The sequence below is a fragment of the Suncus etruscus genome, chromosome 11, assembly GCF_024139225.1.
Source record: "Suncus etruscus isolate mSunEtr1 chromosome 11, mSunEtr1.pri.cur, whole genome shotgun sequence".
NCBI lineage: Eukaryota > Metazoa > Chordata > Mammalia > Eulipotyphla > Soricidae > Suncus > Suncus etruscus.
Genome location: NC_064858.1, coordinates 36,491,535 through 36,563,623, shown reverse-complemented (window position 1 = coordinate 36,563,623; position 72,089 = coordinate 36,491,535). Strand labels below are relative to the sequence as shown.

At 36.4% G+C, this 72,089-nt stretch overlaps 3 protein-coding genes across 3 annotated transcripts; 1 reads left to right on the top strand and 2 right to left on the bottom strand.

Moving 5' to 3' along the window:
• Positions 1-30,296: 30,296 nt before the first annotated feature.
• LOC126022045 (taste receptor type 2 member 42-like) lies at positions 30,297-31,247 on the bottom strand. The gene has a single exon (XM_049782912.1). It carries the CDS (start codon positions 31,245-31,247, stop codon positions 30,297-30,299), a length of 951 nt encoding a protein of 316 aa, XP_049638869.1.
• Positions 31,248-45,754: 14,507 nt separating this feature from the next.
• On the bottom strand, positions 45,755-46,696 carry LOC126022044 (taste receptor type 2 member 46-like). Its single transcript, XM_049782910.1, has one exon. It carries the CDS (start codon positions 46,694-46,696, stop codon positions 45,755-45,757), a length of 942 nt encoding a protein of 313 aa, XP_049638867.1.
• Positions 46,697-55,292: 8,596 nt separating this feature from the next.
• SMIM10L1 (small integral membrane protein 10 like 1) lies at positions 55,293-55,734 on the top strand. The gene has a single exon (XM_049783339.1). The coding sequence runs from the start codon at positions 55,381-55,383 to the stop codon at positions 55,633-55,635; it is 255 nt and encodes an 84-aa protein (XP_049639296.1). The 5' UTR covers positions 55,293-55,380; the 3' UTR covers positions 55,636-55,734.
• Positions 55,735-72,089: the final 16,355 nt, after the last annotated feature.

Below are 72,089 nucleotides of genomic sequence, written 5' to 3'. Positions count from 1 at the left end.
ATATTTAATTATATCAGTAAATATTCAAGTGTGTCATATGTAGTCCAGGAACTTTCTTTTTTTAATAAATGATTTTTTATTAAAGCACCATAGTTATAAACATGTTCATAGTTCAAGAACTTTCAATAAAACATGTAGTTTTCGGGGGACCGGAGCGGTGGCGCAAACCTTAATGCATCTGCCTAGGATGGACAAAAGTTCAATCTCCCTGCATCCCATATGGTCCCCCAAATTAGGAACGATTTCTGAGCGCATACCCAGGAGTAACCCAAGCGTCACCGGGTGTGGCCCAAAAAAAAACAAACAAAAAATGCAGTTTCCACACTAAATTCTAAATGTTTAATTTAATTTAATTCTAATTTAATTTAATTTAATTCGTTTAATTAATAATTTAATTTAATTCTGAATGTTTCTAAATATCTCTAAAAATTCTGACTAGCGACCTGAGCGATAGCACAGCGGTATGGCATTTGCCTTGCAAGCCGCTGACCCAGGACGGACGGACCTGCGTTTGATCTCCAGACTCCCATTTGGTCCAAGCCAGGAGCGATTTCTTTTTTTTTTTTTTTTTTTTTTTTGGTTTTTGGGCCACACCCTGTGACGCTCAGGGGTTACTCCTGGCTATGCGCTCAGAAGTTGCTCCTGGCTTCTTGGGGGACCATATGGGACGCCGGGGGATCGAACCGCGGTCCGTCCTAGGCTAGCGCAGGCAAGGCAGGCACCTTACCTCCAGCGCCACTGCCCGGCCCCGCCAGGAGCGATTTCTGAGCTCATAGCCAGGAGCAACTCCTGAGCATCACCAGGTGTGGCCAAGAAAAATAAGTAAATATATAAAAATTTATTTCATTTGCTTTATTGATTTTTAATTCTTAGTATTTTATGTATTAGTAATGATAAAAGTCATCTCTATTTTGGCAAATATATGGCAAAATAAATCTTAAAATGTTATGAATTAATAATGACAAAATAAATATAATATACAAAACCTTATATTTATCATTTTAATTTTATTTATAATTATAGTAAGTATATACAAATCAAGTGATTCAATTTCTCCTTTTTCTATTTTTCATACCTAATAACATAAAAATATTACCTTATTATCACATTATTCAAATATCACTAATTTTATAGCATTGTTAACATTTTAGAAAATCAGAAAGAGGTAAACATCATCCTAAAAGCTGTGTGTGTGTGTGTGTGTGTGTGTGTGTGTGTGTGTGTGTGTGTGTGTGTGTGTGTGTGTGTGTGTGTGTGTTTTAGGTCATACCAGACTGCTCAGGGCTTACTCTGTTTTCTGGCAATGGTAATCACTAATGACGGGGCTCAGGGACTTTACGGTGTGTCAGATTCAAACCTTGGTTGACCACATGCCAGGCAAGAGCCCTACATGCTGTACTATCTGGTCCCATCACACAAAAATCTTAAGTTCATTTCTAATGAAGGGTTTTTTCCTTGTACATAGGACAACAGTATCATGTTTGACATAGATATTACTTGCTTGACATAGATATTACTTTAGTTCAATCCATTGTCAATTTAGCTGAGTATGGTGCCAGATTTTTCTGAGTAGAAGTATTGCAGTTAATATATATTGCATTTTAGTTACTGTAGTTACAATAGTGACTTTTCTAGTTTAACTAAGATTACTATACCTACACTACTTCAAGGGTGTCCAAGACCCTCTGCCTCTCTTTATATCATTTCTAGTCCCTCACCCATCCACCCTATTAAAATAACTAAAATTTCAATTTTGATAATATAGTCAAGGATCTGTCACTATTTAATATAGTCTAGTACTTTGATTTATTTCTCTATATTATAGCACAGATTATTATCATCCAATATTTGTCCTTTTCCCTTTGACATTTCATTTAGCACAATTCATTTGAAATTTCATTTGATAGTATAAAACTTGGGTATAGTTCTATTCAAGCTGCAGCAAATTTCAAGATTTCAGAATATCCGACTACTTACATACCACAATTTTTATAGTTATTCAGCAGTGGACATTTGCATTGTTTCCATATGTTGGATATAGTGCTTAGTGAAGTCATTACATTAGTATATAAACATCTTTAAAGTTATTTAGTTCTTGTGGTAGATTTTAAAAACTAAAATTTCTGGGTCATATGAAAGTTCTTTTCTTACTTTTTTGAGATACCTCCATACAGTTTTCCATAGAGACTGAATAGGAGGACATTCCCACCAACTGTGAAAGAGGAGTTCTTTTTCAACATACCCACCATAAAACACTGATTAATTTCAATATTTCTAATATATTACATTCTCACAAGTGTGAAATGATATAATTGTTATAATTTGAATCTCCTTGATAATAATCTTGGTAGTGAACACTCTTCCATGTCTACTATATATATATATATATATATATATATATATATATATATATATTGGTTTTTGGGTCACACCCGGCAGTGCTCAGGGGCTACTCCTGGCTCCATGCTCAGAAATTGCTCCTGGCAGGCACAGGGGACCATATGGGACGCCGGGATTCGAACCGATGACCTTCTGCATGAAAGGCAAACACCTTACCTCCATGCTATCTCTCCGGCCCCTACTATATATTTTTATACCTTCTCAGAGAAGTGTGTGTGTTCATGTACTCTCCCCATTAAGACAAAAAAGGAAAATTGAGAGGTGCCATCTAAAGTAATGATTAGGAATCCAGGAGTTTCTCCTGTCAATCCCTAGTTAGCCAATTGTGGTTCAAGACAAAAACCCAAGAATGTGCTCTTGTTAGGTCATTGTGGTATCAGGGATAACCCAAACCACTGCAGAGGTATTCAGGTGTCTACAGCATCATTCTTAGTGATTTTTCAGGAACCCCTAGGACTGAACTCTGATGCTGGGAGAACATGCTTTGTCAGAGATCAAACCATAGTCTGCCACATGCTAGGCAAGTGCCTTAATCCAGGCAAGTGCCTTAACCTGTCTGTACTTATCTGCCCCCCCCTCAGTTTTTGATGGGGTTTTTTCCTTTTTTGCTATTGAACTTTGCGAGTGCTTTAAATTTATTGGATATTAATCCTTTATTTGATATTCTGGTGTATGATATGCAAACATTTTCTCATAATTAATAAGATGTATTTGTACTTTAACCCAACCTTCTTTTGTCATACAAAAACTTTTAAATTTGATGTGTTCTCATTTGTTCATTTTTATATTATTTTCTTTATTTTTTTTCCTTGAATTGAATCACTAGGAACACCTCTGGATCCAAATCCTAGATAATTGGGCTTATGCTTATTCCAATGTATGCTATAAGTTCTAGTCTTATTCAGTTATCTTTAATCCACTCTGCATTACCTTTTGTATATGAATCCAGTTTCTTTCTTTAAATATAGTTATCCCATCTTGTTAAAGTTTACCCTTTCCTCACTTGGTGCACCCACTTTCTTTGAGATAGATGAATTATTCATAGATTTGAGGGTTTATCTCTGGGGTTTCAATTATACTCCTTGATTTGAAAGACTGCCGTTAGTCAGTAGATGGTAGCTACATTTACGTGGTCATTTGACCTGGACACAAGTTAGTCAGACACCAGATTGAACATTTAGTGTGTATACCTGTGGTGGTATCTGTAGACTGCATATATAAGATTACTTTCCCCATTGTGGTTATACTTCCTTCAATTCATTGAAGATTCAAAAATAAAAGATTTAGCAACAGATCATTCACTCTCCTTCTAACAAGCCCTCTTCTACCTATACATTGGTTTCCTCTAAACTAAGACACAGGCTATGATGTAACTTATGTTATAGATTCTCCTGATTCTCAGGTTTGTGAACTCAGACTAGAAATTTACTATTGTCTCTCATGGGTCTTCAAGTTCAAATCTCAAATTTCTCAATCTCATAAGCATATTATCTTTTTCTTATAATACGTATTTTTTAATATTCAGTGTTTCCTAAAGAGTGACACCCTGAGTACTAGAAAAATCTAAGAAATTATACACATTTCCTTTATAATTGGGGTTGCTTTCTGTATACTTGCTTTAAAAAGGTATATTTTGAGAGTGATGTTTAATAATTGTTGTTCTGAAAGGGGATCAAATACATTTAGAAGAATAAGTCTTGGAATACCTGACCTATCTTTATATCTATATAGCATCCAGTTTATTATTTCAGCCTTTTCTGTTAAATAGGCTTTTAAAATCTTAAGAACTACACCTGTATGTCATGTTACATATACTTTGAAACCTAAATTATTATGTCCAAGATTGCAGTTAGCTTACACCTATGTTAAGTAATATCTTTGATCCCCACCATACAATGCAGTATTTGATATTTCCTCCAAAGAAATTAGAGATTCAATATAATATTAGAAACCAGAAACCTGTTTGGTAATGGATGGTTTAAAAACAACTGAGAACATTCCCTCTTAACTTTCCCTAAAGAATACAAAGATAGAAATTGTAAATAAAAATCTTTATTTGAAGTTACATCAAAGGACTGTCTTAGGGAATCTTAAGGCCCCTGATAATTTATTGATCACCTTGATATCCACCAGTCTGTAACCCACTCTTCCTAAAAGGGTCATCTCTGTTCTCTGTTTTTTATAAGACCCCTTCTGTTGCCATGCAGACAAGATGAATTTGGAAGTGCATGAGTCTACTATATTTTCAGGTTGTCAGCTACTGAATAAATCTACTTTTCTCACATTAAGTCTTGTCTTTTGATTTTGACCTTCAAACAAAAATCATAATTTAGACATAGTGGCATTACCCAAAATGCAAAAAATTAATTGCCAAAAATGCTTTTATTTTCCTCACATGCTTCAAATGCAAGTTTTTCTATATTAAATCTAATTAAATATTTAATCAAAACTGTAAACAACTGAAATCTGTGCTTAAATGGAAAGAAGCTACAGGATTTACTGTTTGATGTATGTATCAATGCAGCTCAGATAAATTATAAAATTATATAAATTTAAATTTAATATATAAATTTATATAAATTCAGGAATGCTTATCTTTGTACATATATATTTAAAACCTAAATTCAGTCACAGTGTATAATTGCAATTTGAAAAATAGATTCTACAAATTTTGGACTTGCAAATACAAAATAAAAATTGACCATCTTCTCTGATGGGTTTTCAGGTTATATTTCTTATGAATTTATTAAACTTTATGAACAAATGAGCCTACTCCTTATATTAAATCTTTTATATATTTTTTCAAATATATATCACTACCAATATCCTATTAGTACTCATTCAATATGACAAATGCAAGTGCATACCTTAAAATTGACAAATATACTTTAGGAACAGACTAAACAAAAACATGATCAGAAATAATGTATTTGAAGGTTAAAACAAAAGCTTGAATACAGATTTCCTCTGTGTGGTATTAACTGCAATGAAAAATAAGAATATTTCCTAAGGTTAGTGTTAATGATTAAACATGAAATAAGTTTAGATTAAATTTATTTAATTAGAAATTAAAACACAGAATACATGGAACATATATTATTTCATAGGTCTGAGAAAATCATATTATGGAAATTCTAATTTTTAGGAAAGTCTGGGGGAAAATGCTCAACACTAAGTTAACCTTAATTTCTCTAATAATGTTAATTGACAAACTTATTTTTTGCATAACATTTTCATAAAGGACTTTTCTGCCACAATTTTGGAAATTACTAAGATTTTTGTGTGTTTGTTGAAATGCTACTTTTCTAAGAGATAAATTAGAAAATGGAGTAAGAATACAAAATTCTACAGACTGTGTGGCTATATTTTGCTGGGAATTACAAGGTGCTCCACTTAATTTGATTCTCTCAGAGGCCACAAAAATGACAGAAAGAATCTTTTCATCTTCTTATTTACCCAAATCAAGATAAATGAGTGGGCTGAAGGATACAAGATTCCCAGATCCAAGCAGAACATGAAGATCAGTTTACTCTTTGTGTTCTGAGAACTCCAAAGGGAAAAGATAAGAGAAAGGATGTAACTAGCAAATAGCAAGAGAAAGGAAATCACCGTTTGCATGGCTCTGATATGGATCTTGGTGCTGGGATCTTGGGATCCTTTGCCACTGAGTTGCATCTTCTTGAGGTGGTTCCACAGGGAAAAGATTAACAGCATGAAAGATGCCAAGGACATAAAAAAGGGTATGAGGTTTGTTAATATGACAACAATCATATATGAAACCTGTCCAGTGTTCATAAATTTGGCATTCCAAGTCACATTGTTCTTATTTTTATTTATCATCAGAGTTTCATCCATGTTTGCTACTATAAACTGAGAAATCAAAGAAGGCAAACTCCCCAATAATAATATGAGAAGTACACTTTTAACTCTCAACTTCAGGTAACGAAACAGAAGGCTAGAGAAATTGGCTATCTTTAACAAATAAAATATGCTAAGGCATGTAGTAAGCCAGACACTGAAATGTGTGCTCAATATCCAAGAAATATGAGTAATGATTCTTACTTCTGAAATATGCATAGCTGAACTAAACACAGTTTCATGCCAATAAAATAATAGTACCCAGAGCAAAGCAATTCTGGAGATCACCAGAGCCATCAGCATTTGGTCTACTAGGGAGATCTTTTGTCTCTTGATCAAGTCAATGCAGTTCACCAGCACTATGAAACCATTGGAAAAATTCCCTAGCACAAATTCCATTATTAATAAGATGGAAAGAAAACTCTGTAGTGAAATGATCATATTTATAAAAAAATGTTGCATCTAAAAATAGTAGTTAATTTTCTAACCGTAAGTTTCATGTGCAGTAGATCTCTGTATGTGTACATTTCTTGTGTCTTTCCATTCTGAAACCAATGTCACACAAGAAAGCAACAGATTTTACCAATGAACATTATAATTGACTTTTTTTCTTAGGATATTTTCACAGAGCTCAAATGGCCTCCAGTTCATACATTTGTGTATCCTTGACATAGGCTGGGATATTTCAATGCTGATATTAGAGTGAACACTGAGTTCTCATTTGCCAGCATGCAAATAAATATAGTGTTTTGTGATTGTTTTCTTAATGTCTCTGTAATTTATGCTCCCCAGCACAAATTTTAAGTTGAATCTTGATCTTCATGACAAGTAAATCTTCATAACTCCAGAGGTCTCTTAGAAAGCTGAGGTATCAGGCTGGAGCAAGGGATTTCTCACTGCAGGAAAAGAAAAGTCAGTCCTGACTTCCACCAGATTTCCAGATCAGACTTCTGCCCTTGCACAAAAGAATTTCGAGAGGAAACAAATAATAGAGTAACACAGTAATATGTAGAGAGCATAAAAAGGAGAGAGAGAGAGAGAGAGAGAGAGAGAGAGAGAGAGAGAATGAGAGAAAACCTTTCAAGAGACAATGTGGCTTCTCTGAAAAAGAATAAGCCAAGAGTATCACGTAAAGTAAAGAAATTAATTATACACCCCAAGCTTAAGTGCAGGTAACCTTCTGAATAAGAAAGTACATTACCTGCCTATACAAAGTTGGTTTTATTTGTTTTTCCAAAACTGCCCCCATAGGGCTTTTTCTGTAGATAAAAGTAGTTATTGGGCTCCTATGAAATAAATTCAATTTTTTCCTGCTTTTATAACTGATTATTCTTCAGTAATTGTTTTAAAGCATTTGTTCTGGGCCCGGAGAGATAGCACAGTGGTGTTTGCCTTGCAAGCAGCCGATCCAGGACCAAAGGTGGTTGGTTTGAATCCCGGTGTACCATATGATCCCCCGTGCCTGCCAGGAGCTATTTCTGAGCAGCCAGCCAGGAGTCACCCCTGAGCACCGCCGGGTGTGGCCCAAAAACAAAAAACAAACAAACAAAAAAATAAAATAAAATAAAATAAAATAAAGCATTTGTTCTGAATTTCACTGAGCATCCTCCTTGCTGGTAACTTTGTCATTGCAACTGAAATCTGGTAAATGTCACATTAGACTCTCAGCATTATTTATAAATCCTTCCTAAGCTCTCCTTGTTCACTCTTACCTATTCTTTCTTATTCTTCAGATTGTCTGAAACAATTCCAAGTAATTGAGTAATTCCAATTACAATTGAGTAATTGTTGATGATGATATATATTTTATCAGTCTGGTTCCCTGGATACCTACTGGAAGAAGATTTGTCATCCATATAGGTATCTAAAAAGACTATAATTTAATTTATATTATGTTTAAGTCAGAAGCCTATTGTAATATTTTGTCTAATGCGATAATAGAATCTTGACATGTGGCAGTGGGAAGGAAACTGAATTGTATACAGTCAACCAAAGATTTTGGAATAGGAGTTATTTTCACTACTTTTCCACATTAAATACAACTCATTTGGTCAAAATTATAAATTTGGATTAAGTATTCAATGGATTGACTATGATATTCAGATAATCAGCAGTAAAAGCACAGATAGAAACATGCATTATGGTGTTAATAGCATACCAGAAGAGATATATGATCAAAAGTTTTTAAAAAAATGGAATATAAAAATTATTTGTCTTGAGATTTATATTTCATAGTATTAAGAAAGATAGCATATTATTGTATAAGATTGTATGATTTGATATTATACATTTCTATTATTATATGCCAACTATTACTTTCATCAATTTTCACATCTGATCATCAAAGTAGGTCCCTTTTGGTTAGTATGTAAACATCATTAATGGCATCTTAAAATATGCAGAACAGCTACCGAATTATCTTCATTATTTGTTATCATTTTTAGAATTCTTTTTTGAAGTGATTATTTTGTTTTGAAGTGTTTTCTTTTGTTTTTGAAGTCATGCTTTTTTGTTATTAAATATTTTAATAAAATCACATGACTTACAACATACATTTTATAGAGTCATGATTATAAATCAGCATCTCTATATACTAACAAAAAAGAGTAAGTAGGTTTTTTTACTCATGGAACATGAGTAGCAGAAGAAATATTTTACCTATTTTTATTAAATAATACAGTCTACCAGACTTTCACATTATTGTTTTATATTTGCAATACTGTTTTACAACCCTCACCAGCAATATCAATGATTCTTCAACCATTGTTCCTTCTCCATATGAACTTTTACTGAAGATACAAAGAAAAATTAAAGGTTAAAAGAATAGCACAGCAGGTATTTGCCTTGCAAATGGCCTACCATATGATCCCATATGGTATGCATCCCATATGCATATGCATATGCATCCCATATGATCTCCTGAGCCTGCCAGGAAAGATTTCTGAGCACAGGGTCAGAGTAACACCTGAGAGTCACTGGGAATGATTAAATTCATATATATATGAAAGAAAATTATATAATAAAGGTGAAGGTCACGATTGGTACTTCAGTGGTCCAGAGGCAATTTGGTTGAAAAACTAAATAATTTGCCATTCTTTATAAATTCCAGAAGATATGTTTTATATAAAAATCTGGAAAAAATTACTTTCTTAACCCATAGGAACACACAGTAATATTGAAACAGGTTATTGTCACTTTTCTCTCTGTTTTACCTTGTTTAAGAGATTCAACATTTTCTAAAAACAAACAAACAAACAAACAAAAAACCACAAACGTTTTATTATTGCAAAGTCTTTTTGTTGTTGTTTTGTTTTGTTTTTGGGTCACACTCGGCAGTACCCAGGGGTTATTCCTGGCTCTACACTCAGAAATCGCTCCTGGCAGGCTCAGGGGACTAATGGGATGCTGGGATTCGAATCACGGTCCTTCTGCATGCAGGCAAACACCCTACCTCCATGCTATCTCTCTGGCCCTACTTGCAAAATCTTTATGCAACGTTCTTTAATAGTTCATTTTAAATGTTTTTCTAAATATTTTAGTCCTGAATTTCAATATGCATAAGTTTTTAATAATAGAATCTATGTGTTCCCTATCAATTATTAAGAACAATTAATAATTAAATATCTGCCTCAAACATATAAAACTTTATTACTAATTTGGAATTTCACTACCATCAAAGATCAAATCATTAATGAGTAAAAGTTAAACACACTATATTATATATTGTGGCACAAATTAAAACAGAAAATAATGAGTTTTGTTCATAAGATGTTGCTTCTTAAATATGCATGAGTATTGGGGCCAGCATGGTGGCACTAGAGGTAAGGTGTCTGCCTTGCCAGCGCCAGCCTAGGATGGACCGTGGTTCAATCCCCCAGTGTCCCATATGGTCCCCCAAGCCAGAAGCAACTTCTGAGCGCATACCCAGGAGTAACCCCTGAGCGTCACCAGGTGTGGCCCCCCCCAAAAAAAAAAATATATATATATATGCATGTGTATTAGTATATTATTTAACTGAAATATAGAATGAGTAAAATATGACTTTTTCATAATTATTACAAGTTTCATGCTAAATTTTGTACATTAGATTGTTAACCTGAATATGCTAATTTTATTTTCTTGTATTCACAATAAACAAAGACATTATTCACAATAATCTTGGGTAAAACACTTTATAATTTAGACTTTAAAAAGGACTCAGTTGATAAACATAGTTGAATTTCACATATTTAAAAAGCAGTAAGTGTATAAGATACTAGACTTACAGGTTTGTTTAAGTGAAGACTTATGTTCCTCTCCCATTTAATTCCTTTCTCTTCTCTCAAACTTCAGCTGACAGAAAAATGACTCAAATGCTTGTTTGAGTTTCTTGTTTCCCCAAATCAAAATAAACGAGTGGCTTGAAGGATACAGTGTTAAAATAATTTCACAAACCTGGAGGACTGCTTTGTTCTGTTCCTTGCCTATGCTCCAAATACAGATGATTACAGCCACGAAGTAACAAGCATATAACAAGAGAAAGGAGATCACTGTTTGCATAACTCTGATGTGGACCATGGTATTGAGATCCTGGGACCCTGTGCCATTCATTTGCATCTTCTTGATATGTTTGTACAGGGAAAAGAGTAACAGCACAAAAGACATCAGAGACATAGTAAATGGTATGAGGTTTCCTGTTGTAAAGGCAGTCAGATTAGAAAGGGCTACAACCTCCTTCCATTTTGTGTCCCAAGTTGAGTTTTCTTTATATCCATTTGTCCAGACATGATCTCTGTTTGCTGCTGCAAGTTGAAAAGCCAAAAATGTCAAAGACCCCAATGTTATTATAAGAAGGACTCTTTTAATGCTTCTCTTTAAATAACAAAATAAAGAACTAGAGAAACTGACGATTTTGAGCAAAAAGAATATGCTAAGGCTTGTAGTAAGCCAGATGCTAAAATGGTTGCTTATTACCCATGCAATATCAAAAATATAGTATACTTCTACACTATATGAATCTTCATAGAACATAGCTCCAATCCAATTTAACACTATTATCCAAAGCAAGCCTATTCTAGAGAGTGCCAGAGCCAGGAGTATTTGATCCATTAAGGAGATATTATGCCTCTTGATCCAGTCAATGCAGTTCACCAACACTATAAAACAATTGAAAAATTTTCCTAAAACAAATTCTGCTATTAATAAGATGGAAAGAACAATTGTCAATAAAGTTGTCATACCTAAGGGGAAAGCTTAATATTATTAAAAGTACTGGCTGATTTTAGCTTAATAGTAGATATTAACATTTAACATTTTAATATACTAGTCTTACTCTATGTGCATCAATTCTGATTGTGCATGAAAATTTAAAATTCCATAACTAGAATCAAGATGGAAACCAGCATTAGGCATGCTAATAAAATTCAATGCTATCTTTCAATAGAAAAATGCTATTATACCAACATCTCAAATTGACTCTTTATAAGCTTTGTATCTTACTGTAAGTTTTGAAGTTTCATAATTGTTGATGGTATAAATGCTAAATTTTCATTTGCTAGAATGCAAATAAAGACATATTTTATTTCATTAGTTTGCATTTTTACATAACCTTTTTATCATTGGTGCTCATCACACTATATGCTATTTAGTAAAATTTTAAATTCAAATATATCTGTTGTAAAGTGAATGACTTATTAAATAGAGACTATTCATCATCACAATAAAATTTTAATATCAGTTTTAGTAAAAAAAAAACAACCTAAAATTTTCTTGTCAAATCATCAAGTAATTTTTGTGAATCAATGGGATTTTCAGGCTAGGTATTTATAACTAACTTTTTAGAAAATTTTTACTTAGGAACTGATTTAAATTACTGTTAATAATAATGTTCTGGCATGTAATGTTGCTATATCACAAACACCATTAAAGTATCAATGTCTCTCTTCACTGTATCTAGGTCTGCTTTTGTCTCACTAATCCACTCTACCATCCCACATTCTGTAGTCTTAGACAACTCAGTTCTAGAATCATATTCTCAGTGACTGTTATCATTAGTCCTTTTTATTAGCTTACTGTGCTTTTTTATATTAGAGATATAAGAAATATTATTCAGTATTTGTGTTCCTTTGACTTTGTTCAGCATATGTTAACATCCAATTTCATTTCTGTACATTGAAGTATAATTATACTCTTGAAGGTCCAGAAAGATGGCATAATAGGTCCTTGTTTTATTCTCAACCAATCTAGTTTGATACCTGCCACCATATATGGTCCTCGAGACTGCCAGTATCCTTGAGCATTGATACAGTAGTAAGCCATGAGGACAACCAAAACAAATAAATAAAGAGGTAAATCAAGCTCTGAAAAAGTATAGGTTCACCGGCCATACAACTGAAGGTGGGCAATCTTGGAAGGATAAGTGAGCCAAGTCACGACTCTGCTGAAGCCAGGCCAGTTGCACCCACCATCCACAATTATCACTTCACCAATAGCTGTTTCACCACTTAGTCACTCAGTCACTCGGTGTGGACCTCTGCAAAGGATCCAAACTGACTGAAACTCCAGGTATGCCAGAATTTAAGCTGACATCACCACAACTTATTTGAAGTGAGTACAGACACGCTCTCTCTGACTTCTCATATTTCTGGAAGGTCTGGCAGTTGAAAACATACCCCATAAAATCCTTCAGCTTCTCCCATATTTTGATGTGCCAATGCAAACAACTGCCACACACACACCACACACACACACACACACACACACACACACACACACACACACACACACACACACACCTTTCTTTTTTTTTGGTTTTTGGGCCACACCCTGTGATGCTCAGGGGTTACTCCTGGCTATGCGCTCAGAAGTTGCTCCTGGCTTCTTGGGGGACCATATGGGACACCGGGGGATCGAACCGTGGTCCGTCCTAGGCTAGCGCAGGCACCTTACCTCCAGCGCCACCGCCCGGCCCCCACCTTTCTTTTTTTAGTGCACCTACTATCTTAAAAAAATAGAGCGTACTAAAGCTTCTGCTATTGTATCAGCAACTTTATTGGTGATACAATAATTGTCATGAATATAACTGCCAATGAATTCGCCTTTTCTTTTTCCAATTCTCTTTATTATTTTTTAGATCTCCTATTTTCTTTATATTTTTGATAACTTCACTTTCTGTCATCCTGAAACAAATGTATTATGATCAGTTATGTCAACTATGATACATTTTGTTTAAATAAATTCATTTTATTAGAAAGAATCAAATAGACACATATTTTGAGTTGATAAACATGTTTTCTATTTTTTTAATGTGGACCTAATTTACAAAATTATTTACAATAGGTGTATGTTTCAGGCATACACTACTTCAACTTTGAATCCCAACCTCCATGACCTCATTCCTCCACCAAAAAATACAGGGTCTTTTTCACCACCACCCCCAACATGACTCCTTGATAGACACATTTTTAATTTGATTGTAGTAGTCTAGGGTCCATGATTTCAATAGTATTGGGTCTAGTGTTTTAGATATCTACAGGTTCCTTGCCTTTACATACAGATGAGTCTGACTTTTGTCCTTTAACTCCCCTATGTAACTTTCAGGCATTCTTGGCTTCCTCCTTAATTTCTCTCCTTCCTCAGCATTTTCATTTCTAGAGCTAACGTTTTACCTATCTTTAATAATTTCATTTCCTAGTCTTTGCTCATCTGATATATTGTTCTTATAATTGCTACCAACACCATATCAACTTAATTTCTATATCACCATTTACCACAGAATTAGAACAAAGCATATCTTAAAGACATTCCTAAAATATTATATAAATATGATGGATGCCATTTTAATACATGCAGATAATCATATAATAATATGATATATATATCATATATATTATATATATATAATCATATAATAATATACTTTAAGTTTTAATATTGATGAATGAACATTTTGTTTATTTCATTTGTGAAGGTCGCACCATTTGCACTCCAGGCTTACTCCTGGCTTTGCACTTAAGTGTCACTTCTGATGAGCTTCAGGGAATCATATGTGGTGTTCAGGATGTATCCTTGGTCAGCCAAATGCAAAGCATGCACTCAACTCACTATACTATCACACCATCCCCAATGAAGACTGGTTTTTAATGATAGGAATAATTGAAGTCTGATAAATGTGTATTGTAAGGAAATCCATATTACAATTAGAGATGAAATAATTGAGAAAGAGGAGTAAGATTGTCACAAAAAGAATGGTTCCTTTATAGTCCTCTGGAGTTCCTGCACCCATTGAAGTTAGATGATTAAATTTTCCCATCTTGACCCACACATAGCCTTTGACCTGTCCAGTGAATCATTCCCAACTTTTTCAGATGAGCTTTCCTGTTGCCACTACCAGAAGGAAGATTTTTAATTAAAATTTTAACCTCTCTCAGTGTTTTTAATGCTCAAATAAGACTCTGCCTTCATAGTGTAAACTTAATAGAATTTTATTAGATAAAGTAAGACATTTAAAACTAAAGAACTTTTCAACATTCTAAGCTGATTCACCTTGCCTTACTTTTATTTACTAGGTAAGTTACTTACACAGAGTTTTAAGAAAGAAAAAACATTATTAACAGTTTTGAAAAATCACGGAATCCCAGGAAGTTCTCAAAAAAGAAATTATTTACAAATTGCCCAAATTACTTATAATTAAAATATAAATGATCAGATAAGATACCAGAGGTGAAGATGAGATGATGATGACAATTTTCATGATGATGATTACAACTAAAATAAGAGAACTCTACTGATATGTGTAACATTATGCAGTTTTCTTAATGACAGAGTGCACTGCCATAGGACACTATCTACTTTCTCCAAGATCTTTTGATACTTAATATCTTCTTGGTCTCTCAGCTAGTTTGAAAACCACTTTTGTCTTTTCTTCATCAAGAATAGTAACATCAGCCTACTTCTGATAACTTCCTTGCTAATTTTTTCCTTGCTTCTTTCTAAAACATACGCCAAAATCAACACCTCCTTAATTTAATCAACTTGTCATATGAACATGTACATGCAATCCATATAATAATGATAATAATTTCATGATTTCAACAGCTCATTTACAAACAAAATACTTCAGCCTATTCATTTTCATTTTCATCTATGGTAAACTATTTTATAGGGGAGTCAATATAGTATGACATGTACACAAACATACAAATGTACAAAAATTCAAATCTATGATCTCATTTGTACTTAATTTTATTACTCAATGTAAATATTCCATTGTGTTTAGAGACTACATTTTTATCACCAATAGATATTTCAGTGGCATCTCAATTTTAGTTATAAAGAACAATGGTTATATAATATCTATGTTCTAATACACATGAATAGAAGATATTTAATTGTGTTGAAAAATGGGAGGACAATTAGGATATTGGATAAATATCTTCATGTTAACCAAATAATACCATGCTGTTGCAAAAAGTTATTTTACCAATATATAATCTGGTACATTATGTGAAAACTCCCACTACTTAGCATCCTTTCTAAAATTAGAAGTATCAGATTGTATTTATAATTTTTTGTTTGCTTGTTTTGGGGTCACACCCAGTGACATTCAGGGGTTACTCCTGGCTATGAACTCAGAAATCACTCCTGGCATGGGGGACCATATGAGATGCTGGGAGATTGAACCACAATCCATCCTAGGTCAGCCATGTGTAAGGCAAACACCCTACCGCTGCACAACAGCTCCGGCCCCCTGTATTTCTAATCTTTACTTACATAAATTATTAGAAAACTCAACTTATACTTACCATTTGTTAAAATTTTTATTTTTTAATATTTATATTATTACTAGCTCAAAATGATTACTATATTATGTGTCTTGTTCTTTCTTACTATACCATTGTAGAGCTTTTAAACACTTCTTTACTATGTCTTCATACTTTTACTTATCAGGAATTAATAATAACAGATATTTCTATCACACAAGCATGTAAACTAATTCAGAGAAAATATAATTAGTTAAAAGCATGTTGTAAGGGAAATTTTAGTGCTGTTTAGAAATACAAAAAGGTCCTAATGAAACAATTGTTAAAATTAAAAATGAACTTATAAAGTCTTCTATTAAAGTATTTTCCTATAAAATATAGTACATTTTGTTTCCAAAATCTATGGAAGTAAAAGATTTGTTTTTCTTCCAAATAACTTAAAGTGCCAAAGTACTCTCAGGGCAGTTTGTCTTAACTTTCTATTTCCCAAAATTATAATAAATGAGTGAACTGAAGGAAAGGTTGTTGAAAACACCATGATGAGCATAATGGCCTGATATCTCTGTACCTTAAGGAAAGTCCAACTGGCAGCCAGAGAAGAAATGAAGTAAATGATGAAGAGGATAAGAAAGCCTGCCACTGTCACCATGGCTCTCCTATGAGCTTCTGTGTATGAGTCCTTCGATTTCAGGGCATTCATCTGCAAATTCTTGTTGTGTCTCACCAAGGACAGGAATAAAAGAAGCAAAGAAGTCAGGGACAGGAATAACGTAAATCAAACTAAGAATAAGGGCTTGCAGTTGGAGATTTTTATTTCTGCCATTCAAAGTCATGTTTCTTTCATAAACTCTGTAACTATTCATCCAAAATTCATTAAAAGTATCGTGAATGCATAGGTTGATAGACAATAAGAAGAACGAACCCAGGAAAAGTACAAGAAGCACTCTGTTCATTCTCCACTTCAACCAGATGAAAAGAGAGTGGGAGAAATTGGCTATTTTAAGAAAGTAGAAAATACTTAGACAAGTAGCAAACCACGTAGTTAAGTGATTATTTACTGCCCACAGGATAGTAAACACCTCTGTTATTTTGCCGTTGGAATACAGATGTGGAGAAATCCCTACAATAAACGAATCTGATAATGTTACGCACAATTGAACAATTCTGGTTATTGCCAAGCTAGTAAGGAGAAAATCAGCTGATGAGAACTTCCTGTTCTTGATCCATTCCATGTAGTTGACCAGTGCAATGAATCCATTTCCCAGTATTCCTACAATAAATTCTCCTACTGTCGCAACCAAAAAGACATGATCTACAATTGACATATCCGTGAAAATATTTCTAATGTTGCATATCATTGGCAATTTCTATTTAATCAGCTGAGGGTTGCCAATCAATCTTGAGCTTTTCATCAATGTTTTCCTTAAAATTCCTGCGAGTATAATCAAGCTTCAGGTATGCTATAGTTTCAGAAAACTTCATTTCAAAGACTTCATTCTCAATAAGCTGAAGAGTTAAACTGATTGTTTAAAGAAACATAAAGTATCATCTATATTATTATTAGTGAAACTCATCTTTATAATTTTCAGGTTTTTAATTAATTTTAATCAATAAAAATTTCCCATTTTTATAAAATCATAAATGCCAACAATGTTCACTTGCCCTTCAAGGTTTCCTTGTTATATCAACTGCAAATTTCTGCCGTTGTTTTTTAGTGACTAAGAGGATAAAGTCAAGTACATCACTATGCAAATGTTTTCTGTACTTCATTTCCTGAGCAAAGGATAATGCAAATACTTCCTATTTTGAGTGTATCTCTTGACAAGAAGTTAACATAATTTATTTTTCTCATCAAATAAAAATATTCTCTCAAGTAATTTTGTTGACAAAATGCGAATAAAATATAGAATAAATAAATAAAATATTAAATAAAATTAGTATTTTTCTAATTTAAATACAGTGAAATGTTTGCCAAAATGCATACCCAAGTCTTAAATAATTTCAACATAATAACGCATAAACTGCATCATAAACTAAGAGAAAAACATGAAATATATAGGGGACAGTTAGAAAAAGGTACTATAATGAGGATCCATGGTAACTGTGACAATAAGAACATTGGGTATGAATTGGAATTTTTTACAGTTTGTGAAGAAATGGAAAAAGAAGTCAAGATTTGATTAAGTTTATGTTGAATTTCTCAAGATGACATAAAGTATATAAGTATGAAGTAATTGAAATTAACAGCTTCTATATAACAATAACTTACAGGCTATCAGAATTAAAAACTTTCTTAGTGCCATCCAACATCCATCTCAAATTCCATATTCTTTACTGACTCTGAGCAGTCAATAAGCTATAGTTCTGTCTGCCATGTGTGTGAACTCTGAACAGTATATTGAGTGCTGTCTTATTCCCCTTCTTGCAGCCAGCATCGCAGTTGTCAAATAAAGTCCTGTGTCAGCTTCTTACGTTTATAAATCAATATTGAATCACTTAAAAAAAACCAGGTTTGAGTGAAATAAGTCAGAGAGAGAGAGAGAGAGAGAGAGAGAGAGAGAGAGACGCAGGATGGTCTCACTCATCTATGGGTTTTAAGAAAAATGAAAGACATTCTTGCAATAATTTTTAGAGACAAAAGAGAGGAGGGCTGGAAGTTCCAGCTTACCTCATTCTCATGAAGCTCATTACGAGTGATGAGTTTAGTTAGAGAAATAACTACATTGAGAACTATCCTAGCAATGAGAAAGCCTGTCTAGAGTACAGGTGGGGGTGGGATGGAGAGGAGAGAGATTTGGGACATTGGTAATGGGAATGTTGCACTGGTGAAGGGGGTGTTTCTTTACATGACTGAAACCCAACCACAATCATGTTTGTAATCAAGGTGTTTAAATAAAATATTCTTTTTAAAAAAAGATGGCACACACAAAAAAAGAATTTACAAAAAAACTAACAAAATTATGTGAGATGCTGTATATGTTAATTAAATTGTGATGATTTTAAGGCAAAAAAAAAAACTCAGGCTTAAGACAGTATCACAAAATATGAGGACCACGCTGCCGGGTGTGACCCAAAAACCACAAAAAAAAAAAAAATGAGGACCAGTTTGTTCAAATGAAGATTTCAAATTAAGATGGTTACTTCAAAGCAGTAAATGACAAAGCATAAGAGAAAGGAAACCAAAGCTTATATGACTGTAATGTGGACCCTATTTTTGGGTCTTGGCAGCCTAGCTGCGGAGCTGCTTGTCCTTGAGATATTTCTATAGGAGAATGAACAGTATCCCAAGAAATATCAGGGATATGGTAAAGGATATGAAAATAAGTAGCAGTTATACATTCCTATTTGAAACTGTACATGCATTTGGTCTGCACGGTGATATTCCTTGTTTTCATTAGTGAGTCTTTTCTCAGCTTACCTTTGAGTTAAAAACCAAAAAGAAGGGACCAAAACAGTGGCGCAGCAGTAGGGCATTTGCCTTGCACACTACTGACCTTGGACACACTGCGGTTCGATTCCTGGCATCCTATATGGTCCCCCAAGCCAGGAGTGATCTCTGAGTGCATATCCAGGAATAACCCTTGAGTGTCACCAGGTGTGGCTCAAAAACAAAACAAAACAAAAAACCAAAATGACCAAACTTTCAGGCAGAATTATGAAACTATACCTTTAACTCTCTACTATAAGTGAATAAATATAAGGATAAGAAAGTTGTATTCAGTAGATATGTGTATGTATGTATACATATATTTGTAATTGAGTTAAATTAAGTGCTAAGATGAATAGTTGATGTCCAAGAAATATGACCAATAATTTCAAATACATTTAAACTACATAAATCTGAATTGAGGAAGTTGTATATCAATGTATCAATATTATCTAAGGTAAAACTAATTCTTTGCAGTTCCAGATATTTTTACTAGTGGTTTCTTAAAGGCTTAGAGTCAAAGGAGCACTGTAAAAACAATGTTAGAGTGGCAATTATCGTTTGCATGGGCCCACCAAAGTATGGGGGACATGGAAAGGAAAAACTTTAGTCTAAATACAAGGAGACCCTACCCCTGAAATTTCCTGACATAAGACAAATTCTAGGCTCCAGGCAAACTAGTTTATCCAATCCAGGTCATTGTCTGTAGTGCCTGTACAGTTTTATTTTTCACAGAGTCTCTGTTGTTGGTATCATGTTTTTTTATTGAAGATCCTGGAATCTGTATATCCTACTTTGAAGTCAGGATGGTGCGGAGCGGTGTCTAATTTCAACTCACAATTAAAGACCAATGCAGAAAGCCCTGTCCAGTGCGCAGGTTGTTATTGTTGTTGTTTAAATCTTCTCAGTGTTAAGGGAAGACTCTTTTGATTAAATTGATGTCAGAGCAGCACTAGGGTCTTCCCTAGTAGAGGATTGCTTCCAGGTCATAGACAACTTTGAATGTTTCTTTTTTTTTCCAATTTTTTTTATTTAAGCACCTTGATTACATACATGATTGTATTTGGGCTTCAGTCATGTAAAGAACACCACCCATCACCAGGGCAACATTCCCATCACCAATGTCCCAAGTCTCCCTCCTCCCCACCCGACCCCCGCCTGTACTCTAAACAGGCTCTCCATTTCCCTCATACATTCTCATTATTAGGACAGTTCAAAATGTAGTTATTTCTCTAACTAAACTCATCACTCTTTGTGGTGAGCTTCCTGAGGTGAGCTGGAACTTTCAGCTCTTTTCTCTTTTGTGTCTGAAAATTATTATTGCAAGAATGTTTTTCATTTTTCTTAAAACCCATAGATGAGTGAGATCCTTCTGCGTTTTTCTCTCTTTCTCTGACTTATTTCACTCAGCATAATAGATTCCGTGTACATCCATGTATAGGAAAATTTCATGACTTCATCTCTCCTGACAGCTGCATAATATTCCATTGTGTATATGTACCACAGTTTCTTTAGCCATTCATCTGTTGAAGGGCATCTTGGTTGTTTCCAGAGTCTTGCTATGGTAAATAGTGCTACAATGAATATAGGTGTAAGGAAGGGGTTTTTGTATTGTATTTTTGTGTTCCTAGGGTATATTCCTAGGAGTGATATAGCTGGATTGTATGGGAGCTCGATTTCCAGTTTTTGGAGGAATCTCCATATCGCTTTCCATAAAGGTTGAACTAGAAGGCATTCCCACCAGCAGTGGATAAGAGTTCCTTTCTCTCCACATCCCCGCCAACACTGTTTATTCTCATTCTTTGTGATGTGTGCCATTCTCTGGGGTGTGAGGTGGTATCTCATCGTTGTTTTGATTTGCATCTCCCTGATGATTAGTGATGTGGAGCACTTTTTCATGTGCCTTTTGGCCATCTGTATTTCTTCTTTGTCAAAGTGTCTGTTCATTTCTTCTCCCCATTTTTTGATGCTATTAGATGTTTTTTTCTTGTAAAGTTCTGTCAGTGCCTTGTATATTTTGGAGATTAGCCCCTTATCTGATGGGTATTGGGTGAATAGTTTCTCCCACTCTGTGGGTGACTCTTGTATCCTGGGCACTATTTTCTTTGAGGTGCAGAAGCTTCTCAGCTTAATATATTCCCATCTGTTAATCTCTGCTTTCACTTGCTTGGAGAGTGCAGTTTCCTCCTTGAAGATGCCTGTAATGTCCTGGAGTGTTTTGCCTATGTGCTGTTCTATATATCTTATGGTTTGGGGGCTGATATCGAGGTCTTTAATCCATTTGGATTTTACCTTCGTACATGATGTTAGCTGGGGGTCTAAGTTCAATTTTTTGCAAATGGCTATCCAATTGTGCCAACACCACTTGTTGAAGAGGCTTTCCCTGCTCCATTTAGGATTTCCTGTTCCTTTATCAAAACTTAGGTGATTGTATGTCTGGGGAACATTTTCTGAGTATTCAAGCCTATTCCACTGATCTGAGGGCCTGTCCTTATTCCAATACCATGCTGTTTTGATAACTATTGCTTTGTAGTACAGTTTAAAGTTGGGGAAAGTAATTCCTCCCATATTCTTTTTCCCAATGATTGCTTTAGCTATTCGAGGGTGTTTATTGTTCCAAATGAATTTTAAAAGTGCCTGATCCACTTCTTTGAAGAATGTCATGGGTATCTTTAGAGGGATAGCATTAAATCTGTATAATGCCTTGGGGAGTATTGCCATTTTGATGATGTTAATCCTGCCAATCCATGAGCAGGGTATGCGTTTCCATTTCCGTGTGTCCTCTCTTATTTCTTGGAGCAGAGTTTTATAGTTTTCTTTGTATAGGTCCTTCACATTTTTAGTCAAGTTGATTCCAAGATATTTGAGTTTGTGTGGCACTATTGTGAATGGGATTGTTTTCTTAATGTCCATTTCATCCATATTACTATTGGTGTATAGAAAGGCCATTGATTTTTGTGTGTTAATTTTGTCACCTTGATACCTAAACCAGACAGAGATGCTACAAAAAAAGAAAATTACAGACCAATATCGCTGATAAATGCAGATGCAAAGATCCTCAACAAAATCCTGGCAAATAGGATTCAATGCCTCATTAAGAAGATCATCCACTACGATCAAGTAGGTTTCATCCCAGGAATGCAAGGATGGTTTAACATCCATAAATCTATCAACATAAAACACTACATCAATAACAAGAAAAATAAAAACCACATGATCATATCAATAGATGCAGAGAAAGCATTTGATAAGGTCCAACACCCATTCTTGATCAAAACTCTCAGCAAGATGGGAATGGAAGGAACCTTTCTCAATATAGTTAAGGCCATCTACCACAAGCCAGTGGAAAATATTATCCTCAATGGAAAAAAACTAAAAGCCTTTCCTCTAAATTCTGGCACAAGACAAGGCTGTCCTCTCTCACCACTCCTATTCAACATAGCACTGGAAGTACTTGCTATAGCAATTAGGCAAGAAAAAGATATCAAGGGAATCCAGATAGGAAAGGAAGAAGTCAAGCTCTCACTGTTTGCAGATGACATGATACTCTACTTAGAAAACCCTAAAGACTCTACCAAAAAGCTTCTAGAAACAATAGACTCATATAACTTTGAATGTTTCATAGATGGCTTCCCTGGTTCAGGGGTGAATGGAGAATTCCCAAACCTCTGAGGCCTGTGCCAGATTATCATGTCAATGTTCAGGGTGTAAGGTTCCATTGCACCACAAGATTGTGTGTTCCTATCTCTATTAGATAAGAACTTATTTCTATGTATAGTATTTTCCATTTTAATGTGCCTATGCAATCAAGGAATAATGCCACCTGGCATTATCTGCACATAAGGGGGGCACAAGAACAAGTCCAACAATCTCTGTGACCTGGTTCAAACATAAGCATTAAATTGGGGGACTCTTTCATCAACATTTCTTATTGAACAGTTCACAAAGAGAAAAAAAAGATAAAACGTGGGGAAAATAAACTCTATGTGAAGTTGATCTCAGAATGTGCATGGAATATTTATGGGTTTTTTTTTTTATTCTGTCACCAATGACACAAGGAAAATAGCATAGTATCCTCACAATGAAGTCAGTGCCATTTTTACCCAAAAACATTCTATTTTAGACTAAATCAAATTGATTTCTTTCACTGTGCTGTGTGTCCTTGTCACATGCTGGTATATCTTATAAATGATGTTAGAGCGAACGCTGAATTCTCATTTGCCAGCATGCAAATATTGACAGTGACTTTTGATTCTTAGTTTAATTTCTTCATATTGTGCGCTACTCAAATCATATAGAATATTAGAATCATATAACATATAGAATATACAGTGAATATCTACATTATTAGATAATTTTGACCAAAACTTGTGACCTCATCTCTTGGTCTTCTAGTTTTAATATCAAACTTACTGGAAATGAATCCAAGGTTTTGCTCTCAAAAGTATCCTAGATTTTCTAGGGAATGCCAGGAAGATCAAAACTCCCTAAAAGTTATTTAGCAACTAAATAACTGATAACTAAAACTTATTACAATTTGTTTACAAGCTATTAGCACATAAGCACATTCACACAAATATCGCCATTATGGAAGCAATTAGAATCTTCCAGATTCCTGGGTGCAAAATCAGGGCCAGGAAGGTAATCTAACTTTGTCTCCCTTTCTTTCCTCACAGGCTTAGTAATAAATTATTAATAACTACCTAATACTTCTATCATCTCACATCTTTTGTAAAATTTCTCTTTGTCTTTAACATTTCATCAACGTAATCACAAATATTATATGTTATTATATATATTATATTCCTGAAAAACTGCAAAATAAATCTTTTATTTCTATTCATGATCCTAGACTACTTATTATAAGGTTTTTGAAGACACTTTCTAAATTTAAATCAGTTTCTAATCCTTCTTAATGTTTTTTAGATAAATAGACACTAAAATAGTGCTCTAACCTTAGGTTTTATACAGTTTCAGTTTTAGGTATGTCTGTTTGGGCAGAAAATCTTAGTGTCAAATACCAGAAAGTAAAACGGAGAATCTCTTTTTCAAATATCTTTGGGACAGTGGGTTGGGCTACACCCGGAGCCTCTCAAGGGTTATTCCTGGCTATACGTTCAGAAATCGCTCCTGGCACGGGGGACCATATAGTACACCAGGAGATCAAACCGTGGTCCGTACTAGGTTAACCGCATGCAAGGCAAATGCCCCACCGCTCCAGCCCCTTTTTCAAATATCTTTACTTTAATTCCTCTCTGTCTCAACATAACGATATGGCCTTTGATTGAGGGAATTTACTATTTGTATAAAGTGTTTCCATTTATCTGTCTAATCCAGAATAAACACTGCAGTTTTGAATCTATTAATTTCAACCTGGTATTTTCACTGTTCAACATTTAATATTCAGCCTCATTAATCAAGATGATAAACTACCTTTATAAAGAGATATACATGATGAAATATAATTGTGTTCATGTTAGTTCTTACATTAATGGTAACATTTTTCTTTGCTTTTATTGATATTCAGTGATTTACAATGCTATTAATAATGGCTTCTTATGTACATAATTCTAATATCAAACCCATTACCAGTATACACCCTCTCTCTCCCAAAGACCCCAATAGCCCTCCCCTTCAATCCCCTAACTAAATTGTGTGAATTAATTTAATTTAAATTTAATGGGGAACAATAAGTTCCTCTAATAATTAAATCTTGTATAATTAGCTATACTTATAAAAATGAATTTAGGCCCCGTTTCATATCATACATACATTAACTCAAAATTGACCCACTGAGCATAGGACCAGAGAGATAGTACAGTGGGTAGGGTACTTTCCTTGCATGTGACTAAGCCAAGTTCAACCTTGGGCATTTTATTATTGTCCCTTCTGCCCACCAGAAATCATTTCAAAAGCAGAGTCAGGGAGCAATAACACAGTGGTAGGGTTTTTGCCTTGCACGCAGCTGATCCAGGACAGATCTGGGTTCGATCCCCTGCATCCCATATGGTCCCTGACCTGCCAGGAGTGACTTCTGAGAGCATAGCCAGGAGTAACCCCTGAGCATCACAGGGTGTGGTCCAAAAAGAAAGTAAAAAAAGCAGAGTCAGGAATAAGCCCTGAGAACAACCAGATGTAACCCAAAAACAAAAGCAAATACAAACCTGTATAAAATTAAATACAATTATAGGAATAAAATTAAAAGATAAAATTAATTAAAATTAAAAATAAAACTAAAATTATACAATTAAAAGAAAAAACAGTAAGAGTTTCTGCAAGCATATATAGACATCTCTTAGACAACACCAAAAAGTATATAGCATAGACTTAAAAAATTAAGCAATAATAATTCATAATTAAGCCATAATAATTCAGTCTTTTGGATAAGTGTTCTTTATACAAATATCTCTGTGGAGCAAAGATACTCCAGTGACAGACAAATACAAATATGATTTGTTTATCTTCAACAAAGAATCATGCGATTCCATGGAAATTAAATTCCATTCAGTAAGTATACTAGGGAAATAAATAACACAATTAAAAAGACAGCTCCAAGTCTTATCTCACACGAATCCAAACAATTAAAGTGATTTTTGTAGACATCATGCAAAGGATTAAATAATAGTAAATATATAAAATTTATATTATAATGATGCAGGGATACACAAATATTTCCTTCCTTTTCCAATTTGTATATATTCTCAAGAAACTATAGTCATTTATTAACAGGTTGTAGTTATGCAGTGGTGATGATGATAGTCATATCTGCATCCAAAAGTTCAGAATATAAGCCAAGTGCAGTGTATAAATCACTGTCCATGAATGATTCGAGTTGGATGGACTGGTATGCCGGAACCCAGAGTCGGTCTTATCCAATAAACTTCTGGGGTGAGGCTTTTTTGTAATCAGGTCAAGGATTTTTTTCCATTTTCCTATTTTTCTGGACCTATGCAAACAATGGCGATTGTCACTACCACACCTTTACTATATTTTTTTACTCTTATCCTTTAAGGAAAAAAAATACAACTAACTGAACTTAAAAACAAATAACTGTAGTAGAATGCCTGTCTCGAATACAGGTAGGGGATGGGAAGGGGGAGGGGGTAATGTTACACTGGTGAAGGGGGGTGTTCTGGTTATGACTGTAACCCAACTATGATAGTGTTACTTAAATAAAAAATATACTAAAAAATAAAAATAAATCACTGTCCATGCAAAAGGTTCCTACCAGGAAGAATCTGGCCTATGTCTTGGCTGGTTTGAGTGCGGAACATTCCAATGTCAGTGAGAATGAGTCAAGCTTTTATGGTCCAAGATGCCTTTTTAAAAAAAAAAAAAAACCTAGAAGCTTTTTTCAGAAAATATTCATCTAATCAAAAGTTTAAAATATTCACAGGTTAAAAAGTGTAAGAGAGACTTGAGAGAGTAGTACAGGTAAATCATGGACAGAAAATATTGATAAACACTCGTAAATGCTCTTCAAGTTTAAGTAACTGGTAAGGAATGTGGCATTAATTTTTCTAGGATAGCAACCTGCCTAGGGCTGGGTCATCAACACCAGTTCTCAACATGAAGAAAGCCAAGGATAAGTAAATTGTAAATACCAATCAATAAATAACATCCTGGGCCCAGAGCTGTGGCACTAGAGGTAAGGCATCTGCCTTGCAAGCGATAGCCTAGGACGGATCGTGGTTCGATTCCCTGGTGTCCCATATGGTTCTCCCAAGCCAGGAGAGATTTTTGAGTACATAACCAGGAGTAACCCCTGAGTGTCAATGAGTGTGACCCACAAAAACAAAAATCCAAAAAACAAAACAAAAACAAAAATATATATAAATATCATCCTACTCCAAGACTTACTTTGTCAGCAGTCTTCTTACATTATTTTTTTTTTTTTTTGGTTTTTGGGCCACACCCAGTGACGCTCAGGGGTTACTCCTGGCTATGCGCTCAGAAGTCACTCCTGGCTTGGGGGACCATATGGGACGCCGGGGGATCGAACCGCGGTCCGTCCTAGGCTAGCGTAGGCAAGGCCGGCACCTTACCTCTAGCGCCACCGCCCGGCCCCTTACATTATTTTTAATATTAGAAATAGAATTTTGTGGGGCCGGGTAGGTGGCGCTGGAGGTAAGGTGTCTGCCTTGCAAGCGCTAGCCAAGGAAGGACCGCGGTTCGATCCCCCGGCGTCCCATATGGTCCCCCCAAGCCAGGGGCGATTTCTGAGCACATAGCCAGGAGTAACCCCTGAGCGTCAAACGGGTGTGGCCCAAAAACCAAAAAAAAAAAAAAAAAATAGAATTTTGTGCCTTAACTGTGATTTTAAGAAAACTTTAATAATTAAGTGAAATAATACAATTAAATCCAATGAACTATGGATTTCATTTTTTTTTTTTTTTTTTGGTTTTTGGGTCACACCCGGCAGCGCTCAGGGGTTCCTCCTGATTCTATGCTCAGAAATTGCTCCTGGCAGGCTCGGGGGACCATATGGGATGCTGGGATTCGAACCACCAACCTTCTGCATGCAAGGCAATCATCCTACCTCTATGCTATCCCTCCAGCCCCCGAACTGTGAATTTTTAAGTACATTTACTTCTGGTGAATGTAAGATGTTGCCTATAATCAGTTTTAATAAATTACCTTAAAATTGTTCAAATTATGTTTGTATAGTTTTAAACATGAGTAATATCATTCATTTAATAATATATGATGATGAAGATAATGCAGGAAAATAAATTATCATGAAAACTGGATAAAATGATAGAACTCCAATGATAGGTGTAATTTTGTAGAAATTTTGTAGAAAATTTGTAGAAATTAGAAATTTTCAGATATAGAACTTGACTTTTTTATCATCTCATAAACCTGGTTAGCTTTTTTTTAATCCTTTTGTCTACAGTTTCATTAAGATAAACTTAAAACAAATGTGTGTCTGCTTTCTTTCATTTGCTTCATTGTTTAAAATTATTTTCAAATTAGGGCCAGAGATATAACATGGTGGATAGGACATTGCCTTGCACACAGCCCACCCGAGTTTAATCCACAGCACCCCTTAAGGTCCTCCAAGAATTATCAATAGTGAGCAGAGCCACAAGTGAGGCCTGAGCACTTCTGGGTATGATCAGTAAACAAAACAAACAAAAATCGAAAATTTATGTTCAAATTGACCTTGAAAGAAATAGTGCTGGACTTAGGAGATAGTTCAAAGGCCAGTATAGGAAGCCTGGGTTCAGTCTTCAACCTCTCATGGTTCCCCCAACCACTAGGAAGTAGCAAACCTGGAGTAGCCCTTAACATCACTGGTGGGCCCAAAAAAAACAAAACCCAACAATTAAAAAAATGACCTAAAACTATTAGATTTGGGGACAAACTAATATCACAGCTAGTAGGCTAGTAGGGTATTTCTCTTGCATGTGCTGACCTGGGTTCAATCCGCAGCATCCTATAGGGTCAACCCAGTACCATCAGGAGTGACCTTTGAGTGTTGAACCAGGAGTAACTCATGCACAATGCTGGGTGTGACTAAAATTTTTTTAAATGCATTTGATTTTTTTATTTTGCTTTTTCATTTCAAGATACTACATATAATCATGCAGTATCATTTGTATAGATTTTCATAGTATATGTTGAAAGAAAAACTCACATCTGTTTATTTGCATTTTCAGATACTGTTACTAAATGGTAATTTATTAAAGTAGTTAAATATACAAATGTGCAAACATATCCAAATGTTAACAAAACAGTCAATAGATCTGGAGCTGGAGTAACAGTATAGCACACTTGCCTTGCACAGAGCTGACCCATTTGATCCCAACTTCCCATATGTTCCCACATACCCCACTAGAAGTGATCCCTGAGCACAGGGGCAAGAGTAATCCCTGAACACTGCTGAGTGTGCCCAAAACAAACATTATAAGAACATTCACTTATATGTATATACATGTGTATATTGATATATATATATATACTATATATGTGTTCCCATGGGAGTACAATTAAGGGTCTTGGGATTCATTTTAATCTAATAATGTCATGCTGTACAAAAAATTATTTTAGCAATGTATACTCTATCATATATAAAAATACCCATGATTAATAGTTTTTCCAAAATTAGTCATATCTGACAGCATTTTATGTCCATGAATTTTATTATGCTTAATTAAGGCAACATTTCTAATCATTTTTCTATTCTTTTCAAAATATTTATCTCAAAAAATTTTGCAATATAATACCCATTTGTTTTTACTTAGAATGCCATTAAATAGCTTCATAACTTTTCCTTTTTGTGTCTTAAATATTCCTGTTGCTTTTAACATTGCAAAGGTATTTCCATTGCACAAACATGTCAAAATAATTGAGAAAATTACTAGTTAAAGGGATATTGCAAAAAACTTATTAGTGCTATTTACTAATATAAACGGTTAAATTGAAGGTCAGAGAGATAGTACAGGGGTTATGGCTCTTGCCTTAACCTCTGTAGTGGCACCACATACGGTCCCCAAACACCATCAAAAGTAATCCCTGAGCACAAAACCAAGACCCTGAGTGCTACTAGTTGTGACACTTGCACCGAAAGAAAGAAAAAGAAAGAAAAGAAAGAAAAGAAGAAAGAAAGAAAGAAAGAAAGAAAGAAAGAAAGAAAGAAAGAAAGAAAGAAAGAAAGAAAGAAAGAAAGAAAGAAAGAAAGAAAGAAAGAAAGAAAGAAAGAAAGAAAGAAAGAAAGAAAGAAAGAAAGAAAGAAAGAAAGAAAGAAAGAAAGAAAGAAAGAAAGAAAGAAAGGAATAAAAGGTCTAAGGAGTATTGAATTGAATGTAAATGTACAACATCTTCTATCAAAGTATTTTCACACTGAATACAGAATTCTTTATCAAAATTTATGAATTAAAGTATTTTACTTTTATTCGAGAGAATCGAAGATAACATAGCAGTCTTAGGGAAATCTTCTTGAGCTTTTTGTTTCCAAAAATTATAGCAAATGAGTGGCTTGAGAGAAAAACAATTGAAAGTATCGTAGCCACCATATTGGCCTGAAACTTCTCTCTCACAAAGAAGATCCAATTGGCTAAGAGAATGGAAGTACAATAAAGGAGGAAGAGGATGAGGAAGGCTGCCACCATCTTCATGGCTCTTTTATGAGCCTCTATACATGAGTCCCTGGAATTCAGAGTATTTAGCTGCCAATTCTTGGTGTGTCTCAATAAGGACAGGTATAAAAGGAGCAAAGAAATCAGGGACAGGAGAAATGGGATAATAAAGATCAAACTAAGGATAACGTAATCCAGATAGTAAATTGTTCTTGGAAATAAATTCAGAGTATCATTACTTGCATGTCCTATATAAGTTTTTAGCCACAACTCACTAAGAGCACCCTTCATCGTCAGGTCCACAGACAATATGAAGAAAGATCCAAAGAAAAGCACAAGAACTACTCTCTTCATTCTCCATTTCAGCCAGAGAAAAAGGGTGTGGGAGAAATTGGCTATTTTAAGAAAGTAAAAAATACTTAAGCAAGTGGTAAACCATGTACTTAGGTGATTACTTAGTGTCCAAAGAATAGTCAGCACTAATATTAGCTTGCCATTGTCAAACCGCTGTGGAGATAACCAAATAAAGATACCCAGTAATGTTAGCCACAGTTGAATGATTCTGGCGACTGCCAAATTGAAAAGGATGAAATCAGCTGATGAGATTTTTCCATTCTTCACCCATTCCATGCAATTGACCAATGCAATTAACCCATTTCCCAGCATTCCTAAAACAAATTCTCCTACTGTCACTGCCAGAAAAGAGACTTTAGCTCCTACTGACAGTTCCAAGAGAAACATTTTTGATGTAAAATTCTCAATGGAAGTTTCTACTTAATCAGTTGCATTGTCACCCATTTGTGATAATTTTCTTAAATGTTTTCTTCAAAATTCCAGAAAGTACAACCACAATTGGGCTTTGTGATAAAGCTTCAGAATCTTTATTAGGAAATCCATCCATTCTCTTTTATCTATAATTCCAGTGTTAAATTAAGGTTCTCTCAAGATATCTATTTTTTTTTCATTTTAAGCCATTTTGACCCTTAAGCCATTATAATTTCGAGAATAACAGCAATGTCACTTAGCCTTGGCAGCATCCTTGGTCCACCAACTGCAATAGTTTCCTTGTGCTGATGACTAAAAGAATGAAAGAAGAACAAAGTATGTCAGCATGCAAATAAGAGACATTTTGCTGTATTCATATTCATATCCCAATCAATCAAATGCAAACAGATTTTAAATTTATATCATGAAAATAAAGATAATATAATTCAACTTTTACATTAACATTTGTACCTATCAAATCATGATTTTAGACATAATATAAGATTATTAATTTAAATTTAGTATAATGTTTGTCAAAATACTCCCAACTTCTAAAACAAGTAATATGACTTCCACATAGTTAATATGTAAATTATGTGATATATTAAGAACAAAAATATATGCAGCTATAAATGTTACAAGAAGGAACCAATTATGATTATGATATGAGAGAATTGTGTATGATTTTAAATTCTTTTAAAATTTGTAAGAAAAAAGAAAATGAAGGAAAAGGAAAAAGTTTGATTAGAAGGTACATGCGGGGCCGGGCGGTGGCGCTGGAGGTAAGGTGCCTGCCTTACCTGCGCTAGCCTTGGACGGACCGCGGTTCGATCCCCCGGCGTCCCATATGGTCCCCCAAGCCAGGAGCGACTTCTGAGCGCATAGCCAGGAGTAACCCCTGAGCGTCACCGGGTGTGGCCCAAAAACCAAAAAAAAAAAAAAAAAAAAAAAAAAAAAGAAGGTACATGCCTGGAACCAGAGCTATAGCACAGTGATAGGGCGTTTGTCTTGCATGCTGCCGATCCAGGACCAACCTTGGTTTGATCCCCAACATCCCATATGGTCCCCTGAGCCAGGAGCGATTTTTGAGCATATAGCCAGGAGTAACCCCTGAGCGTCACAGGGTGTGAACCAAAAAAAAAAAAAAAAAAAGGTATATTCCAGCAAAATATGCCTTTATGACTTTTTTTTTTTTTTTGGTTTTTGGGCCACACCCAGCGGTGCTCAGGGGTTACTCCTGGCTGTCTGCTCAGAAATAGCTCCTGGCAGGCACGGGGGACCATATGAGACACGGGATTCGAACCAACCACCTTTGGTCCTGTATCGGCTGCTTGCAAGACAAACGCTGCTGTGCTATCTCTCCGGGCCCTCCTTCATGACTTTTAAGTTTAAACTATTTTTACCAAGTTGAAGCAAAAAATAAACACAATATTTAACTTATTTTATATCTTTCTAATTTGTTTGGAAGAAAGCATTATTGTGTATAATAAATTAATGCCATTCTGGTTCAATTTAATTCACTTTTATGTTATCTGAATAGTTATAAATGCACTGAACACTAAGTGTACTTTGAAATGTGACTGAGATATATATGATTTAATTTTAGGTAATTTATGACTTTATAGAGTCCCTTGTGGATTTGTTTGTTTTCTCTTAATAACAAACTCAGAATTTTAAAATGCATTTCTAAAGTACAGGAGATAGTACAATTAAGGCACATGTCTAATAGATCAGTGTTTACTCCAAGGGCATATGTCCTTGAGCATTGCTAGTGCAGACTTGGAATCCTCAAACATTGCAGGGGAGGCCCTGGTACACCCAGAATGATGGGGCTGGAGCAGCATCTATCCTCTGGTGTTTACACTGGACCCAGGTTGACAGAAACATAGGGGAAAGGAGTCCCTGGACCTCATAAACTTCTCAGAAATCTCAGATCCTTCTCAGAATTTTAATTTTTTTATTTTTAATTGTTTAATTTTTCTAATGCCATGAAGTGTAAAAATACATGAAGTGCCTGTGTTGTTAGAAGACATTTCTATTTGGAGCATCCAATTAGATAACATTCCTAAAGTGTTTGGAAAATAAAATTTTTAACTGAACATAGGAATAGATAGAGTAAAACTATAAAAATTCTATGATTTTAAAATTACTTTTGTAGGGCCAGAACGGTGGCGCAAGCAGTAGGGTGTTTGCCTTGCACTCGTCTAACCTAGAATGGACCACAGTTCAATCCCCTGCTGTCCCATATGATCCCCCATGTCAGGAACGATTTCTGAGCGCATAGCCAGGAGTAACCCTGAGCGTCAGCAGGTGTGGCCCCCCCAAAAAAATTACTTTTGAGGCTATATTGTGTACTGTTGTAACACTATAAATTTTTTACATTATAGAATAGTTCATATAGCTAACAAAATTCATTATTAAGGCAGAGAAATTAATTTTTCTTTTTTTCACATAAATAAGCTTTTGAAAATAAAGGTCCCCCAGCGTCCCATATGGTCCCCCAAGCCAGGAGCGATTTCTAAGCGCATAGCCAGGAGTAACCCCTGAGAATCACCGGGTGTGGCCCAAACAAAATAAACCCCCTCCCAAAAAAATGAAATTCTCAAATGAGATGAATGCACTATAGTATGAATTAAATGAACACTCTCTGTTTCACTGTAACTTATAGGCTCTCAGAATTGAAACGTCTCTTGGTGACAGCCAACTTCCATATCCCAAACCTTATGTTCTTTTCTGATGTCTGTGCTCTCAAGAGAATAGATAGTTCCCTGCCTTCAATACAGTTAACCATCTTCCATGTGCATAAACTATAAACAATATCATGTGAGTAAAAACTTTATACACCACTACTTATAGGCAACCCCTCAAATCCCTTACATACCACACCACCCCATTTCTCATCCCTGCTCTGGAGTGGGCATGTCTTCAGGACATCTGTGGAAGCCACTAGTCACATATCAGGAGTTTTGATCAACTTTAGTTCCAAGTAACTACTTAGTACTGTAAGAACAAATTTAAGTTCAGATTGTGTTTGAGTCACTTTTTGTCTTTTGTTTGTTTGGTTTTTGTTTTTGTTTTTTTGGGCCACACACGTTTGATGCTCAAGGCAAGGGTTACTCCTGGCTAAAAGCTCAGAAATTTCCCCTGGCTTGGGGGGACCATATGGGACTTCCGGAGATCGAACTGCGGTCCTTCCTTGGCTAGAGCTTGCAAGGCAGACACCTTACCTCTAGCGCCACCTCTCCGGCCCCCACTTTTTGTTTTTTAATCTTTAAGTATTTTTTATCTAAAGCAATAACCTGAACTTAGAATGTAAAGATTGGTTATTGAATTTGAATGCTTTATGTTCATTGACTGTACTCAGGAGTACTGGAGCTCAAATCTGGCCCTCCCACATGAAAACCATATGCTCCAACCCATTGAGCTATTTCTCCTACACTAAATGTGTGTGTGTGTGTGTGTGTGTGTGTGTGTGTGTGTGTGTGTGTGTGTGTAGTCCATACCTGGTAGTGCTCAGAAACTATTTTGGCTTTGTGCCAAATGACCTTAACGGTGAGAAAAAAAAAACTCTCATCCACTGTTGGTGGGAATACTGCTTGGTCCAACTCCTATGGAAAACAATATGGAGGGTTCTAAGTAAACTCAAAATTGTGTTGCTAGATAACCTAGCAATCCCACTTTTGGATAGCTATTCCCAGGACAGAAAAACATTCATCCAAAAGGATGGATACACACTGTTATTATTGCAGCATTCAGTACAATCACTAAGACTTGGAATCAACCTAGTTGTCCAACAACAAGAGTGGATGATGAAGATATGGCACGTACATACAATGGAATACTATATAGCTATAAGGAATGATGCAATATTTCAATTTACTGCAACATAGATGGAACTGGAAGATAATGTTAAATGAAGTAAGCCAGAATAAGGATAAATACAGAATGATATCACTTATATGTAGTATGTAGAATAAATTCATGAAGGATTACAGTGATCTAAATGGGAGTTTAGATCATACCCTTAGCCTCAGAGTATAAATTGACTGGAGGAGGAGAAACACAAATATGAAAGTATGGGGACCAGGTGCCAAGTAGTCTCAGGTATATTAGTGGTGTTAAATTAAAAAAAAGGACAGAATTAAATACCCAAGCCAAAATTGACAACAACAGAATCAAGAGACTCGAATTTTAACAACCTAAACTTAAAATGGCCTGTTATACTGGCAGGCAGTATAACAGGGGGGAGGGGAGCAGAGGGTGGTGGTATGGATTCACTCTGGGAATATTGGTGCAGGGAAGTTGACACTGGTGGTGGGATTGGACCTGACTCGTTGTATACCTGAAACCCAACTATGAAGGACTTTGTAAATCACAGTGATTTTAATAAAATAAAATACCATTAAAAACTAATCTTTTTTTCTCCTCTTTTTTTTTTTTCCTCAGATTTTTGGGTAGCACCCGGCAGTGCTCAGGGATTATGCCTGGCTCCGGGCTCAGAGATTGCTCCTGGCGGGCACGAGGGACCATGTGGGGCGCCGAGATTCGAGCCGATGACCTCCTACATGAAAGGCAGACGCCTTGCCTCCATGTTATCTCTCTGGTTCCTTCTTTTCCCTCTTCATGTGCTCTGCCATGGTACCTATCTCAAGACCACGGCGTGTTTTTTTGGTTGTTTGTTTGTTTGTTTTGTTCTGTTTTTGTGGTGCTTAGCGTTATTGTTGGAACTCTTAATAGATATTTGACACTTCATTTCGTAGGGGTGGAGTGTTTCACCTTCTTTTTCTCCTTTGTCTCTCAAACCGATGACGACAGCCTCTAGAAGAAATCTGCTTATTTCCGGCGTATTAGACTTTTACCCCAGTTTATGACTTTTCTCCTCTTCAAACAAAACCACATAACTTGAACTACCTACTCCTGCCTCCCAATTAGAGGGGGAAATAAAGGAGGCATCAGGACCACACAGGTGTAAGACTACGAAGTAATAGGATAGGTACAGAGGGGACCACATATTCTAGCAGCCCTGGGGGTGAGGGAAGAGGATATGGGAGGTAGGACAAAAACGGAGGAGTAGGGAAGACAAACCGGTGATGGGAATCCCCCCTGATTTTATGTAAATATGTACCTAAAATATTATTGTCAACAATATGTAAGCCACTATGATCAAAATAAAAATTATGTTAAAAAAAAAACACTAATTACCAGGGCCTGCGAGGTGGCGATATAGGTAAGGTGTCTGCCTTGCAAGCGCTAGCCAAGGAAGGACCGCGATTCAATCCCCCGGCGTCCCATATGGTAGCCAGGGGCAATTTCTGAGAGCTTAGCCAGGAGTAACCTCTGAGCATCAAACGGGTGTGGCCCGAAAAACAAAACTAAAAACAAAAACAAAAAATAAAATAATTACCCTAATAGTGCTTGGAACACCATAAATGATACCAGTGATTTTATGGGTTGGACATAAATTTTCTGCCCTCTGACCCAATGTTGGAGTGGATTGTTTATTTTTTGTTTGTTTGTTTGGTTTGGGCCACATTCTTTAATGCTAGAGATTCTATACCTAGTCTGTACTTGGAGATCACTTCCACTCCTGCCAGGGATTGAACCTGGGCCAGCTCCAAGCAAGGCCAGTACCTTAACCCCTATACCAGTTCTCTAGTACCCAAATAATATTTTCCCATTTTATTGATGTACAATGATTTACATACTGTTAATGATAGTTTCATCATTCTAACACCACATCCACCACCAGAATGTCATCTTCCCTATATCAATGTTCCAGGGATCCCATTCATAAATTCCCACTCCCTCACCAGTTAAGCTCAGCTTAACTTAGACCAACTCTATTTTTTGTCTTTGTCATTTGATGTCCACTTGCTTCTTTTTATCCCACATATGAGAAAGATCATTCTGCATCTACCTCTCTCCTTTACCCTCTGGCTGACTTCACTCAGCATGATACCCTCCATACAAGAGGCAAAATTCATCTTTTCTTAAAGCCAAGTAATGTTCCATTCCATACACAGCACAGTTTCATTTCTTTGCATCTACCCCCAAGGACTCAAAAACAATATTTCAAAGAGATATTTGTGGCCAAGAACATATGATTCGATAAAGAAATTGTGGTGTATATGCCAAAGTAATTTTTAAGTAAAGAGATGAAGGAAAATGTTAGCTAATAATAAATAATTTATTAGAAACTGGAAGAAATTACTTCCCTTACTGCATATGGGCACATACCAGCATAGAAGATAAGTATTAATCATAGTTTATTATTCATTATCTCAATTATGAAACTATCTTGGTTAGCACTCCACTAACTTCTAGCATCTCATAGTTCTCAAAGATACACATTTATACACATATTTAAAAAGATTTACAAAACACTTCTAAAATAAAATGGCTTACCTGAGGATAAAATGGATGAACAATATGTTAATCTTATAATCTCCTCTGTGTGAGATTCTTTAAATAAACAAACAAAAATATTTGTGATGAGACCAGGAAGGAGACATCAAAACTAAATAATTCCATGAGTTTGTCTCTCATCAGGAATCTCAGCTGCCACACAAATGAAACAAAAGCCTACTTTAAGTTCTTGTTTCCCCAGATCAGAAAAATCAGTGACATAAAGGATATAGGATTAGGAGAGCACTGTAAATCATTAAGACCAGTTTGTTTAGAAGCATGTTAAAATTCCAAATTGAGATGCTTACTTCAAAGATGTAAATGATATGCAGTAAGAGAAAGGAGACCACAGTTTGAATGGATTTAATATGGACCCTCTTGCTGAGCTTTTGAAATCCTTTACCACTGAGCTGCACTTCTTGAGATGTTTTCACAGAAAAAAGATAAGCAGCACAATAAATGTTACAAAAATGGAAAAGGGTATTAACTAGTAGATAGACAGTATAATTGGAAACCTTCACTCTGTCTCCATTCAGCTTTCCAAGTCATGTTTTCTTCATTTTTAATATTCTCATATTTTCATAATTGCTTACTGTTGTAATTTGCATACTCAAAAAGAAAAAAATTTCCAACAGTATTATGAGAAGTACATTTTTAATTCTCTACTTTAGGCAAAGAAAAAAAAGGCTAGAGAAATCATCTTCAGTAAATAAAATATACTTAGGTTCATATTAAACCAGATAATAAAATCTGTATCAAGACCCAGGCAATATGACAAGAATTATTGATTTTAGACCATATAGAGCTAGATTAAACACAGTTGCATGCCGATAAATTAAAATTACTCAGAGCAAAGCAATTCTGGCGATAGCAAGAGCCATTAACATTTGGTCCAGGGGCCGGAGAAATAGCATGGAAGTAGGGCATTTGCCTTGGATGCAGAAGAACTGTGGTTTTAATTCCGGCATCCCATATGGTCCCCCGAGCCTGCCAGGAATGATTTCTGAGTGTATTTCCAGTATGCAAATAAGGACATAGTGACTTCAATTTTTCCCCAATTTAATCTTCCCAAAATTCATGGTCATCAACTCATTCTGTTTTTAATGAAGTAAATTATCTTATTAAAAGAGGATATTAACTTTAAGGGGAAAAATGCTATTCTCCAGAAAGAAAGAAGAAAAGCCATATGTAAAGGAAATTCAACCTCTAAATAAGAATAAAGACAACTAGAGGATGAATTGACCTAGAATAAAAGAGATTATGCATCCAGGGTTGGGATGCAAGTGAGTCAATAGTGGAGTGCACCTTAAAGGAAAGAACAGAAGTTGCACGTACCCATAATAGAAGAGTAAGTGAACTTCAAGATGAAGAGAGCCATAGAAAAGTTCTTCACTCTGAACTGGGAAGTGGGTACCTCCAGAATGGAGTGTCAGTCATTAGCAACACTTATACACAACATAAAACATAGAGGAGGGGCTGGAGTGATAACACAATGGTAGGACATTTACCTTGCAAGTGGCCTAACTGGGTCAGACCCAGGTTCGATTCACAGATTCCCATATGGTCCCCTGAGCCTGCCAGGAGCGATTTCTGAGTGCAGAGCCAGGAGTAACCCCCGAGTGTTGCTGGGTGTGGCCCACAAAAACAATACAAAACAAAAGTTTTGGGGGAAGGAAGGGGAAGATCATACAGGAGCCTATATTTGTCAACAAATTTTACCTTTCTTTAAAAAATAATATATTTTTAAGCATTGTGATTACAAAGATGTCTGTAGACATAACTAGAATCCTCTTCTAAATTTTGAAAATCAGATCTATGTAGAATGATCCAAGATTTTACTTTCAGTTGCATATTAGATTTTCTAGGTATCCCAGGAATATCAATACTTCCTAGAGGCTATTTACTGATAACTATTATAACTTTATTATTTACAAGCTTGATACACACAAACAGTTATACAAATATATGTAGACATTATGGAAACCATGTAAAATAAGTATCAGGGAGGTATCTAAGTTTAACTCTCTCTTTCCTTGCAGGCTTACCAACAAATTAGTAAGGATCATAATGCATTTCTCATCTCAGCCCTTTAATAAAGTTTCACTTTGGGTCTATTAAAATTTAATTTTAATGCTTCACCAAAGTAATCAAGAGTATTATAAATATTCTTTGGGAACTTTAAACAGAAGCTGTGATTTCTATTATTTATTCTAGATTTTTCATTACATCTGATTCCTCATAGTTTTCTGTATTTAAGTCAGCTTTGAATCACTTTTTACAATGACTTTTAGATAAACAGATGTTAAAAACAGCTTCTACCTTGGAATTTATTGTTTCACTTTTTAGTATGACTGTATTTTGCTGAGGATCTTAGTGGCAGAGGCCACAAAGGAAAACCCAGATTCTCTGTTTCAAATATCTCTGCTTTTGTGCTGTTTCTATTGGGACTGGTTGTTGTTGGTTTTGGTTTTCAGTTTTGGAAACATACCCGAAGAATGTGTATGGGGCTTATTGTTATCTCTGTGCTCTGAAGTCATGTCCAGCAGTACTTGAAAGATCCAATCGTGTTGGGAATCAAAGTCCAGGTTCTGCCCGTTTACTATCCTCCCTTCTCTAATTAGTCCTGTTTTAACTACTTTTTTCCTCAGTGCAATAACTTGAATCCGGGAAATAATCATATCCTCTTTGGAAGAGTTAGCATACTATTTGCATAAGAAACTTCTCACTTTGCCTTCCTTGTCCCTAGCAGACTCTGACAAATGATACCTATTATTTTCATCCTATTTGATATTTCTGAATTAACTTAAGAAAACTTTCAGTCTTGCAGGAGACTGAAGAAATTTTTTCTTAAACAACTAGTGTCAGGAAATTAAATTTAAAAATGCATATTTTGAATTTATCAGAAGTTGTGAGAAGAAAGATCAACACAACTAAATTCCAGTTGGGTGTGGATGTGGAAAGATATACAAGTCCCACTTCCTTCCTTTCTCTGAGCTAACGTCTCAGTTGCTATAGAAATGACATAAATAACTGTTTCAGCTAATTTTCCCACAGTAGGATAAGTGAGTAGAAACATTAAATGAGAAGTTAAATTGAAAGCATTGCATAGGTAAAGAGATAATCTATGTATCATATTCAATGTATGTCAAATCCTAGAAGATTTTTATTGCATAAAATATTCCTAGGGCATAGATAAAAATGAGTAATCCCATAGCAGTAAAAAGAATTAATTAAAAAGTTAGAGTCTGAAAATTTCTCTGTTCAAAGTTTACCACTAAACAACATTAATCAGGATGGTGAAATTATTTCCATTAAAATAGATAAATGAAATATAATTTTGCATCTATGTTAACATATTTATAGTTATTTTTTTATATTTTACTTATTTTTATATCTTTTTGACAAAGGGGATAGGTGAGCATTTTTCATTGAGTTTAAAGTAGGCAGATCTTTAAAATAGGTAGGATATTGAAATGATTATCTTTTGGTATCCAGTCATCTAGGTTTTTCAGATTCTCATGCACATCCTGGATCCACCACTGTTACTTATATTCCTTACCAAAAATTATTTTTCTTAGAGCCATATTCCTCATCTTCCCCTTCCTGTTCCCCTGTATCTCCATAACTTCCCTTCTTTAGAAAGGAACTCCAACTACAGCAGGAGAATAGGGGCAAATAAGTCATATGGCTCTTTCCTGCTAAAAGTAGTCAGAGCTCCCTAAGAAAAAAAGGTCTATGGACCAGCCCTCTGTGAAAGTTGTTGGTTTACAAGTGTTTCACTTCAACTAAAAGAATTTTTAGCAAGAAATGGGTTTTATTAAGGTGTTTAAAACTCTTTAATATAAAATTTTATATTTAAAATATTTAAACTTTTTTTTTTTTTGGGTTTTTGGTTTTTGGGTCCTACTCGGCAGCACTCAGGGGTTACTTCTGGCTCTAAGCTCAGAAATCGCTCCTGGTAGGCTCAGGGACCATATGGAATGCTGGGATTTGAACCACCAATCTTCTGCATGCAAGGCAAATGCCTTACCTCCATGCTATCTCTCCGGCCCCATATTTAAACTCTTTAATCTAAATATTTAAACTCTTAGACTCTTGTGTTAAATCCCTGGACTGGTTGTAGGAAAAGAACTGGGAGAGGTTCCAGAAAAAAAAAAAAAAAAACCCAAAATCTTATTCAATGCTCATTCTTTCCCATAAAACTCATTTCTTTTTATATGATTTCTTTTATTTTCTCTGACTTATTTCTGCAGTGTTTAATAGGTTAAATTTTTAATTATCTTACCTGAGTTTTATGATCGACTGAAATACTTAGTCACTTTTGAAAAAACTTTCAGGAACATAACTTCTTCCCCATTTTCTCTCTTCTGTCGTACAGAACTTCTGAAGTGTGTTGGGTTTTCTACATTGACCCTCTGAACATTTACAGTAACTTGAAGTTTTCACTTCTTTTTCTCTTTATGCCTCTTTCTTTTTTTTTTTTTTTTTTTTTTTTTTTTTGGTTTTTTGGGCCACACCCGTTTGACGCTCAGGGGTTACTCCTGGCTATGTGCTCAGAAATCGCCCCTGGCTTGGGGGGACCATATGGGACGTGGGGGGATCGAACCGCGGTCCGTTCCTTGGTAGAGCTTACAAGGCAGACACCTTATCTCTAGCCCCACCTTCCCGGCCCCACCTCTTTCTAAGTAATTTATTTCAATTCACTAATTTTCATTTCAATGTTTCTAATTGGTTGTTAAAGATGTCTACTGAATTTGGAGAGGAAGCTGTATAAGATACATTATTCAAAATTCTTTTTTTAATTTATTTTTTATTGAAACCAATATGAATTACAAGTCTTTCATAGTGTATTTCAGTTACATAGTGACAGTAAATTAGGACCATTCACAATGCCAGTGCTGACCTCCCTCCACCATAGTTCCCAGCCTGCATTCCATGTCTCCACCCTTAGCCCCCTACACTGCTAGTGTAACAGGTCCATTTTGTGTATTGTTGTTATAATTTGGATCTCGTGATTCTACTGTCATTGACATTGGTTTGGGTATGTAGGGCTAACCTTTTTATGGTTGTTTTGGTTTTTTGGATCACACCCAGCAGCGCTCAGGTGTTACTCCTGGCTCTACACTCAGAAATCGCTCCTGGCAGGCTTGGGGGACCATATGGGATGCCGGGATTCAAACCACCATCCTTCTGCATGCAAGGCCAACACCCTACCTTCATGTTATCCCTCTGGCCCCTAGGGCTGACCATTTTTTATTTCCACTCTATGTTCCTGAGACTGCTTAAACCCTGGGTCCCATCCACTTTTTTTTTTTTTCAAAATTCTCTTTAATAAATTACTTAGACATCATCCAAATTATTTTGTAAACATTTTAAATAAAATCATTTAATAAAGATTAAAATGAAGATATTGGTGATGATAGTTGCATAAAATGGGAGGATTCCATTTAATTACTATAATTTTATACAGGTTTATATTTGGTAGTTCATGGTTAAGGAAGAACACTATGTAAAATCTTCTCCATGCTTTTGATCATCTCAACTTGTGGACAGCCTGAAATAGCACTTTCAGCTACCAATTTATCAAAATAAACTTAATATCAGTATAGTTATAATAATTTACTTCCTGTTTGTCCTTTACTTTATTAAAAATTGTGTCAAAATTGGCCTCAAGTCAACACTACTTAGGATGTTTTTTGCCTTTTCATTTTGTCATGTATTATTATTCTATAGAATAAAGCAGCATGTATTATTGATAGTTAGAGTTTGTTTGGGGGCTACACCCCACAGTGCTCAAGGCCTATTCTTGACCCAGCTCAGGGATCATATAGAGTGTGGGAATTGAACCCAGTTCAGTTGTGTACAAGGCAAGAGTTATACCTGCTGTATTATCTCTCTGGCCTGAACCCATCATACATTATTCATAACATATTTACATAGTATCATTTGCAAATAAAATTATCCCACCTATTTATTTTCATCTCTAAATATTGTTACTAAATGGTTGTTCTACTACAGTAGATAAAATAGCATTACATATGTATAAATGCATTTATTACACTGATACATTTATTTGCTTATTTTTATTATTGTGCATTATTTTCTTACATATCTATGTCATTGTTGATTTATATTTTATCACTGATATAAATTTCGATGGCCTCTCAATTTCAGCTATAAAGCATGGTTATGTGAACATCTTACATATATATTCTAGTATACATATACAAAAAATTCTCCAATTTATGTTGAATAGAGGGTGATGGGAATAATTTCTTTACTTTAATCACATAATGTTACTTTTCCCAGGCATAATTCAATATAGTATTTAAAAGTTCCTATTTTATGTTCTTCCGAAATTAGTAATATTAGTCAATATTTACATGTTTATTTATACAAAGTTTATAAAACTTAATTGATAATTAAATCTTATAATATTCCCATGAAAAAATTTCAGATTATCTACTTCAAAAATCACTTCAGCAATTTCATATACATTTAGTCATTTGCACTATTTATTATATGCAATTGTATAGCTTATAACATTTCTTCTCTGTCTTAAATATTCTTTTGCAAATGAAAGTGTTATAATAGTAGAGATTGCATAGACATGTTACCTTATATTGAGAAAATAGGATTACTTACAAGACATAAAGAAAAGTTTACTACTGTTATTACTACATAAAAGGTCCCAATGGGAAAAAATGTGGAAAATTGAAAATAAAACTGTCTTCTATTAAAGCATTTTTCTACAGATACAATATGTTCTTTCAAAATCTGTGAAACTAAATTCTTTGCTTTTCTTTAAGGGAATTTAAAATGTCACTGTAATCTTGAAGCACTCTGTCTTAAGGAAAAGGTCATTGAAAACACTGTCTAGTTTCTTGGTCCTGTGTCTCTATCCCTTAAGGGAGACCCAACTAGCTGTTAGAATAGAAACAAATGATGAGAGTCGAGGAAGGCTGCCAGCATCTTCAAAGCCTTTGAATGGTCTCTGTGCTGAAGTTCCTCAAGGTCAATGGATCAGGTGTAAACTCTGGACTAAAAGAAGCAAAGTCAGGGACAGGAGATAAAGAATAACATCAATTGATTAAAAAAAAAAAAAAAGGATGAGACTACTCACACTGAAATTTTTTCTTCCATGTAAATGCAAAACCTTGTTTTCTTTCATGGTAAGTACTCACAACTTACTAAAAGCATCAGTACTGATAGATTCACGAAAAATTACAACAAAGACTCCAGAAAGATATAAAAATCACTGTTCATTCTCCACTTTGGTCAGATAAATAGGAAGGAAAAAACTGACTATTTTTAAGAAAATAGAAAATGATTATGTAGGTGTTAAATCAGGAAATTAGGTAAATAGAGTTTGAAATCTACCAAACTATGGTAAACACATTTATAGTAGCACATAGATGTGGTGGCAGGCCTATTTTCAAGGACTCCTATAGTATTATCCACAGTTGAATGAATCTAGCCATTGTCAAGCTGATAAGAACTAAATCAGCTAATGAGAACTTGCCATTCTTGAAAATTGATCATGATCAATACTCAATCTATTGTAAAACTTAATCTCTAAGTTTTTTTTATCTAATTGTGTTGCTAATAGTCTTCAATGCTTTTTCTTACAGATATATACAAAATTTAGATAAAATCTTGTAACATTAAATTGTTTACCTAAAAAAAAATATTGGTTACTTATATGTTAATCTTACCTTCTTTCTTGGTCCCTTTAAAAAAAAAACACACACTTACAAATTCTTGTGATAAGATTAGGAAGGAGATATCTGTAACTATATCTTTGAAAGTAAGTCAAGTGACCCATTAAAGTAAGTCAAGTAACCCATTAAAGAAGCCCAAGTGATGGTACAGTGGTTCAGACAATTGCCTATAAGTTGTCTTTCTTGACTGACTCTGATTGAATCCCTGTAACTGCCAGGAGTAAGCCCTGATTACTGAGCCAGGCGTAAACCTTCAGCAAAGACAAATGTGGCCAAAATGAATAGACAAAAAATACATACCATTAGAAAATTTAGCAATAGTATAAATTTCACTAATTCCATCAGTTTGTTTTTTGCTTAAAGACTCACTACCCCCAACTTACTCCTTTCTCTGAGCTGGAACTTCAGCTGCCACAAAAATGACAAAAAGGCCTGTGTTAGCTTCTTGTTTCCCCATATCAGGATGAATGAGTGACTCGAAGGATACAGGATTACGAGAGCATTGCAAAACATGAGGATCAGTTTGTTCAGCATCTTATCAAAATTCCAAAGTGAGATGATTGTATCAAAGAAGTAAATGGCAAATAGGAAGAGAAAAGAAACCACCGTTTGCAAGGCTCTGATGTGGACTTTGGTGCTGTGATCTTGGGATCCTTTGCCACTAAGCTGCATCTTCTTGAGATGTTTCCACAGAGAAAAGATTAACAGCACAAGAGATATCAAGGACATGATAAAGGGGATGAGGATTGATACCAAATATATTGTGAAGTTTGAAACCTGTACAAAGTACCTCGGTTTAGTCTTCCAAGTCATGTTTTCTTCCTTTTCATTAGATACCACATTCTCATACATGCTTATTGCTATAAGTTGAAAAACCAAAAAGATCAAACTTCCCAACAATATAACAAGAAGTACACATTTAACTCTCCACTTTAGGTAAAGAAACAACAAGCTAGAAAAATTGGCTATCTTCAGTAAATAGAGTATACTGAGGCTGGTAGCAAGCCAACTAGTAAAATGGCTACTCACTGTCCAGGTAATATTAATAGTAATTCGAAATACTGTTATGCCATTTAAAGCTGAATTGTATTCAGCAGTGTACCAAACTATTAACGCTACCCAGAGAAACCCAATTCTGGAGATTGCCAGCACTGTGACAATCTGATCCACTAAGGAGATTTTTCGTTTCTTGATCCAGTCAGGACAATTCACCAGAATTATGAAGCCATTGGCAAAACTTCCTAGAGCAAACTGTGCAGTTACTAGGACAGAGAGAATTTGTCCTAGTAAAGTTTTCATCTCTAAAAAAAAGGCAAATTTAAAATTTAAAATCACTGATACTGGTTTTCTGACCTTAAGTCCTATGTGCAGTTGATTTCTATGTATCCAGTAAAGGGTTCTTGTTGTGTTTTTTTGTTCTAATTTCTGTAACTATTAGTAAATGTTAATAAATAGAATCTACTACACCTTACCAAAAAAAAAGAAAGGCACTGTTATTTCCTGCAATGTCAAATGACTCCTCTTCATACACTGCAAGTCCTTGCTATGTATTATGGTATTGTAGAATTGACGCTATTGTGAATTCTTTTTTGCCAACATGCAAATAAGGACGTAAGTCCTAGTTTTACTTGTTTAACCCTTCCATGATCTGTGCTTTCTCAACATTACTGTTAGTAGTAACTTCTTCAAAGCCTTTACATAAAACCTAGAGTGAATATTCAAGCTATTTGATAAAATTTTCTCATAATTGCAATCATCACTATTAATTTATTTTAATGCTATGTTTATGTAGAAAGAATACAAGACATAAAAATTATCAAAGATATTTTTAAAACTCCCAGGAGAACCAGTATGACTTAAAATCTGATTATTAATGACTAATGTTTGCCAGTAATTTGATTGTGAACAAACTCATAAATACACACACATCAAGAATAAATACAAGAGGGGCCCGAGAGATAGCACAGGTGTAGGGTGTTTACCTTGCATGAAGCTGATCCAGGACAAAAGGTGGCTGGAATCCTAGCATCCCATATAGTCCCCTGAGCCTTCCAGGAGTGATTTCTGTACACAGAGCCAGGAGTAACCCCTGAGCCTGCCAGGAGCGATTTTTGAGGACAAAGCCAGGAGTAATGTCTGAACATCGTCAGGTGTGACCCAAAACAAACAAACAAACAAATAAAAATAATAAATACGAGAGCTATAATTTCTAAAATGTTCAATTTATGTCAGGTTTAATTTAGGTTCAAGCCCCCTCATTTTCTCATGCAGAGGAATTTAGGCTATTATTAAGAGCTCCCTAATATCTCATGAGCAAGGCTCATGAGACTTTGATAAACTTTGATAAAGTTTCTCTGTTGAGTTTATTTACTATTTACATATCAAAAGTTGAGTCGAATATGTACACCAATGAGCTGAGTACATGCAGGAGGCTCCTGTTTGATTCCCTCAAGCATCGCTGGAAATGACTCTTGCAAGACACCAGTTGTAGCCCCCAAAATAAACAAATAAATAGTGATATTTAATTGTAATAACTAGTTATTTGTAGATATTCCTGAAACTTTTGTGATTTTTTTGCAAGTTTGTGCTTGTATTTGTATTTGTACTTGCAATACCAATTTTATTTGTACTTACAATATTGTAGTGTCCTCTACCTTGCAGGGAGAATACCTTGACTCTGGATATTTTTTATTTTTAGTTTTTGGGCCACATCTAGCAGTGCTCAGATTTTACTTCTGACTCTGCACTCATGAATTCCTGAGCACAGCAGCAGTGCTCAGGGGACTATATGAGATGGCAGGAATTGAACCCATGTCAACTACATGCAAGGCAAGTGCCCTGCCCACTGAATATCACTCCAGCCCCTTAACTTTGAATTTTATTTTTTAACATGTTTTGGTAAATAAGTAGACTTGACACAAGTAGAGTTTTAAATTTCTTCTCCAGTGGGACTGTGGGCCTGCCCTATTCTTCTGTAATCAGAAAAACCACAATAGTGCACGGGCTCAAGGAGCTAAATGAGCCAGTTGCTCCAACAAGCACAGCCTACATCAGCCAAACTCTGTTTCCCAGATTCATAAAAGAACCCATTTAGCATCATCTTCCAAACAAATTCAGTGTAAAAAAGTTTAGTTCTTTCTACAGATATAAGTACCTACTGTCATTTGATACAACTTTTAGAGTGGCTTAGTTTTTCAATAAACACTGACTAATATAGATGCCCTGTAAACCAAATAACATGGAGAACTGTCTATCAGAAACTCAAGAGTCAAAGAAAAATAGGGAGGGTTCCAGAGAAATAGCTTGGTGATTCAGAACACCTGCCTTGCAAGTATATCATTGCCAAATTAATTTCTGACGCCATGACAATTAAAAAGCATCATCCTAGCAAACTTTTTATCATAGAAAATGGATAATGTTTGTATTATTCCATATATGCTTCATTTGGTTCATTTTTTCATTAAATTGTTCCATTGAATTAATTTTCCAAAGTATTTTTAGTTTATACTTGGACTTACTTCTATTTTTATTTTTTAAACATTTATTTATGTTTTGGGGCCACACTCAGCTGTGCTCTGGGGTTACTCCTGGCTCTGGCTGTACAAAAACCAAGATCTCTAATTCCAGAGGAGTGACTTTGACAACTGCGAATGAGCAGAACTTCTGGAACCATAATGAAAGACTCCATCCTAGGATCTGAGCTAAAACCAAGACCATAATTACAGAAGACTGATTACAACAACAGTGATGAAAAAGAATTTTTAGAACTGTTAAGACTCTATCCTAGTCTTTGTCCTATGACCTGTGCAAATACCAAGATCTCTAGCTATAGAGGCCTTATATTACCATTCACAAATGAACGGAAAGTTTTCTGGTACCATAAAAAAACCTTAGGGTGAGAAAATGAGAGGGTATGAAACCTGTAGCTGTTCCCATGGCAGTATGCTTCAAGGGCGGAGAAACCCTGTATCTCTTAGGTCAAGGGAATTCCCTTTCAAATTTCCCCTATACTTACTGTGCCTATGAAAAAAAGAAAGAAGCACAATGGAGCCAGAGCAGTAGCTTCAATGGTAGGGTGTTTGCCTTGCACGCACTGACTTAGGACAGTGACTTAGGACATGGTTTGATCCCCTAGTGTCCCATATGGTCCCTCAAGACAGGAGCAATTTCTGAGAGCATAGTCAGGAGTAACCCAAAAACCAAAAAAATAAAAATAAAAAAGAAGCACAAAACTTTGCCCCCCTTCCTTCGTGTTTTGGGTTTTTTTCTTTTACTTATTTATTTTTCTTTCTCTTTTCTCTTTTTTCTTTTTTTTTTAATTTTTTTTTTCTTTCATTCTCGTGGTTATTTTATGATAGTGGTTGTTTTTAGTAGCTAGGTTTTTTTTTTTTTTTTTTTTATAGTTTCTGGGTCTTGGGGAAAGTTGTGTGTGTATTTTGTTTTGTTTGCCTTCTTTTTTCCCTATCGTCTTTTACATTGATATTTATACACTCTAGATGGAATCCTCCCAGTTTTATTTCCAACAGAACCACATAACTTGAGTCATCTTGTTCTGCTATGAGGGGAAAAAATTAAGTGGGAAAAATTGAGGGGTAAAAAATGGAGGGTACCAGGACCAAATAGTCATATGAACATTGATTGGAAATAAAAAATGATCAGACTTAAATATCAAATCCAAAATCAATGACAACAGAATCGATACCCAATCTACAACAAGCTATACACAGAGGGGAACAGTTACACTAGCAGTCTGGGGGGCAAATGAGGGATATATGGGATGCAAGCTGAGAACAGGGGTGGAGGGAGGACAACACTAGTGGTGGAATTCATTGTCACTATGTACCTTAAGTATTACTGTGAAAGATTCATGATTTACTTTGGTCATTTAAAAAGAAAAAGGGGCCAGAGTGGTGGCACGGAGTGGTAAGGTGCCTTGCCAGCGCTAACCTAGAATGGACCACGGTTCAATCCCCTGGTGTCCTATATGGTCCCCCAAGCCAGGAGCGATTTCTGAACTCATAGCCAGAAGTAACCCCTGAGCGTCAAAGGGACCATATGGGACATCAGGGGATCAAACTGTGTCCGTCCTAGGTTAGCACGTGCAAGGCAAATGCCTTACCACTTATGCCACCGATCCAGCCCCATTAACTTACTTTTAAGTGCTAATTGAAATAATACAAATTTTGTTAGTTTTGTTTTTGACTTTTGACTTTTAGCTTTTGGCTCTTTGGTTAGAAAGTGCCCAGGGGCACTTCAGCACCAAGCTGAGGGGTCTCTCTGTCTCTCCCTCTCTTTCCTATTCTCCACTGTCTCTGTCTGTCTGTCTGTCTGTCTGTCTGTCTGTCTGTCTGTCTCTCTCTCTCTCTCTCTCTCTCTCTCTCTTTCTCTCACTCTCAGGCCCTGAATAATACTATTTGTATTCTTTAAAATAGTTTGATAGGGGCCGGAGAGATAGCATGGAGGTAGGGCATTTGCCTTGCATGCAGAAGGTCGGTGGTTCCAATCCCAGCATCCCATATGGTCCCCCGAGCCTGCCAGGAGCGATTTCTGGGTGTAGAGCCAGGAGTAACCCCTGAGCGACGACAGGGGGCATCCAAAAACCAAAAAAAAAAAAAAAAAAAAAAAAAAGTTTGATAATGCGGCCTGAGATACAGTACATTGGGTAAAGTGCTTGCCTTGCACACGGCTGGCCCCAGTTCTCTTCCAAGCATCTCATATGTCCCCTGAGCCTGCCAGAAGTGATTTCTGATTGCAAAGAGAAATCCCTGAGCACCTTTGGGTTTGGTCCCTGCCCAAAAAAGATTAGTTATTCAGATATTTTATTTTTTACACATTTTACACCATGTTTTTTTTACAGTCAACAGTCATTTACATTTATATACATGCATATGGTGCTTGCTCCCTAGCACTGCCAGAGTGACATCTGAGAAGAGTCAGGAAGAGGGATGCAATGCATGCTGGGAACAGGAGTGGGGGGAGGACGACATGATGGCAGCTTTTAAAGGAGTAACAAAGTCTTAAAGGTCTGAAATCTAGCATCTAGATACAAGGCATGTGTCAGATATTTGTTTAAGGACCAAGAAGGAAAATTCTTAATCCCTGAAGTTAATAATTTGCAGATTATGACACATTTGATATCTGAACAGTCTTGATCTAGAAATAGTCATGTTGCTATGAAACATATTCATTGGTATACCTAATACAAGCTCTTTCTTTCCTTCCAGTTTTATCAAGCTTGTATCATCATTTCCACTAATTTATTTCTACATGTGAGTCAAAGTCTGAATTCAATTAGTTAGCATGTCTCACTCATCTGCAATGTTTTGGGGTAGTGCTTACATCCAGCGGCACTCAGGGCTTACTCCTGGCTCTGCAGAACTCAGAAATCACTCCTGGCAGGTTCGGAGGACCATATGGGATGCCAGGGATCAAACTCAGGCCAGCTGTATACAAAGCAAATGTTCTCCAGACCAGATTTACAATGTTTTACTTATGTATAAACTTGGACCATTTAGACCCAATCCTTAATTATTTTTAATTTTTTTATTTTTTTTGGTTTTGGGTTACACCCAGTATCACTCAGGTTACTCATGGCTATGCACTCAGAAATCACTCCTGGCTTGGGGGATTATATGGGATGCCAGGGGCTCGAACCACAGTTCGTCCTAAGCTGGCGCAGGTAAGGCTAGCCCTTGCCCACCTTGCGCCTTACCCCTTACTCCTTACCCCTTGCACCACTGCTCCGGGCCCCCAATCCTTAAATTTTGAATGCATTTATTACTTATTAGAACACATAGATTAGAAAATTCTTTCCAAACGTTGAAAATTGGCCTATATGGTATCCATTGCTTATCTTAAACTTTTCCATGTTTGTATTTTGTCTCTTCTTCAGAAAATTTTATTTTCGACCAAATTTAATAAAAAAAAAAGGTGAAGTACTAAAGAAATGGCAGCATAAAGTCCAAGACACTCTCCTTTATTATAGAATTGAGATAACTGATTTTTAAGGCTTTTAAACTGAAATAACTTTTATGAATTCATTTCAATGTATTTTAACAGAATCTGCTGCAGGGGAGTTGTTTACTTAAGTGTGTTTATTTTAACCATTTCAAGCTTTGAATACTTTGAGTGCTTTAGAGACAGGCCCAGTTTTTATGTTAGCTCTTTATAAAGCTTGGGTTATGTGATACTTCAATAAAAGTTTCCTACTAAAATATTCTCCAAAGTGTCATCACTAAAAAACACTAAACTGAGAGTTGAAATAACGGAAATACATGGTTCAGTCACTCAAGTCTAAACATTAAAGTCTCCATTCACTATCTGTTTAATCAAACCCCTTCAACTCTAAGCATTACTGTTACTTTGCCTATTCTTTACCTTTAAAATAGAGCATCAACCTGGTCATCTTATAGTTATAACTTTCTCCAGGGGCTTAAAATTAAAACATTTTCATGGATTCAACCAACATTGAGTCTGGATGTTCAAGGGAAAGTGTATAGAGGCATGGTGGATGAAAGTAAGACAGTATAGCTACAAATGGGATATTTAATAGACTTGACTTCAGTGAACATGTATATCTCTATTATTCTTTCAACTTTTAGATAAACTGTACTAGCATGTACTGAAACTATAAACCTTGCTCTCAAGTTAATCATGTCTCACAATTTATTCAGTCTCAATACCATACTTTAGAAGTTATAATACAGGGCTTTCTAAATGCTGAGGTGGTATTGGTACAGAAAAGAAAAAGGTAAGTCTAGCCAGGAACACTTAATTTCTACAAACTTCACAATGACATGTCACTGGTATCAGTCTTGCCCTGTTGACTGTGAAGAAAAACAAGTCCTCTACAATACTTAAATGTGCTTTGAAAAATAATATTCATTCAACAGAGGCTGAGGTATCTAAACAATGATTTTTCTGAAGCAGACTGCAACCTGAAGGTTGATCTGAAGCCAGACAAATATTCTACGGAGGTAGAACGTGTTCTATAGAAAAAACTTGAGTGCTTGCCAGTAAAACTGAGATTAGAGGTCATAAAAATGTACACTATTCATATGCCAAAAAGATTATGAATACTTATGATTCCCTAAGAGTATTCATGGAGTAGAAGATGTTTCCACTCTCTCCTCTTCTATCTCCTCTTCTCCCTACCTCCCTCCTCATATTAGCAAATGTTTCACTCCCCCAAAATTTCCATTCCTAACCTGGCTTCTTCATCATTTTTGTACGAGTAGGAAATACTATGTCCTAAAAGCAATGAAAATGATATGTGCTTACAAAATGTGCACTTGGTCACAACAAAATACCCAGGAAACCCTAATTAATTCAGACGGAAATCCTTTTATGATTCTATTGTTAAAGAAACAGAAACTTTAGGCCAAACTGATGCAAAACAATTGCCTTGCTCGAATTTTGGAGCAAATACCATACAAAATCAAAAAAAAAAAAAAAAAAGGAAGGGTAAGCAAAGATGCCTGGCTACTATCCAGGTCATGTTTCCTACAAATAAATGCCATGTTAAAGACAGGATTTTGGAAGCTGCTGCATCTTGCATCAAATTTAACCTCGTTCTCATTCTGAGCTTGGCTTCCTTTCTTCACTTTAATGTGCATCTGCTCCTAGCATTTTTTGTCTCAATTTTTTTTTATTGTGGACAAAGTGAATTACAAATCTTTCACAGTAATGTTTAAGGCACATAGTAGTAATGAATGAAGGGTATTCCCACCACCAGTGTTGTCCTCCCTCCACCCATTCCCAGCATGCATCCCATATCCCCCCCTTTTGACCCCCCCCCCCGGCTGCTAGTATAAGAGGTCCTCTCTGTGTCTAGATTGTTTTAGATTGGGTTTCGATTCTGTTGTCATTGGCTTTGGGTTTAGTGTTTAAGTATGATAACTTTTTATTTCCACTAAATGGACATACAACTAACTGTCTGGTCTTGATACAATACATTTTCCTCCCTCCAATTATGTTGATCAAGATGATTCCAAGTAACGTGTCTCAATTGGTGATATAAGAGGGAAATGAGAGGGAGTCCGTCTAGGTGCTGTAAGTATCCCTTTGAAAGAAGAAAGGGTAAAGAAGAAAAAAGAAGGAAAAAAAGTAACAAAACAAAAATAAAAACGAGACAAGGCAAAAATAAAAACAGAAAACCAATAAGGGAGTAATAAAAAAAGTACAAAAAGGATTAGGAAACAAAAAAGTAAAACAAAAACCAAAACCATCAGCTACAAAGAAACCAAAAAAAAAAAATCAAAAACTAAAATGAATGCAAAAACAAGAAGAGAAAAGAGAGGAAGGAAGGGAAAAAAGAAAGAAAGGAAAGAAAGAAAGGAAAGAAAGGAAGTGAAGGAAGGAAGGAAGGAAGGAAGAAAGAAAGAAAGAAAGAAAGAAAAGAAAGAAAGAAAGAAAGAAAGAAAGAAAGAAAGAAGGAAGGAAGGGAAGGAAAGAAAAGATGAGAAAGAAAGAAAGAAAAGAAAGAAAGAAAGAAAGAGAAGAAAGAAAGAAAGAAAAGAAAGAAAGAAGAAAGAAAGAAAGAAAAGGAAAGAAAAGAAAGAGAAAGAAAGAAAGAAAGGAAAGAAGAAAGAAAGAAAGAAAGAAAGAAGAAAAGAAAGAAAGAAAAGAAAGAAAGAAAGAAAGAAAGAAAGGAGGAAGGAGGAAGGAAGGAAGGAAGGAGGAAGGAAGGAAGGAAGGAAGGAAGGAAGGAAGGAAGAAGAAGAAGAAGAAGAAGAAAGGAAGAAAGAAAGAAAAGAAAAGGCAAGCCCCTAGCATTTTTGTGCAGGCTGACAGGTGCAATGCCCCCCCCACGTGTCAGCCCTTGAAGCCAGAACAGCAGCCCGAGTAACGGACAGGAAGGGGCGGAGCGGAGCGCGCGCGCCGCCCGAGGCTCGGAGCCGCCGCTGAAGACGCTGAGGCGCCGGCGCAAGCAGGTCTGAGCCGGTCGAGCGCTCGGCTCCCCGCCCCCTCCTCGGCGAGGCCCGATGACCTTTGGCCCGAGCCCCTGGGCGAGCAACCACACCGGCTCCATGTCCGTCGCGGCGGTGCCGTGTTCCCTGGCCCTCAGGGCTTCCGAGCCCGCTCGCCGCCTCCAGCTCCTACAGCGTCTTTCTGCAAAGGGGCTCTCCCGCACCCTGCTCGCCTTCTTCGAACTGGCCTGGCAGCTGCGCATGAATTTCCCGTACTTCTACATCGCGGGCTCCGTGATCCTCAACATCCGCTTACAGGTACACTTTTAGCGGTCCGTTTTTTTTTTTTTTTTATGGCGGCCGGTCCGGCATGATGGCTGACTCCCAAGAGGCCTTGCGGCGGAGCGGCTGTGGCTGCTGGGAGCCCGCGGTCTCCGAGATCTTCAGAGTTCGCGCATGCGCGTGCGCAATCACGGAAACAACCCACCTCCCCACCCGCGCCTGGGCAGTTTCCCTCGTCTTTGGACTTGCCAGCTGGGCCTGGACTAAGCTAGAGCCATTCGTTACGCAGACTTGTGGGGAATGGACTTGACTTTGTCACCACCCTGGGGTTATATTTTAAAGGCGCTGCAAGTCTTTCAGACATCAACGAGGCCGATGGGATGAGGTTCTGTTTTATTAAGTCGCAATACGTGTTTCTTGGGCAAGCCCAAGATGCAAGTGAAAAGAATGAAATGATTTGGGAGAAGATTGGATTGTGAGCATAATATTTAAGAGGAAGAAAATGAAGATCTTAAGGCGATCGCGTCCATCTCCAGAAAAGGGCAATAGCCAGCAGACACTTTGAAGACAGAATCTATACAGGAACTGCATGCTTCACACCAATTTTGAACAGAAGGGTTGGAATGTTAAGGAAGTGGACTAAACCCTTGGAGTCAAAGAAGGGGAATCCAAATCACAAACAAAAGCGTTGGGCTCTTTGGTGCATAACTTGTAGATAATCATACCAATTGTAAATGCTGTTTATGATTTTCATCTTTCAAATGGGAAATGATGCAAATAGTTTAGCCTTCCGAGTTTGAAAGAACAGTTTGTTACGAGAGAGGATGTTGAGAAGAATGAGGAGGGAAAATGTAATGCATTGCTGTTCTACAGCATGGAAAAGTTAGGAATTACAGTGCTTTTTGGGAGATTGAGGGTAGCACCTAGGCTTGCACTGTAAAGTTGCTAATATATATATATATATATATGAAGAGGAGAAAAATGAATGTAGCAAGAAATATACATAGATGAAACATTAAGGTGAAATTTCTCTCCTCCCCACCTCCCAAAAAAGGAATTATTGCGCTGATAAGTTTAAGTTAGAGGAACAAAAGAATATTAGTGGTTTTGAGAGTCAGGAGATGAAGGTTGAGGCACTTAGGAACCCCAAGAAAAACAGAAGTTTCCCAGACTGCATTGGATACCTGAACTTGTGAATAATAGTTGCCAAAGTCATTTATCATTAATATAGAAACATTGTATAGCGTAAAAACAAAAGTATGTAACTTTTGGGACATTGAAGAGGGAAAGAAGTGTTGTGTAATGGGGGGAGAAGCATCCCCCTTTAGATAGAACCAATCAAAGTCTGAAATATAGGAAGGTCAACTTAATACATTATAAATAAAGTTATTCAGAAGAATGTACAATAAGCAATTAAAGCGGTTGTCACTTATGAAAGGAAAATTGAGGACAGTAGAAGAAAGCTGGGAGCACTGCTGTGTTTCACTAAGTCTAACAGTATTATTTGATGTCTTAACTAGGTGTAACTTGATTAAAAATTAATTTAAATTTAAAAGGTGGTCATTGGGAGTGCATTCCATTGGTAAGATACTTTAGAATTAAATAACATCAAGTTTAAATAAGGCAGTTCTTAAAAACTGATTTTGTGGTCTTAGATAAACCTTTTTATCTTCCTAAATCTTCCTTAAATAGTTTCTTCAACTGTTAGGTGACCATCAAAGTACCTATGTGCTCTAGTTGGTCTGAAAATTAAAAACTGCTTACTGGATACACATTAAATTGCATTTGTTTAATATTTTATGAGGAGTTTTTTTCAGTGAAGGTTTTAAGTCTCAATGAAATTTTTGCAGGTTCCTGACCTAGATGTGTGGGGAAAAACAGGACAGGTAGATTTTCAGTTGAGACATTCCTGGTGAAAGAGGCAGGATTTGTTCAAATGCAAATGGAACTATTTACAATGTCTGACTAGGGTTTCTCAACCTTTACAACTATGGTCCTCATCAGATTTTTATTTTTTCCTGCACACTCCCACACACAGACCTTACCTCATTTCTCACCTGTGACCCCCTTATAGTATATGGCAGGGCTAGGGGTAGACCCTTATGGTCCTTCTAAACCACTAAACACATCCACAAAAAAGTATTCTTTTTTTTTTTTTTTTTTTTTTTGGTTTTGGTAGAAACAAGGGTAAGTAACAGCATATCCCTCCAGCACTATGTCTGATTTGGGTAATAGTAATACCTATACATCTAAGCACTTTCTCTTCCAATTTACCATTTATTTAATGATAACTAAGCTGCTTGCTCAGATTTAATGTGAGTTAACATTAGTTAATCTCTACAGTTGGGTCACTTCTCTTAAGTAAATTTGCTCTTAATAAATTATATATATATATATTTTTTTTTTTTTGAGGTAACTTTTGTTTAAAGACTGTTAAATGTTTCTATTCTAGGATTATAATGTTACCAGATTAATCCCAATGCCATGGTACCAGGGACCCTTTCTCAAAGTTAGTAAGGTCCTTCCCTTTAACCCACCTCCCCATAGGTAACGAGTTCTGTGCTTAGAGTCTGCAGACTATTGTCTGTTATTACCTTGCGCTTTTTTTTTTATTTCCTACCTATAAGTGACTGAGATCATCTAGTGTTTCTTTATCCTGACTTGCTTGACTTAGCATGACATACAGTTTCCTTTCATGCTGTACTTCTACCTTTTCTTTCTTTCCCCCAAAATATCTCCAGCTGGGGTTATAGTGTATGCCAGTATGTATGAGACTCAGGTTTGAACCCTGGCACTGCAAAAAAAAATTACATAAATCTGTCTCTCTGGATATATATGTGTTATCATCCACCACTTTTATTTGATGAAAACACAAGTGCTCCAGATCTCTGGATTAAGAATACAATTTACAAAATACTTCAGATTCTTATATTTTTCCCCAGCACTAGATGATATTCTTCTTCATCAAAGTTTACAGTCCCCATATTTTCAACATTTTCTAGTTTTTCATTTGTTTTTCTTCTACCACAGGAGAACCATGACAACCATAAACCCTAACAATTATTTGCTCATTTATTGGTAGCTGTTTATATTTTGCATTTATTGGAAATGTTAAGATATCAGAAACCACAATTTTACACCTGCGGGCATTAGGATTATATACATTTATAACTTTTATTTCATTTCAATTATTGCATTTCATTTTTATTTTATTTTGGGCCACACCCGGTGATGCTCAGGGGTTACTCCTAGCTATGCGCTCAGAAATCACTCCTGGCTTGGGGGGCCATATGAGAATCCAACCACAGTCCATCCTAGGTCAGATGCATGCAAGGCAAAAGCCATAACGCTGCGCCACCACTCCAACGAACTTCTATATGTATATATACCAGTACTTCTCAAATAATGGGGCACGCCCCCCAGAGAGAGTGCAAGGCTTCATAAAGGGGGGCCTGTTTGACCTCAGCAAACACTGTCATAACAAGCTAAGCCCTGTGTTTATGTCTCTATGTCTCTGGAGCTGAGAGTTGCTGTGTCCTGCTTCAAACCCCGCTTCGAAAAGCTATGCATTGCAAAACGTGCTCATTGTAGCCATTAATCCAGACATCACCTCTGATTAAAAAATCAGCTCAAATTATTTTATATATTTTTGTTTTTCAGGTTAAAGTTTTTTTTTTAAAGGTACTATTTACAGTCACGTGAGGGGCGCAAAAAATGTTTTTCTCTTCCTGGGGGTATGACAGAAAATAATTGAGAAGCACTGATGTACACAAACATGGCCAAAGCAAATATGAAATTGGTCATGTTGATTTCCACAACAAAAAAAGTGTTCATATAATTTTTACATATATGCACCACACAGTCTGTGTCAAAGTGATTTTTTTTATCTTGTAAACATAGGTAGAGGTGGAACAGAGTGATAGAACAGTAGGTAGGGTTTTTGCCTTGCACAAGGCCTACCCTGAATCAATCCCCAGTATTCCATATGGTCCCCCGAGCCTGCCAAGGGTGATTTCTGAGTGCAGAGCCAGGAGTAGCCCTTGGGCATTGCTGGGTATTGCCAAAAGTAAGTAAGTAAATAAATAAATAAATAACAACACTTAGGGATAATTAATAATTTTCTTTTTATAAATGCAGTTGATTTTTTTTTTTGTCTGTTTTGTCTTGGACCACATCCAACAGTGCTCAGAGGTTACTCCTGGCTCAGCATTCTGGATTTACTCCTGGTAGGCTCTGGGCCCATATGGGAAGGCCAGGATTGAACTGTGTAGGTCACGTACAAGGCAAACACTCTACCTGTTCTACTATTGCTCCAACCCCTACAGTTGATTTTATCTTAGTTTACATGCACAGTGATAATCTAGTTAGATAGATTCTTAGCAATAATTACCTTAGATATTTTGTTTTTAAATTTCTGGGGCCAGAGCTATAGCAGTAGAGCATTTGCCTTGCACGTGGCCAACCTGGGATAAACTTGGGTTCGTCCCTGGCGTCCCAGATGGTCTCCCAAGCCTACCAGGAGCAATTCCTGAGCTCAGCCAGGAGTAACCCTGAGCGCTACCAGGTATAACCCAAAAACCCAACCCTCCCAAAAATATCTGTTGGGTCTGAGGAGATACCTCAGAGTGAAGCACATGCCTTCCGTTTATGGGGCCCAGGTTCAATCTTTGGCATTGCATGATTTCCCCCAATGACCCCCAATAATGCTCATGAGGCCCAAAAAGAAATAATTTTTAATATATCTGCTATAAAATTATTTGCTTCTAATATTTTTTTTTATTTTGGGAGAAATAGGCAGTGCTTAGGACTTACTTAAGAATCACCCCTTTCAGAGCTCAGACAGCCGTATGTGTTGCCTGGAATCGATCCTGGATCAAAATCGCATGTGGATCAGCCACATGTGAGGCAAGCACCCTGCCCACTCTACTATATAACCTGATCATTTTTATTTGACCATTTTAACTTAATACATGATAAAAATATACTGTCTTCTCAATTTGGAAAAGATTTCATCTCTAAATAATTGTCTTTTCTCACAAATGAATATAGAAAATATTTACACACATAAAATCAATACACATAGTATTCTATATTTTACATTCATATTAAGTCTCAAGTATTTTCCCATTGCCAGCAAGTTAGAATAATAGCTATTCTTACATTTAAAAAATTCTGGTTTTATGTCAACAAGCCATGTGTGTAGACTGTTAGTTCGTAGATCATCTAGAGAAAGTCTGTGTGATTGTAATACCTCAAAGAGAGTTAGAAAAAAGTTAAAATGATCTTCACTGTATCATTAACTTAATTCTCCTGAGAGAGAAAATTCTGCCACGGTGTGTGAAGAAAATGTGTCACCCTGTTTTCCTTTTCAGGTCTCATTTAAGATATTGTAGGAGCCACTGGGCAGTTTGTTGGAACTTACTGTTGCTCATAATCAGGATCAGTGAGTGGCCCACAGGAAACAAAGCAAGTGGTAAGGATAAAAACAATCCAGCTTGCTATTTATATGGTATGAAGAAAACCCAGCCAACTTATAAGGAGGAAGAAAAGTGAAACATGAACAGACAAGGAAAAGCGTCACCATTTTCTTGGTCTTAGGGCCTCTTTGCTGATGTCTTTGCAACTGGAGTCAGCTGCAGATTTCTGGTGTTTTTATTCAAGGAGAGAAACACAAGTGCCAATGAACTTAGGGAGAGAAAAAGGGAGATCAGTAGATAAAATTAACAGCAACCAAGCTATTAAGATATAGTATTATATCTGAGATAAGCTTGAATTTCTTTGACTTAGCTTGTATCCATTAATCCAAAAAGCATTAAACATATCTGATAATTTAAGGTTGAAAGATAGTAAGAATAAAGACCCCCCCCCCCCCAGGAGAAACCTAAGCAACATTCTACTACTTCTCTGCCTCAGCCAGAGGAAAAAGGGATGAGAGAAATTGACTATTTTAAAGTATGAAACATGCAGACAAGTTGCAATCCAGGTAAAATACAAAAATTACAAAAAAATGCCACTATTTTATCAATGGCATGTGTATTGAACATAATATATATGAATGCTTCAAATATTATCCAAATAAGATTGATTCTGAAGATAGCCAGACTGATGAGGAGAGAATCGACAGTTTTCACCCCTTTCCCCAGTTAACTAGTACAGTGAACCCATTCTCCATAATTCCAACTGGGAATTTTCCCATCACCATTGAAAAACCTTTTGAATTCCAGGTAGCATTTCTATAAAAAGAATCCATGAAGCTAATACTAGATTTCATTAATGTGTTTCTTAGCTTTGAACCAGTTTTTCACTTTTATATTAAAGACATTCAGTAAAGCTCAGGTACACTTATCACAATAGGCCTTTCTCTTTCTCATATTATTTCCACTGTAGGCCTGAAAAATGCACAGAAATTCAGTCCCAAAGATTTCCATGAAAAGCTTTATTGTTAGTTTCAGTCTGCTGATTTCCAAATTATACAGTGAATGTACCATCTCTTCATTGGCACTGACAGTGATTTTTCCATCTGGGAGTGGATCTTTTGGCTATGCAAATAGCACATTTAAATTATTACTTCTTTTCACTGGTTTATACCTTCCTTTTTTTGGTAGAAATTCAATACACTTGAATTCAAGTTTCTTTGACTATATGGGGAGGGGGCAAGGGTCATGATCAGTGCTCTGAACTATAACCATAGTTCTAAGAATATTAAAAACGGTGTTAGAGTGGCAATTGTTGTTGTTTGCATAGGCCCAGCAAAATATGGGGGAAATGGAAAGGAAAAGCCTTTGCCTAAATACAAGGAGACATTACCCCTGCAGTTTCCTGACAGAAGACCAGCTCTGAGCTCCAAGCATTCTAGGTTGTCCAACCCCAGAGTCATTCGCTGTGGTCCCAGTAAAAAAAATTTTCACACAATTGCTGTTGTTGATGTCAGGTTTCTGTAGTTAAAGATCCTGGATTCTGTGCATATCCTACACTGAAGTCAGGATGATGTGGAGCGTCCTCTAGTTTTACCTCACAGTTAGAGAGCAATGCAGAGAGCCCAGCCCTGAAAGCAGGTTGTTGTTGCTGCTGTTAAGTCTTCTAGGTGTTAAGGGAACCCTCTTTGGAGTAAGTTGATGTCAGGGGAGCAGTAGGGTATTCCGTGGTAGAGGATTGCTTCTGGGTGATGTTATAGACAACCTTGGTTGTATCCATAGATGGTATTCATGGTTCAGGGGTGAATGGACAATGCCCGTTGTTCTGAGGCCTGAGCCAGGTCATTATGACAATTTCAGGGTGTATGCCCCACTGCATTACAAGATTTGTATGTTCGTATCTCTGTTAAATAAGAACTTGTTTGTATGTGTAATACTTTCCCATTTTAATGTGCCTGGGCAAAAGAGGAACAATGCCACAATTGGTGTATATGGGGGTCGAGGGAACAAGTTCAACAATCCCTGTAACTTGGTTCTAACATAAGCTCTAAACTGAGCTCTTCTACCAGAATTCCTTATTTTATTTTATTTTATTTTATTTTATTTTGGTTTTTGGGCCACACCCATTTGACGCTCAGGAGTTACTCCTGGCTATGTGCTCAGAAATCGCCCCTGGCTTGGGGGGACCATATGGGATGCCGGGGGATTGAATCGCTGTCCGTCCTATGCTAGCACTTGTAAGGCAGACACCTCACCTCTAGCGCCACCTTCCCGGCCCCCAGAATTCCTTATTGAACAGATCACAAAGAAAAGAACAAAACAAAACAGTGGGCAAACTTATATAAGAATTGCCTCTCAAGTATCTTAAGTTTAATATAATTCTAACAATAACCTCTAAACTGCAGCATTATTTATTCATTATTTACATTGAATATTCCATAATGTTTCAGATATTAATTCAAATAAAAGTATATAATAAGCAAAAAAACACAAAAATTTGCAGAGTAATTGGGGAAAACTCTTTAAAAGTATTAAAGAAATTAATGTAGATGTAGTTTTCCCCATTCTTTTTTGGATTTGGTTGGTAAAAAATTCTAGTAGATAAGTTTCTCTTGGGTTCTGAGTTTATATTAGAGTCAGGTTGTAGGAATTGTTTACTTTGTTATTTTTATCCCCATACTCACTAGTAGTATCATGTAGCATTGTTCCTTTTTGCATAGTTACATGGGAAATCTTATATATAGAAAGAAGTTCCTGGGCCCAGAGAGATAGCACAGCGGCATTTGCCTTGCAAGCAGCCGATCCAGGACCAAAGGTGGTTGATTCGAATCCCGGTGTCCCATATGGTCCCCCATGCCTGCCAGGAGCTATTTCTGAGCAGACAGCCAGGAGTGACCCCTGAGCACTGCCCGGTGTGGCCCAAAAACAAAACAAAACAAAAAAAAAAAAAGAAGTTCCTATTTAATATGGATAGGAACTCATAAATTTTATATTGCAGATAGCCTTTCATCCTTAATATTTGTCACAGTTGGGGCCGGGGAGATAGCACAGCGGCGTTGGCCTTGCAAGCAGCCGCTCCAGAACCTAAGGGGTTGGTTCGAATCCCGGCATTCCATGTGGTCCCCCGTGCCTGCTAGGAGCTATTTCTGAGCAGGTAGCCTGGAGTAACCACTGAGCACTGCCGGGTGTGGCCCAAAAACAAAAAACAAAAAACAAAAAAAATATATATATATATATTTGTCACAGTGACTTGACTTGGGCTGCAGTCAATCAGACATCAGTCATTCACCCTCAAATCTTGGATCTCATCTTTGGAACTGGCATGGTTTTCTGCACCAGCACCCAGAATCAAACTTCTACCAGGAAAGGCCCTAATGCTACTCTGGCACCGACTTGCTCCAGAGTGGGTTCATATGACATTCTGATGACTTGGAAATAGCAACAACTTGCTTTTCAGGGTGAGTTTCCCTGCATCGCCACCTAATTGGGAGATGAAAACAGAAGACACACACACACACACACACACACAGAAAAGAAAACAGAAGGTACTCTGTGACACCCTGACTTCAACATATAACCTGTGCAAAAACTAACATTTCTTTTTTTAATATATATATATTTTTTTAATTTAAACACCTTGATTACATACATGATTGTGTTTAGGTTTCAGTCATGTAAAGAACATCACCCATCACCAGTGCAACATTCCCATCTCCAATGTCCCAAATCTCCCTCCTCTTCACCCTACTCCCGCCTGTACTCTAGACAGGCTTTCTATTTCCCTCATATATTCTCATTAAAAACTAACATTTCTAATTACAGAAACCTGACTACGACAATTCTGACTGCGACACTGTGATTGAGGAGACCTTTTCCTGGGTTAGCCTTTAGTTTATCTTTTTTTTAATTATCTTTATTTAAGCACCATGATTACAAATATAATTGTAGTTGTATGATTACAGTCATGTAAAGAACACCCCCCTTCACCAGTGCAGGATTCCCACCACCAATTTCCCAGATCTACCTACTCTCCACCGCACCCACACCTGTACTCGAGACAGGCTTTCTTTTTCCCTCATTCATTCACATTGTTATGATAGTTTTCAGTGTAGTTATTTCTCTAACTGCACATATCATTCTATGTGGTGAGCTTCATGTCATTAGCTGCACCTACATGGGAGGATGGGGGGAAGTAAGGGTTGGGACTGAGGCAGTAAAATATTAGAAATGAGCTTTGTAGGGCAGTATCAAGGTCCCAATACAAGATGGATATTATGGATATATAGAATATATGCACACAATACTATCAATATGAAAACAAAGAGAAAAAATTTCCACTGACTGTCCCAATTTAAACCAGTGCTACAACAGCCTCACTCCTTCCAGAGCACATTCCCATTAGTGTAGGGAGAGATGGGGGAAAGCCTATTGACCCCTATAGAGTCCACCTAGACTGGTGCCCAGGGAAAGACTGAAGTCCAGGGAAGAAAAACCATATACCTGGCAAGAGCTGGTCTCCAGAATCAAGGACGAAATCGGAAGCCAGATGTCTGCCTGCCCTCCTCCCCATACACCTCCCCCCTGTAGTAGGGAGGGAGGGGGGACCCTGAGGACCACTAAGAGTCCACCTGAACCCACTTCTGGCCATCTGAGCTGGCACCCAGGGAAGGCCTGGAGTCAGGGGAAAAAGACAAGGATGGCTGGGGGCCTACCAAGCCTCCCAGCACCTTTAGTTTATCTTATGGCAGGATGCTTCATAGGTTTTGAGGCCAAAGCTTTGTCTTTCTTTTTTTGTGTTTTTTTTTTTGTTTGTTTTGTTTTGTTTTTGTTTTTTTGTTTTTGGGCCACACCCAGCAGTGCTCAGGGGTTACTCCTGGCTGTCTGCTCAGAAATAGCTCCTGGCAGACACAGGGGACCATATGGGACACCGGGATTCGAACCAACCACCTATGGTCCTGGATCGGCTGCTTGCAAGGCAAATGCCACTGTGCTATCTCTCCGGGCCCCTGTCTTTCTTTCTTTCTTTCTTTCTATATATATATATCCCCAAACTTCTGCTGTACCTACAAAAAAAAATTCCAACCCTTTCATCTTTTTTATTATTTTCTTTTAATCTTTTAAATAGGGGCTCCCATCTTTTTTATAGAACCTTGGGGCACAGATTACTTTGTTTTACCTAATATTTATGCATTTTTTTTATAAAATTAAGAAGAAAAGATAGGGCTGAATAGATAGCATAGCGGTAAGGTGTTTGCCTTGCATTCAGAAGGACCGTGGTTGGAATATCATATGGTCCCCCGTGCCTGCCAGGGGCAATTTCTGAGCGCAGAGCCAGAAGTAACTCCTGAGTGCTGCCGGGTGTGACCCAAAAACCAAAAATAAATAAATAAATAAATAAATAAATAAATAAATAAATAAAATAAGAAGAAAAGAAAAAAGAAAAAATGTGGTCCAGGGGTCAAGTGTTTTCAGGTGCATTGATGGAGGAAAAAGAATAAAGAACTAAATATTCAAGCCAAAGTAAAAAACAGTAGAATTAAGAAGCCTTAACTATCTAAATTTAAATGGGCCTGTTATATTGGCAGGCCAGGGACAAAGGGTGGTGGTACTCTGGGAACAATGGTAGAGGTAGGTTGACAATGGTGGTGAGAATGGCCCTGATTAACTGTATATCTGAAATTCAACTGTGAAAGACTTTGTAAATCACAATGGTTTCAATAAAGTAAAATGTCTTAAAAATTACTAAAGGAAGTCTTTGAATGAGGCAAAATACAACACAGAAACTGTACAAGATCTGTAGCAAATAATTACAGTTTCAAGAGGATAATAACTGATGGCTTGAATCTTATTGCTTTGGGAAATTTATTAAAGAATTGAAAAAAATTGAAGATGCTATAAAAGAATACCAAGATAATATCTCTATCTCTAAGATACTACTATGAAAAAATATATGAAAAAATATATGCTTATACATGTATATATATGTATATGTGTATGTATATATATATATATATATATATATATATATATATATATATATATACACACATAGTTTTAGAATCACACCTGATACTGTGTGGGGATCTCTCCTGGCAACATTCAGTGGATTGTTTGCAGTGCTGAAGATCTAACCACATGGGCTTTTTGCAAGGCAAGTACATCCTTCCCTATTGTAATGGATTTGGGAGAAGCACATTTGGTGGCCCTCAAGGATTACTCCTGGCTTTGCACTCATAAATTATTCCTGGCAGGTTCTGGAACCATATGGGATGCTGGGGATTGAATCTGGGTCAACTGCATACAAGGCAAATGCCCTACCTGCTGTGCATCATTCTGACCCAAACTATTATGTATTTTTAAGCTTGCTTCTAGTATGTTACAACCTATTGGTTTTGGATAAGCTATTGTCAACTCAAAGGAAAAATACTAAGTAAAATTAAAAGAAGTGAGGAAAATGGTTGGATAGGAAAGAGATTCTTTTTATTCTACTGATATACCTCTTATATACACACAATAGTTATATAAAATAAGTGTAATATATCTTGTTTTAGACTTTAAAATCAACTAATATTCTTTGTCAACAGTGACTGTAGATCATAATTTTCTAAGTATTTATGTATTTACATAGTAACGTCTATAGGCCATCCTCGGAGATTGGTTTAGAGATAATGATGGTACTGAGAACTGCTTAATGCATTCTCTATCATGCTCCCAAACTCCAGGAAGAAGTCTCTACTTACAAGCTACAAATCTGTCAAGGTTCTACAGGAACCCGTTATTATATGATGGAATTACCTACCATTCACCCAGTTTTGACATTGGTTTGACATTGCAGTGGTGTTAACCTGTTAAGTATGACTAGTAGGAATTCCAGAACAACCTGACCTTACTATTGGTGAGAATAAGGACTGATATTGTAATGAGCACTGTCCTTGTGATTCTTACCACAAACTTGTAACCCATTTCTACAGGTACCAAACCTGAGCTTCACACTTGAAAGGTTAAGTGCTCTACATTGGCCACATCCCAGCTCTCATTAGGATCATTGTGATCTCATTAGGATTTTTTTTAATAAAATCTTTATTAAAGCACCATGATTACAAGCATGATTGTAGTTGGGTTTCAATCATAAACAGAACACTCCCTTCATTTCCACCATTGCCTCCCCTCTCTTTTCCCACCTCTGCCTGTATTCGAGACAGGCTTTCTACTTCCCTCACTCATTGACATTGTCATGCTAGTTCTTAGTGTAGTTATTTCCCTAACTGCACTCACCACTCTTTGTGGTGAGCTTCATATTGTGAGCCAGTCCTTCCGGCCCTCATCTGTAGAGTGAAGCTGATAGCTCGCTATTTGATGAAGTGTGATTTTTTTTCTTGTCAAATAAAGACTTAGTGGTTCTCTAATTCATGCCTCATTATAAAATCCTTCACCATGACCCCCCTTCAATTAGCTCTATAAAGGTTTTTCTAGGAAATGTGTAGTAGACTGTACTACCAACAATTTAAGGTGCAATAAAAGTTTCTCTGTCGGGCCCGGAGAGATAGCACAGCGGTGTTTGCCTTGCAAACAGCCGATACAGGACCAAAGGTGGTTGGTTCGAATCCCGGTGTCCCATATGGTCCCCCGTGCCTGCCAGGAGCTATTTCTGAGCAGACAGCCAGGAGTAACCCCTGAGCGCCGCCGGGTGTGGCCCAAAAAAAAACAAAACAAAAAAAAAAGTTTCTCTGTCATAGATTTAATTTTTCCTCTTGAGACAATTTGCATTTGTTGAACTAAATTGTGAAGTAGCTGTGCCGAACATGTCTGTAGGGAATAAAACATTAGAAGAGGGTTCAGAGAAGTATTACAGGAGATAAGTGCTTGCCTTGCATGCAGACAATCCTGGGTTTGATCCTTGACACTCTGTATGATCTTCCAAGCTTGTCATGAGTGATCTCTGTGTCGAGAGCCAGGAGTAAGCCCTGAACATATCTCAGAGTGACCTCCCCCAATTAAAAAACAAAACAAAGTCTTTTATTTTTCAAAAGCATAATTTAATCATGCTAATGGAAAAAAGGATTAACAATAAAGATTATTAGTTTTTGAAATATGCATTTTAACTGGCTCATACCCTCATATTGGCATACATGAACCTAATGAAATTATACCACTCAAGTTCTTTTCTTTTATGTCTACTTATTTTTGTCCTTCACTCTTATCTCCAGAAGTGACTTGAATTTAGCAAATATCTTTTTAATATTATTTTTATTTAAGCACCTTGATTATAAACATGATTGTAGTTGGGTTTCAGTCATAAAAACACACACCTCTTCACCAGTACAACTATTCCAATCACCAGTATCCCCAATCTCTTCCCCCCCACCACCTATATTCAAGACAGGCATTCTACTCTCACTCATTAACATTGTCACCATAGTTGTCAGTGTAGTTATTTCTCTAACTGCACTCACCACACTTTGTAGTGAGCTTCATGTTGTGAGCCAGTCCTTCAAGACCGCATCTCTATTGTCTCTGGGCATTATTAAAATAATTATTTTTCTTAAAATTCATAGATGAATGAGGGGCCGGGCGGTGGCGCTCGAGGTAAGGTGCCTGCCTTACCTGCGCTAGCCTAGGAGACGGACCGCGGTTCGATCCCCCGGCGTCCCATATGGTCCCCCAAGCCAGGAGCGACTTCTGAGCGCATAGCCAGGAGTAACCCCTGAGCGTCACCGGGTGTGGCCCAAAAACCAAAAAAAAAAAAAAAAAAATTCATAGATGAATGAGACTATTCTGTGTCTATCTCTCTCCCTTTGACTTACTTCACTCAGAATAATAGATTCCATGTACATCCATGTATAGGAAAATTTCATGACTTCATCTCTCCTGACAGCTGCATATTTTATTGTGTGTTTCTTTAGCCATTCATTTGTTGAAGGGCATCTTGGTTTTTCCAGAGTCTGGCTATTGTAAATAGCGCTGCAATGAATATAAATGTGAGGAATGGATTTGATTTTTTGTTGTTGTTGTTCCTAGGGTATATCTCTAGGAATGGTATTGCTGGATCATATGGGAGTACAATTTCCAGTTTTTGGAGAAATCTCCATATCGCTTTCCATAAAGGTTGAACTAGACAGCATTCCCACCAGCAGTGAATAAGAGTTCTTTTTCCCTACATCCCCGCCAGCACTGATTGTTCTTGTCCTTTGTATTGTGTGTGCAAGGCATCTTCCAAACTTCCAAGTGGAAGCAGAGATCAACAGATGGAATATATTAAGCTGAAAAGCTTCTGCACCTCAAAGGAAATAGTGACTAGGATACAAAAGCTACCCACAGGGGGCTGGAATGGCGGCACAAGCGGTAAGACGTCTGCCGTGCATGCACTAACCTAGGATGGACCATGATTCGATCTCGCAGAGTCCCATGTGGTCCCGCAAGCCAGGAGCAATTTCTGAGCACATTTCCAGGAGTAACCCCTGAGCATCACTAGGTGTGGCCCAAAAATAAACAAACAAACAAAAACAAAAAAGCAGCCACAGAATGGGAGAAACTACTCACCCAATATCAATCAGATAAGGGGCTAATATCAAAAATACAGAACTTAACGAGAAAACATCTAACCCCATCAAAAATGGGAAGAAGAAATGAACAGACTTCCTCAAAGAAGAAAATACAAATGGCCAGGGCTGGATAGAGAGCATGGAGGTAAGGCATTTGCCTTGCATGCAGAGGAATGGTGGTTCGAATCCTGGCATCTCATATGGTCCCCTGAGCCTGCCAGGAGTGATTTCTGAGCATAGAGTCAGAAGTAACCCCTGAGCACTGCCGGGTGTGACCCAGAAAACTAAAAAATGAAAAGTAACAAATGGCCAAAAGACACATGAAAAAATGCTCCACATTACTAATCATCAGGGAGATAAAAATCAAAAAAACTATGAGGTACATCGCACTCTACAGAGACTGGCATACATCACAAAGAATGTCGTAACACTTTTCCTCGCACTGGTAAGCAGTAGGCAGTAGTCTTGGACTCAAAATAATAAATGGGTGTTTTCTGTAGTCTTCTAAATCCATTGTCACTATCATTGTTGTTCCTGGTGTTCAGAATCACCAGTAACCTAGCCTTGCTTACAGCTTAGTTTAATTCATTCGATGAGGGAAAATATCATTCTTAGCTCCAAAGAACACTCCTGAGCAGTCACTTCCCTGAGGCCTTGACAAAACTGATTTATAACCCATATTATCATTGTTTAACTACAAGGTTTTTTTAACACAATAATAAAAACATGAAGGATAAAACCTAAATAAGAGTAATTTATTTGTAAAGAATTCCATTATATATACAGCGTCTGATAGTATAAGCCATACATATTAAAATGTTATAGTAAAATTTCCCAACTCTAATCTTATTTATACTTTTTGCTACCTTTTATATATTTAGAATATTAGAGTCAAAACAGCAATATATATGTATGTCTAAAATGTACATCAAACATGTAGTGTTTCACTATAAATTACTTTCTGTGCCTTTTCCGATGACCTGCTTTTATTTGTTTCTCTCAGGTTTGTAGTGATGAGATAACAGCAAAGTGCCGGGGGGTGGGGGGATGGGGACTAGGATATGGCTCTATGGGCACATGCTCTGTATGAAAGGAACTATGGGCTTATTCTCATGACATTATAAGACAAAGCAGGAAAACCACCTTTTTTGTTTGTTTATTTAGAGGTCATATCCGATGATACTTGGGTTACTTCTGGCTTTACACTCAGGAATTACTCCTGGCAGTGTTTGGTAGACCCTTTGGAATGCCAAGGATTGAATCCAGATTGGCTGAATGCCAGGCAAGCACTATACTATCACTCTGGCTCCAAGGAAAAAAATCTCCTAATTCCCACTTTTCCTCACTCTGCTCCCTGTTAACCATCTCCCCCCCTCCAAAAATATAGTCATTCTCAAAATACAATTATAATCTTTATCTGGTAGTAGTATTAGTGGAGTTAGGAAACAAGAATTAATCTATATAGATAATTCTGTTATATAGCATAATAGAAATACTCTTTTGTTTTTCTTTTTTTCTGTTTCTCTCTTAGAAATACTCTTGAAAT

Excerpts from the sequence above, each read along its gene's own strand:
- LOC126022045 (XM_049782912.1), bottom strand. The coding sequence starts at position 31,247 with ATGTTTCTCTTGGAACTGTCAGTAGGAGCTAAAGTCTCTTTTCTGGCA.
- LOC126022044 (XM_049782910.1), bottom strand. The coding sequence starts at position 46,696 with ATGAAAACTTTACTAGGACAAATTCTCTCTGTCCTAGTAACTGCACAG.
- SMIM10L1 (XM_049783339.1), top strand. The coding sequence starts at position 55,381 with ATGACCTTTGGCCCGAGCCCCTGGGCGAGCAACCACACCGGCTCCATG.